This window comes from Lagopus muta, chromosome 1 (assembly GCF_023343835.1).
Source record: "Lagopus muta isolate bLagMut1 chromosome 1, bLagMut1 primary, whole genome shotgun sequence".
Classification (NCBI taxonomy): Eukaryota; Metazoa; Chordata; class Aves; order Galliformes; family Phasianidae; genus Lagopus; species Lagopus muta.
In genome coordinates this window covers 51406881-51478969 of record NC_064433.1, presented here as the reverse complement: position 1 = coordinate 51478969, position 72089 = coordinate 51406881, and the positions used below count along the sequence as shown (strand labels likewise).

Below are 72089 nucleotides of genomic sequence, written 5' to 3'. Positions count from 1 at the left end.
AGAAATGGCCCTTCTGCGACTGATGGATCATCCTGCATGTTCCAGGGTGCCTCAAAGGCTTCTATCCTCATTGTATGAACTCATGAGTGGTTCTCTTAAAAGCTCCAATAAATTATGATCTCAAATGAAGATGTGCTATTGCCTGTGTACAATGTTACTAATTTCCTTTGTACAAGAAGAAAAAGCATTCAACAGAGCTATGAAGGACACCTACAGTAACCCTTCTTTATGATTCATGTCTGTCCATATCACAGTCTTTTCTTCTGGACTCGTTATTAGAAGGCTCTTTTGCTCTTCCCTTTCCAAAAAAATTCACACTCTGAATTGCCTGATTTGCCAGGAGAAATTCAACTAATTCACTCTAATTAGGAACATGGTAAACTTCTACTCATGTACAAAAGATGAAAGCTAACAGCTAGAAAGTGATTATTTCTATCAGTAGGTTTCTGTATAGTATTTCAGACAAAACATTCTTGCTCTTAATAGCTTGAATGTCTCAAAAGAAATCCATGGTAACTTGATCAACAGTGTCTGAATCTTTTCACAGGCTGGATGGTTTTCAAGACATAATGATATTTGAATCATCTTTCTTAATGAAGAAGATAGCATCAATACAATGTGCCAGTTCTGTTGCTTAGCCCCTCATAGTTGGCACTGGCTTCACAATAGGGCTGTTCACTTGGTGACTGCAGGGTGCTAAGGCCCCGATCCAAGAAAATAATGTGGTAATGAAAGTAATGAAAGTGCCTAAATGCAAGCCTGAAGGTAATTCTTCAGCCTATCTGTTCAGTGATGCACTCCTTCCCCAAGAATCTTGCAGAAAGTAATAGGATGGGAAAGCCCAGAGGGAGGTGAAATCTGTGTTATTTGCAAACATTTTTGACAAACAGATCCCCAATGAAAACGCTGATGTTACGCAGTGCTGGGAGTAGAGGTCTCCTGAACAGATCCAGGACATGCAAACTGTTCATATCAGTCTCCTCCATTGCCTGGAGGATCAGGAAGCACAAAAGTGTTGTACTGAACTGCACCACATTGGGCTGTTGACACTGGCACCTGTAAGAATGTTAAGTTCATTGGAGCAAGGCTCTTGTTACTTATTCTGCTCTTCTTCTCATGAGGTATTTATGATAGTAAGAATACTTTGGTTAAAATGACCCCTGCATCCACTGAGAAGTGTGAAGTGGCAAATAAAGGCAGACACGAGACCTAGGAATTATCCAAGCCCAAGTCCACCCTTTGCTAGAGATTGGACAGTTGACCAGGCACCTATATAATACGTCCCATATGTAGGCAAGATAGCCTGTGTAGCTCACTTGTAAGCAGACAGAGGAATTATGTTTCTCCATCTCTAAGGACTAATAACAAACAGAATGGGAAATTTTGCCCTGTCTCTGAGTCTTCTGCTATGAGAAATGAGAAACTTTGGCCTAAAGCAATGTGGCCTGGCTGCAGAAATCACAAACCTAAACAGACATAGCATGAAGAAAAAAAATGTGATAATTGTTGGAAGCTTATGACTCTGCAGAGACCCAGTAAAGAATAAATATGGCTAAGCAACAACCTTCTGCTCAGGAGGGAGGATGAAAATGGCTTGGATGCAGTGAGCTGGGCACACCTCAGTTGGTGGGGACAGTCCTGAAGCAGGAAATTGTTGCATTGCATCATAAAGTAATGGTGTGTATGCTTCTCATCAGTATCCCATGGTCAGACTGGAATATTGAAAACCTCTTTTTTTTTTTTCCACTTCAGCTGCATTCCAATCCTTTGTAGAGGCAAGATCACTCATGAATCTTAAACAGCTTTTGCGCAGAATCAGTTCAACTAATGAAAAAACAGATAAGATTGTTATAATCTCTTGAATCTAAGGAGTAATATAGGGCACTGATTCCATCAGGATAAGGAAGAAAGAAAGATATGAGAAAGATGGCCAGGTGTGTTATGAATGTTTGCATTATATTTCTTTAAAAAATGTGGGGGAGGAAGAGGTGACACTATTCGAACAATGCCATTATTTCACACCATCCTTCTCCTCATTACTTATGGACAGCCTGATGCTGAGATTTAGAACAGGAAACAGTTTTAAGAATCCATATATTCTTGGCTACAGTTCATGCCCTCAGACTGTGCCAGAACTACAACTGAATGTTAAATATCTAATATACCTATGCATTTTTAATGCACGCATTACTACCATATGAAATGACACTGAATTCTAATAGCAATTTTTTAACAAATAGAAGGTGACATCCAGAAACCATATGTAGTCAAAACCAACATACACTGGAAAAACACGATTTCTTCCCAAAGCTGGTGTTCTGTAGTACATGGTATGGAATTAGATGTGACCATACTTGTGGCTAAGATGTGCTGTAATGGGAGTTCTTCTTTCGGCAGGTTAAGTGCATGTTTTTTACCCCAGGTAAGATGAGCGATGGTGCTTCTACCAATGCTCTACAGACTTACTGTTGAGATGGAAGCCACACCAGCAAGCACTGGCCTGAGGCGGAGGAGGGACTCAACACAGACTCGGCACCCCATCTCAGCATCCAGGAAACCCCAGGATTTCCTGGATTCGAAGCTTGAGTCTCTGCATGTTACTACTCTGGGCCATTGCAAGGCACTAGTTTGGTCAGGAATCTCTAATCAAGCACTGCTTCGGGTGGATGTTCCCTTACAAAAAACTAGTCAAGGAAATTAAACTGAGGAGCTTCCATTATGGCTTCTCTTGCCTAGTTAAACTTTGATGGCTTAAAAGCTAGGACACTTCCTTTGAGTTTGTAGAGATCCAAGCACCAGGGATCTTCAATTTTAGTGGCACCTGCTAAGCACCACTGCAATACATGGTAATTAATAGAAGTTAATTGTGTATACTAAATAAACCAGATGACTGACAGACCTTGCATACCTACACTTAAAAAGATTATTCTTTTATTCTTCTTTCTGCTTATAAATACATAAAAAAGTGTAATATTTGCTTCCTCCAGAAAAACTTTAGTGACTGTGCTTCATACAGTAACATAAAAAAGGCTTGAGATGTGGAGAGAATGGGAGCACTGTTTCTAAATTTTCAGGATTTTAAAATGCTATCTTCCATTAAAAAAAAAAAAGAAGAAAGAAAGAAAAATGAAAAAATATGGTAGGCTTTTATTACTGCTCAAGTCTCTTGAAAAAGCAAACAAAAAAACTCACTGCAAGCAGAAGAACTGGAGATCAGCCACTACACAACAACAACAACAAGGCAAAAAGACATATTCTATATCCTTGGAACAAATTTCTGATTAACATTCCCCAGTTAGCACTCTTCTTCCTGCCAAGTATCCTTTCTTTTATATTGTCTTCCTCAACACACTGCTTTCTTTTTGCCCAATATTAATCTAACTCATGTTTGCTGCAGTAGTTAGGATCCAGTTCTGAGGAGAGATTCTTCTTCACTAATAAAATTTCTTTCTGGGGATGAAATCCTGACCAGTCAAGGTAGTTGCAACTCTGCCACTCTCTATTGCCCTAAAGTGGGATCCTTATTCTATAGCCCCGTAGCAAACTAAAATATTTATGTTTCCAGTGCAAATAACATTTATGGGTTTTATTCATTTGTCCTTTCTCTGAGACATGTAAAAAGTGTGGGCATTCTGTTACATCCCAAGGGCAAAGCATTAGATTTATTTTCATTGGGGAAATTAAATTCTTATTTCATGTCTTCACTCCAAGATTCCCATACCCTACTACCTTCATTTCTTATTTCAGGTTTTGAAAAGCAGGAAAGGTGATTTATTCTCTTAATGCTCTCATTTCTTTTTGCTCTGGGAACATAGTACATGTTTTGTCCTCGATTCCTCTGGTAAACCTGGTACTGTAGAAACACTGCATCAGGAAGGAGAACCTCAGTTGCCTAAAGAGTAAGAACCTAATTTTTAACATCAGCTAAAGGTAGCTGACATGAATCCCACTCTTAGTCCCTACTACTTTCTGGGCTGTTCAGAGCTACCTGTTACAAGCTGTTCACACTGTGCCAGCAACTTTGTTTTAGTCAATGTAACGCCTCTCTCAGTGAGACATGACTCAGCTAGTGGTAGAACTGATTTCCCTATTCCTTAAATCAATGAATTCTGCCATTGATTTTCTTTAGGACCAAAACATTTCCGTACCTTTAGCACAATGACATAATATGTCCTTGCAGGTTCAAAACCAAGGTCCTTTCAGTCCAACAGATATATTACAGAGTGCTAGAAGTAGAGCTGGAACAGTGTCTATGCTGACCCCATATACATTTCCAGCATCTAGAAACTACGCTGTTTCATGAGCTTGAACTGTATCTCCATCACTCCAAATATTTAGCCATTCTTTGGCCTAGTGTCTTCAGCTTTATTTAACTGTTGTTCTTTTAAGTTCATTACATTTGAGTCTTTCATGACTTCCAGTGGCAACGAGTTCCAAAATTCTGTTGTCTCTTGAATACTGAACTTCTACTTGAATACTGGGCTTCTACTGAACCTGCTGTCTAATAAATTGCTCCCTCCCTGCTCTCAGCCTTGTCACTCTGTTTGCTAAGTTTCCATTTCTATATTATCCACATCCAACACAAGGTTTTTTTTGATGCTGTTGTTTTTTGTTGTTTTTTTTTTTTTTTTACAGCAGACCTGAACAGCACGCAGTATTCAAAATGCGAACACTGCATGTTAACAAAAAGAACCCTTTTTTTTTTTTTTTAAATCATATTTTCTACTTATTTCCTAATAATTTCCAATATTCCATCTGTCTTTTTGACCATTTCTATCTTTGAGCTGATGTTTAGGAAGAATTATATGTAATGATTCCAAAATCTGTCTTCTGAATGGTAATAGCTCATTTAGAGTCCATCACTGTGCACATATAGTTAAGGTTGTTCTCCTCCATATGCATTAGCCTGCATTTATTGACAGTGAATTTCATCTGCCATTTTATTACCCAATCACTCAGTATTTCGAGCTCCTTCTGCAAGCCTTCACAAACAGTTTTAGTTTTGACTGCTGTAAATAATGTTGTGTCAGCAGCTGGCTATGCCAACTCACTATTCTCCTCTTTTCCAAAGTAAGTATTTAGGCTGAGCAGTGCTGGGGGAGCCACACCAACAACCCCTATTTGCTGTAAAATTGCTTCTTACTTCTAATTAAAAAGCACTGGGACATGCTGACAGTGCCTTTGCTGCCCCACATCTCTGGCGTACCCAGGCCATATAGATTTCTCACTCTGCTTATAAACACCCAAGCTCATCCACACCTTCTTCCTGTCTTAAAGCCCCCTTTGTCCATCCCAAAAGCCATGCTTCCAGATCCTACGGAGGATCTAGAGATCCTAGAGGGAGCAAGGGATGCTTGTAGAGGCAGAAATTCTTTGCATCTTGTCCAGCCTCTACAGAAAAGTTCCTCTCGCCCATGCCGGCGCCGTAACCCCTCGTGTGCCCCAGGTCCCGGTACTCCGTGCCGACAGGGCACGGCGCGGCTCAGCCCAGCGGCAGATGCGCGTCCAGGCCGTGCGCACGGCTCCCTCTAGCGGCTACCGGTGGGCATAGCCATCCGGAGGGAGACGCAGGTGGATTGACATGGTCATGCCTCTGGCTTGCTTGCTATGGCGGGATCAAGAAACGAACCACTGTCAAAAAGGAGAGAGGGAGGTAGGAAGGTTGCCAGGATGAGAAATGGCTGCTCTCAGATTGCAAGTGGAGGGCAGGAAGGACTTCCAGAGCTTAAGGTTTGAAGCTTTTGAAGGGGAGTTTGTCAGTGATACAGTTCCCCATTTCAACTCCTGCTAGCAGTGCCAGCAACTTGTGTTGCACTCACTGATCTTTTCCCTAGCCAAACTATGACACCATAGCAGTACTCTTAGAATTAATGTGGGGTCCAGAAGCAGCAGGAATTTAACACATTTATGGAAAAGAAAACAAATGAACAAAACCAAACAGCAACAACAATAACAACAAAATACACACACACACACAAAAAGAAGAAACAAACAACAACAACAATTAAAAAAAAAAAAAAAAAAAAAAACTTGTTTGCTCTTCCCGAAGGGATATAGGAGAAGAAAATGAAACTCAAGCTCTTGAAAAGGAATGATGAACAGGGAGTCCAGAACCCTGTCCCAACAGTTCCATTTGTATGGGAATTGCTCTGCTATAACTCAGACCTCAGTGCTTTTGTCAGCTTGTTGCTAACTGCTGGCAGGAGATTGTCCCCCTCTACTCAGCTCTTGTGAGGCCCCATCTGGAGTACTGTGTCCAGGCCTTGGGCCCCCAGCACGAGAATGATGCAGAGCTCTTGGAATGGGTCCAGAGAAGGGCCACTAAGATGATCAGAAGGCTGGAGCAGCTCTCCTATGAAGAAAGGTTGAGGGAACTGGGCTTGTTTAGCTTGGAGAAGAGAAGGCTGCAGGGAGACCTCATTGTGGCCTTCCAGTGCTTGAAGGAAGCGTACAAACAGGAAGGTGTACAACTGTTCACGAGGATGGGTAGTGACAGGACAAGGATTATTACCCTGAGGACAAGGGTTTTAAACAGACGCTGGGGAGGTTTAGGTTAGATGTTAGGAGGAAGTGTTTCACTCAGAGGGTGGTGACGCACTGGAACAGGTTGCCCAAGGAGGCTGTGGATGCCCCATCCCTGGAGGCATTCAAGGCCAGGCTGGATGTGGCTCTGGGCAGCCTGGTCTGCTGGTTGGCGACCCTGCACATAGCAGGGGGGTTGAAACTCGGTGATCATTGAGGTCCTTTTTAACCCAGGCCATTCTATGATTCTATGATATGATTATATGATTTATTCTTTACTTGCTCTGAGAGTGGGCACAGAAAACTGTGGGTTCACTTCCCTCACTCTGGACAGCACTGTGTATCCATACAAAAGCCAATGCTGAAGAGGTAACTCACTCACTAGGCACACTCCTTAGAGCAGGACTAAATAGCCTGTTTAGGATATTGTGCTAACCCAGGTATTTTCATGGCTCTTAGAAGCAGAATTTCAGCACAGCAAAGTTCAGCAAAATCCCACATGAATGAACCAGGTTTGAAGCTACCTTATACATCTCTGCACTGCATGGTGCTGACATGCTCTGATGAAACTAGAAGGAAGTTTAGATACAAATGATCAAACTACAGCCATGCTTTAGCTCATCTCAGGGCAACCCAACAGAGGAAGCATGAAGACAGAAAAATTTCTCTATTATTTTTATTTTTGTATGGATATCTCTCATCTTTCAGAAGTGTCTCCTTGTTCTATATTCGTACAACACCTAGCAGAAGGTAGCTCTTAAATGCTAGAGGAGAGGTGCTCTGTAATCTCAGTCTACTGTTTTGAGGAGTCCAGAATTATGCTACATTTAGGAGACTTAAACAAACATAGACTGCAAGTCCAGTGAATAATGTCTACAGTATGCACAATAGTAGAAAATTGCATGACATGCTTTGGAGCACATTTCCCAACCCACAGCTTCCAATCTCTATTTGCAATTGCACATCATTGGTCTGAAGATTACATGTTTGAACCCTGTGTGGAGAAGACCTATTCCAAGGTTGAATGCAGCCATGATGTGAAGGAGAGGCTGGGCAGACACTGAGCCATTCCCCTTCCCTCTGACTAAGTACATGCACCATTTAGTGTGAGTGAAACTTCAGGTGCTAAATGAGGCAATAAATCATCTTCGTATGAAAGATTTGTAAAAGCTGCTACTGTAAGCCAAAAAGCAAAAATTTACCTGATTAATATTTCAGGCCAGTCAGCACAAGAATCAGGTACATTGCACAAATTGCAAATGGTTCAGCTCCCTTTGAGTGTGTACTCTCAAATGTTCCCACTATGTTAGTGTGAGCCAAACACCACTGATTTTCTCAGCCATAAAATAAGCCTACAAAAGCAGAGCCAGAAAGTGCATTAGCCCAATTTCTTCCACATGTGAATGTCTCCAGTGCACTTGAAGTCCAATACTTGAGCTGTAAGCACTGGACAAGTAAGTAAGTCAGCATCCCAGGCAGGAGTCTTGGCTGCATGGACATTGAAAATAGAGAGATCATTTACATGCCATGTTTATCATGAAAAAGGTGACTAAATACATGCTTATTGTCATCCTCTGTCCCTCCCTCTTTTTTTTTCTCTCTCTCTCAGTAAGTAAAAATACTCTGAAGCTGAATTCATCACAGCTTCCTCATCACAGACACAAGCCCATATAGACTCTCTCACTGTCTCTTTCTTTCTGACTTTTAAAAACACTTAATATGTATTTAATCTTTTAAAAGGTCACAGGAAAGATCTGTCAACAATTTAATACAGAGACCAAAGAGGGAGGAGACGCTGGGCATTAGCACTGAAAAGCAACTGTAAACCATGCAGGCACAAGTCAGGTTAAGCAACCAGCTTGGGCATGATGTTTAAGGCATTATTTGCCCATCTTTCTTTCCACTCTGTATGCAAGTAGAAGAGGTGCACAAACTGCGTTCATCTTTCATTCATCTTTATTATAAAAGTAAGTAGATCTCGCAGGTCCACAAACTGAAGACTCATGCATTTCTTTGAACTGTTCTGGATGTGAATAGTTCAGTGACACATAGTGAAAATTTCTTAATGGAAGGATTTTTGTGGAAGTCTGAGAGCATCTTTTCTGAGAGTGAAGCAGGAAATGAAGAGATTATCCTGCAGCTCTCCTTCATACTCTGTATGCCTATTATTCAGGCTGGCTATTAGCTGTGCAGAGTCACCTGTGGATGCTCCACATGAACAGCTGTGCTATTTGCACACCCAGACAGGTTCATCTGCGTGCCACTGCACAATCCCATGTGGCACATTGGCTCTGCTGGTTAGGCTAGTCTGCACTGACATGGTCTCTTCTGTTGCACCCTTTCTGTATGCTCTCTGCCCAAATTCAAACGCATTCAGTGCCAGCTGTCTTATCATTTTTTGTGAATTGTGTAATGCCATCTGTATCGCTATTACTTTGTATTACCAGGAGAAAATGATTCTTGGCAACATAAGACCCTGTGCTTTTGTGTGTCCATGCAATCTTCTTACTGCTGCATAGCCTTGATGTATTAAGGTGGAGCTAGGTGAATATTTTGCCATCTAACTTGTTGTGTCTGTGGTGTATTTTTGTTTTTATGTGATATTTCTATTAAAAGCTAGATGCATTTGCTGTGCCACTATTGTTAGGTGAGAGCTTACATGTGTTACTGATCAGCACTGACTGAAAAGTGACAGATTTGGAGATGTAAAGTAATACGAGTTCTCCATGTTCATCATGGCTCCTCAAGGGAGTAAAAGAAATTTATTAATAAAAATGGGAATTGATGAGTAATTACGAACTGAATCTCATCCTTACCCCACCACTGATGCACTAACATGTAAATCAAATTTAGAAAAGCACTTGTAAAAAGAAAAGCTGACAGTGATTGTCTTGTATATGCATCCAGTCATGTCAACAACATAAGGGCGACAATCAGTATTTGGTGTCTGCAGGCAAGTTCCTATGGATAAAGCACATCCAAAGCTGTACCTGCCTTTGCAGAGTCAAGAGGAACAAATCTATGTGATGCCCAGGATAGATTAATGCACAGGCATGTGCCTAGGGCTTCAGCTCTGCTTTGATGACAACATCTCTCTTTTCATTACTGAGAAATGCTTTTAGCCCTCCTGGCCATGAGGGAAAGCTGAAAATGGCAACCTGTGTGTCATGGATATAGCAACATCTGCTTGAGTCTGCTGTCAGTGTCCAGCAGAGGGAAGGGATGTACTCAAAGCTAAAGGGAAATTACAGGGACCTTTGTTTTTCCTAAATAAGTACACAAGATGGAAAAAGGTTTTGTGTTTGGTTTGTTTTGTTGTTGTTTGTTTTTTAATGCTGTTTTCATAAATGTTGTTACCCATCCTCAGCCTGATTTCCCTTTGGTTAGTCAAGGGGGTTTTGCATTGCCTTACTCTGTCCATGCAAAGTGCAGCTGCTCTGCACTCCATTGAACAGGATGGGAAAATTTACCTTTTCTCTTAAGGGTGGGCCAGAAAATAGCATTACATTTACAGCTCTTTTTCAATGCCTTGCCTGCACTGACTGACATCCCATCACCAAAGGAGAATGAATAAGCCATGAACAAATCAAATTACAGGCAGCTGTGATCTACCTAGTTCTCAAACAGGAGTGTTGGGCTCAAAACCCCTCTGCTGCCTTCTGGGCTGAAAGAACATTCTTTCATCCCTCTCAGAGATTGCTGGAAGCAGGGAAATAAAACCCAACTGCTTCTTCCTCTTTTTCCTCTTCCCCTTGTCTGCTGCAGACTGTTGTGTGTGCCACAGATACTGTGGTTTTAGTACATCCTGGATGTTGTAAAGGACACAAACAATGGGGCAAATTCATACAGAGAAGGGGGTTGGGGTACCACAGGTGAGGGACAGTTCATGCAGCTAAATAACTCATAATTGATAATGCTAGCTGTGAGACAGATCCTCCTGCCTTCTGCAAAAGTCTGACCATCTCCAAAAGCTTGTATTATGTCCTAATGCACCTGTTACTTAATGTATGAGTAGAAGCAATCTTAAGTCTGGCATTACCTTAGCTTTCCAGTACTTGACTCTGCAGCCTCAGCTAATAATGTTCTTGAGAGGGACTTTCCAGTGTGTGATTTTATGGATAAAAAGCAGATAGTGCACTTGAAGAGAGGGACAGGCCAGCACACAATTACAGAATGGTTGCTTTCTGACTACAGACTGTAAGAAAAAAGAGGGGGAGGGGGGGAAGAAAGGAGAAGAAGAAAAAAAAAAAGACAAACACACATACACCACGTATATACCACAAACCGTTTTCGTAGCATATGGCAATGTCACATCAGAAATTACAGAAGTACATTTAAAAATTCTGTGGTTACAAAAAGAAATGGGTTGTCTCCTAGTGGAAGATCAGAAATGCATGAAAACAGCTATGTTAGGTGTTACCTAGGAATACTAGGCTAGAGCATTTCTGCCCCAAAGATTTAGGCAGGTTTGGCAGTTGGAGCTATACTTCAGGTTAGATGTGTGTAGTTTTGGGGCCAGATCTACCAAAGGACCTGCAAACAGTATCCATTTCCCTGAAGTTTGAGTTCTTGTGCAAACAAATGAGTGGAAATAGCATGATTCAGAGGGCAATTTGAGAAGGAAAAACACCCAAGCCACACTTTTTGCTCTGTAATGGGAAAATTTATTTTGGTATGCAACTCAGTCCTCCATCAGAGCCACACAAGCCCTTGTAGCTCTGGAGATGTCCTGGTTTAATCCAAATCTTAACCATGGCTTGCTGCTCCCTTCCAAAGATCCTGTAATTCTCTCAGCCACAAGAGTTCCTCTCTTCCCCTACATCTGCCACTTCAGCACTTGGCCTTTCTCTGGAGGGATGCAGCAAGGAAGCTCTTAATGGGCCCCCATGGGACAACAGAGGGAAGTCCAGGAGCTAAGGAGGAATATCAGGCACATAATTCATGACCTGCCTGAGGCAGAAGGGGGCAAACAATAGCAACAACAACAACAAAAACTCTCTTCTTTCCAGAGTGGATTAATAGGAGCTCCCACTGGAGCCCATTAAACAAAGCAAAATGCTGAAAGCCTAGGAATATTGTGCACTTCATCATTTTCTCAGGATCCCCAGGGAAAGGAGGGAGAAAGTTGCAATGTTGCCTAGGTGAAGTGGAGGAGCCTGAGAGAGGGCTGGCTCAAAGAGGGGACAGCACTGCCAGGCAAGAGTGAGTCATATCTCCTCACTATGTGAATGAACATCTCTGTTGATGTGTGTACGGGTGATGTTTTTCTTTCTCAGGTCTGTATTCAGGTGTCTTGTGCTCTCGCAAGATTTTGCAGGGCTCAGTGGATGATCTGCTTGCTCTGCCATCCTGCCATCTGGTCAGTCTGACACAACTATCCCTGGCAGAGATTGAAATTTTGATGTATTGTCTAAATTTAGAAGTGACGTTTTCTCCAGGTTTTGTAAGCAGAACTAATGAATCGCTACAGTGCAATCTCTTTTGCTCCCTCTTCATGGAGTTTGACCTGAATTTTACAAATGACAAAGATGATGTGTTGACAAGACAGGCTGCAAGGATAATATCTCCCTGTATACTCCACCAATCTATCTTGTTCCTGCCCAATATCTTCTCCAAGTCTTTTTTGTCTACTACTCTTATTCCTCTGCCAACACAGTTTATTCTTCTTTTGGGACCCCATTTGTACGACTCAGAGGACAAATCTTCATGTCTTCTTACCATTTCTATTCAGGACCTACAGAGAAATTGGACAATATAAATCATCCTAACTCCTTTCCTATCCTGAAATTACACTTAAGATATCATCAGGCAAGAGGCCCAGAACACAATGGATTACAATCACTTTGCTTCCTATACCTTGTTAGAAAAAGTAAGGGTTGAGGTATTCTACATAAATAATCATGAATTATTGTCACTTTTCCCATTATTAATATCTTCTAAACTCTATATCTAGACCCCGGGAAGTGAGACATTTAGAGAAGTGAGGACAACTCTCAGCTTTCTAGAATGAATGTGGTTTTTTTTCTGTTTTGTTTTGTTTTGTTTTCTGTGAAAGTTGATAAAAACTTGCAAAGTTGCAGAAGCCCTTATATGTAAAATTTCAAGGTTGTTCTTGGCTTGTAAATCATGGGATTTACTATGTCAAGTAAGTGCAGGAGAATCTTTGCATAGAAATCAGGTGGATAAAAGTCTCACTTCTTACCCAGTAACATCTGTTCACTACAGGGATGACTTGACTTAGAATGGAGGACAAGCATGTAAGATGATTTTTCATTTCCCAGCCTGGCTTGTAGCAGCCCAGAGATGCTGTCCCACAGGGCACAATGCCCTCTCCTTGGCTTTGAGATGAAGAAACAGTTCAAGTAGTGACCATGTAATATCAGCTCTGTCTCTTAACACTGAATTAATTGCTGGTAACAAAAGCATTATTTCACAACACCGTTTGCAAAGCCTGTTGTGTGAAAGGTATTGACTAATTAAAGTTCTTAAAGGGTGTCAGAGCTGTCTGGGAACTTTATGACACGGCACAATGTTATTTTTTTTTTCTGTAGAAATCAAAGTGATTTTGGAGAAAGGTAGGATTGTCAAGTTTGTTTATCTGTGACCATCTCAGATAGATTAAAGTCCTATTATGCATGCAGAATTTCTTTATTCCCACATAAATTATCTGTATATATGCAATTACTCCTTTCCAGGATACCTCCCAGGCTGGACTGCTGGATTATAGAAATAACTAACGAGATAGAGGAAAGGGCTTTGAAAAATGGTGTAACGTGACTGGGTGGTTAACTATGCCACCTGTTAATCAGGACAAACAGCAGCTTTGTGTAAGGCACACATAATTTTAACTTTTCCTGAATGCATTTAGCAAACAGTTGATATTTCAGTTGCATCTAAGTGACCAAGAAACTGGGTCAGCAGCAAACACATGCATTTACAATGCGCATACGGAGCACTGCACCATCAGGCCAAATTCATCATTAATTTCTTGTAAATATTTTGAAAACCCTTCATATTGTTGAAACACATAGTTCTTGTAGTTTTTTTAAAAGTTTGTTTGAGACCACATCTTCATTAAAAATGCAATAATTATAGTGAGATTATAACTGAAAGATAAAAAGCATTTCATTGCGATCAAAATGAACCAATTTTATTGCACTACTACTAAAGAACTGAAAATAAGGTTTACTTTCTGATGATTTTTTTAAGTCCTTGACAGTTTAATTTTTCATCCTAATTTGGTTTAGGAGCACCTACTTAAGATATTGAAATACTCCCAGGACAGGAAAGCTACTTTGCATGTAACTGTATGCAGGATATGAATGACTGGACCAATCTTCTCAGGGATGATGACAATAGATGACAGCTCCACCCCAACAGCAAGGCTTAAATGTTTCCCATATAGCAATGACACTGATGGGCAGCTAAACCTCACTGACATCTGCCTACTGCTAGGTTAACTTTGAGCGTAATTTTTCATATTAGCACACTGAGGAAAACATTTGCGAAAACAAATAATACAATGCATATGTGGTTAAGTATATGGGACAAAAAAGTTAGTCTTACGCTTTGAAGCAAATGTAATCAATCTATTGTATGGTGAATTTGAAGGTGATGGGGAGGATGGCAACTGACTTTCTGATAATTTATCTAAACTAGTTGTCAAGGTTTTCCCTCTTGACAACAATGAGAGGTAATGGTCTTAATTTGCTCCATGGGAGGTTCAGGTTGGATACTAAGAAGAACTTCTTCCCTGAAAGAGCGGTGCAGCAGTGGCACAGGCTGCCCATGGAGGTGGTGGAGTCACCATCCCTGGAGGTGTTCCAGAGCCGTGTGGATGTGGCACTGAGGACATGGTCAGTGGGCATGGTGGGGATGGGCTGGTAGCTAGACCAGGTGATCTTAAAGGTCTTTTCTAACCTTAATGATTCTGTGGCTCTATGATTCTGTAACAATGAAGATAAATGTCTCCAGAATGAACTTAGGTACAACTTCTTCAGGCATTTTGCCCATTTGGAACTGCCACTCTCATTCCTGTTAGAAAACCACACAACTCACCATGGCACTGTTCAGAAGATTAACTTCTGCTGGGCATCTACGTACTAGAAAATGTGTGAAGGCCTTCTTCTTTAATTGTAGATACAGCTTTAAAACAACCTGTACAGTGCTAGTGATTCGTGGAAAGTCTCAGTATCTTCTCCACATGTGGATGATGAAGAACTGTTCTAGGACACAGGAAGTCCATTTTCATGCATCACTAACGACATTTATTCACTGTGCAACAACAGTTGATTTGAAATAATGAGTTAGAGGTCATGAACTTTCTGTTTTACTCTGTTATTGATTCCTGCAGCATTTTCATCTTTTTTTCTTTTTTCTTTCTGAAGAATTGCTTTTATTTTCAACAAGCACTTTCTGCAGCCTCCCTAAGTAGGTAGGGAGACAACTGTTCTTTGCAAGAATGGGCTAAATTAAGCAAATTCTCTTTTTATTTTTAACTATCCACCATCCAAACAACAGATCAAAGCCAGTTTTATGGCCATGCCGGACAGTTCTCCATGGCAATTGCTGTTCAGAGGCCTGGATTGCTATGAAAAGGCCAACCTTTGATCTCTTCAGCCCTTCCCACATATAACAGCTCCTGTTCGTTCAAAGCAAAGAGCCAGGCTCCCAGTCATGGATTAGGTAAATATTTTGGGCAGAAAAAAACCTCTATAAGGGATCTGAGGGAACTGACAGGGGAGAGGCTGTGCTATGAAGTATGAGACTGGGTTAAACGGAGGATGAAACTGCTTAACAAACACCTTCAAAATATGTAATCAGTGACCTGGGCTCAAGCTGTTTGTGTGCTCTTTTGTCTTTCAGTCCTTCTGCTGCTGCTGTTATTATTTTTGGCCTGGGAGAAATGGCTTTCTGAGTCCATTTCACCTTGATGGATTATGATGCCATTTTAAATGTCAATTGATAATAATTGTGCCATAAAAATAAATAATAATAATAAAAAAAAAAAGAACCATTATAAATGTTATCAGTTTAAACCCACAGTGTCCCTTTTATTAATATTTCTAATTTATGGGCTTGTTGAGAAATCTGCAGAGACAACAAAGCTAATAAATCTGAGGTTAAAAGGACTGCAGAAGGCAGTCTGTGTGGGTTTTCTGCTAGATCATTGCCAGCTGTTGAACTTTGAGAAGATCGGAGCAGCTGTCACTGGGGAGGTTGTTAAGTCCAGTAAGGCATAAAGCATGGAAGACAGCCTCCAAGGACATGAAGCTCCAAAGGGGACATGGGAAATATGCAGCTGTGCCATAGCTAGAAGTTTCTGGTGAACCTTAGCACTCGGGCCTCTTACTACAAGCCTATCCTTGCTCTGTATTAGCTGGCTGAGCACAAGCCCTCGATGGGGAGATCTTGTGAGCTGTGGCCTCTATGCTGAACATAAGCACCAGACTGCTCTGGTTCTGTATCATATGTGGAAGTGGGAGCTGAAGGAGACACTTTCATGCACCAGGTGAAACCCTGCCCCATTATCACCTCTATGCAGGGAAGAGACCACTAGGGCACAAACTTGGAGGGAGCTTGTAAGCAGGAAGAGGAGCGACGTTTTACATGATAGGGCAAGGAGGAATGCCTTTAAACTAAAAGAGGTGAGATTTGGGGTAGACGTTAGACAGCAATTCTTTACTCAGAGGTGCTGGCACAGCTGTCCAGAGGAGCTGTGGTGCCTCATCCCTGGAAGGGTCAAGGCCAGGTTGGATGGGGCCCTGGGCAGCTTGAATTGGGGGATGGCAGCCCTGCCTATAGCAGCAGCTCAGGACTCAGTAGTCTTTAAGATCATCTCTAACCTAAGCCAGTCTATGATTCTACAATTGTATGAAAAGGCACACTTCCTAAGCAACAGCGTAAAAGCAATTTGTTTTCCTCTCTGAGATAGGTGATATAGCACGAAGAGCCCCCGACGTTTGATCTCAAAATGATTTTGAGTCAGCACATTTAGGAGTCTTCACTTTCAGAAAGCACATTGTATTTTAAAAGTTTCTCTCACTTTGTGGATTTCTAGATTTGCTTGACCTGGACAAGAAGAGTTGAGAAAATCAGCATGGCATGGTTTTCTTGTAGACAAGCTGCCTGTTGGTGTGAGGAGTTGCCTTCAGAGCCCAGCAGCTCCAAGGAAAGATGTGTGTCCTACCTGCATAGACTAAATTAGACAGGTAGCAGAGTAATTGTAACAAATGAGAGTCATCTACATTTCCAGGTCAAGCAGAAACATAAAAATATCCCCAAACTTCCCTACAAAAGCTATCATATTAGAATTTGGCAGAAAAATAACTTTTTCATTCTTCGGTAATTTAAAAGTAAATCATTCCTTGTTTTGAAAATAAATAATTTGTTACATTTCAGCAACTCCATCATTTAAAAAAGGGGTCAACAGAAATATTTTAATTTGTAAAATGTTCATTTGCATTTCAAGCTTCTATTTTTTCCCCTTTTCTTTATTCTAATACAATACAAAGAAAAGAAAATCCAACATAGCAGTCATTACAAAGAAAGAGTTCAAATTTTTTTGTTAATAAAACAGTACATATAATACTTTTTTTCATTTTGTTATTTAAAGAAATATGAAAATGCTACGGTCTTCCAGTATTACTTAAACATTTTGACATCAAATCTACTTATTTTTTCTGAAGGAATTTTGTATGCAAAACATAGGATTTATGCATCATTACACTGATGCTTTGTAATCTCCTTTCAAGAGCTGTCATTTATTCACTCTTTCCTACTTTAGAGCTTGTGTTTTTCTATATAGAAGAACAAAAATATATTTCTCAGTTGGCACTGCCGTCAGGTTTAATAAAAAGAACAATACAATAAGACAGAACAAAAATAAAGCCTTCACGAGGAAGCTTTCAAGTTATAAATTTGCATGTGTGCATCCCATTTAAACCCAAACATAGCCAGAAAATCATCTTGCCCCTGCGAGCAGCAGGGAGGTTCAGAGTCACAAGCTAAGACAGAATTGTTACACAAACATGCAGGGTTTGATTTTGAAACATGGGACTACAGCATTGTCTCAGCAGGGGCCTATCCAGAGAGACTCAGCAGTGGAGACAGGCTGTATATATTTCGTGAATATGAGAGATTCCAGTTTCACTTGTTACGTGTTGTCAGTGTGATCACTGCATAAAGGTATGAAAACTCACAGTGTGCCTGTCTCCCCTCTTAGTTCTTTGCAATATTTTTTAACACAGAGACACCTGTATTTCTTTAGAAGCTGGTGACAGAAGGCTGTGTCTCTTCTTTTCAAAATGGTGTGTGGAGCACACCAGTGGAGCACAGAGGAGGCATAGGAAGTAGATTTTTTGCCCTAAGCCTGGGACCTCCAAAGATACGAGTCCTCTCATTAGGAGTGCTGGAACCCATTAGACTTTCTCCTGGAATCATCCTTCTGCAGCAAGAAATGAGCCTCTTGAACACCAATAGGCTCTAATAACAAACCAAAGAGAGCTTTTCACAGTTAAGGAAAGCATGTCCTTTCTTGGGGTTCATTTGTCAGATGAAGTAGACAAATCTACAGGTTTCACTCCTGCACCTATATACAGCCTTTGGAAAGGTGGGTAGAAGAGGGAGCTTAAAAAAACAGAGGCTCCCAGTCCCTGGAGATGTTTGCTGTGTGCCTGAAATCTTTCAGGTAATAGATAGAGCAGTAATTAGCAGAGAGTCCGGACACTGTCATATATATGCTGAACTAATACATCATAGCCTGGGTCAAGGACATTTCATTTGACTCATGATATCTGAGAAATGAGTAAGATTTTAAGCCACCACAAGAAGACCAGTCCCTGTTTTAGTGCCCCCAGCAAGCTGAGTAGGGAAAATAAGGCATTGTAGGAGGATGAACTGAGTTCCTCTTTGTGCTCTTTCATGGCATTCAATCTCCAACTGATTTTCAAATCAGGAATCATGAACAGAAAGGCAAGCCCTTTTGTTAAATAGGCTCTTTCCATCCAAGGTGTACATTCACAGCATCTTTTTTTTTCCTCTCTCCCTCAATAGTATGCTCATTTCCTCTCAGCCCACAAATTACCCTCTCTCTCATTCTGACTAAGCAGAAAATAGGAAGAAATCATTCCTGTGATCCTAGCCAGAACTATAGGCACTGACAGAACCCAAAAGAAAGAGAAGATGCTAATGCTGCCTTTGGCCAGAGCAGCACCTCTCTGTGCATTTAGAATTTATAGGCAAGGTGTCTTTCCTGCAATACCACAAGACCTCTTGCATCTGTGCAGTAGCTGCTTCCTCATCAGGCACTGAGAAGGGTGAGATCCTCCTTCACACAGATGTCCCCAGTGAGGCACTGGGCAGAAGGATGCCCTGGGAACAAAGAACAGCTCTTCTCTACTTCTTTCCTTTCATCAAAGCAAAAGACACGCTCTTGTCTAACCTATTGCCTGGGGAGAAGCTTGATTAATAAAATCAGATAATTAAATAGTCTTTGTTATAACTGTCTGCATCACTTTTTTTTTGCCTTTCATTGTTCTTTTTCCACTTACTTACCCACCCACCCCCACCCCTTTTCCAGTATTTGGAATCTGGAAAAAGCCGAAAGCCTTTCATCTTATCAGATGTGGTTTATTGCGCCCTGGTTACACAGTAATTTTGGTCTCCGCTCAATGAAGAGGTCATATGATGGGATATCAGCTCAAGAATTGTCAGTTCATTGGACAAATAAGGCAGGGCCTGCCGATACAGTAATAAGACCTGATAACGAAGGCACAGAAGAGAACCAGCAGGAGAGGGAGACACAACCGTAACAATCTAAAAGGTGAGGGGCAATCCCAGAAGAACACACAAAATACCACGGGGGATAGGGAGAGGGAAGGAATGGGAGTGTGTCTAACCACACATTCTTCCCAAAATAAAAATTAACAAGAAGACAGAAGGGCCTCAGGAGTGGAATCATTGGCATTTATCAACAATCTCCCGGCATGATGGACGCCTGACTGGGAGGCATAGCCAGCCAGTGGGATGATTATCCATCCCATTGCTCGGGAAAGAAAATAATGTTTTATCTCTAGGACTAAAGGTGGGGGGTAGAGGGCACTAATTCCTGTTCCTAAGAGTGTTGCAAGGGGCCTCTCTTTTTCTCTTGTGACTGATAAGGTGGAACGTTGTTGAAAAGCACCTGTTTGGAAAGTTCAAAGGGTTTCCAGAGTGAGAGAAAAGAATTTGAACCAAAGCTGGTGGCTATGGGGGAGAGCTGAAGAATAACCTGGGAACTGCTGGTAAGGGAGGTTTCCATGTGTGACACCTCCTTGTATGTGAGAGAAGGTTACCAAATGTCTCCTTTGCTAGTAAACAGCATGAAGGACAAGTATTTGTCCTGCCAACTATTTTCTTCTGATCGTAATAGCAGAAAATCAAACAAATTGTCAAAGATCGCAGTCTGAAACTGGAAAAGGAAGATAACTGCCCCAGGAACAGGATTTACCAACATGAAGAAATACTTCAAGGGCTTTTTTCACCTGGGTCTGTGAGAAGTATACCTCCTCCAGGGATGGCAGTGCAATTGCTCAGAGCTCTGTAAATCTGCTCCGACGTGGGGCTGTTTGGAAGTGGGTGGGGTTGGTGAGACTTTTCACCTCCAGCTTCTGATGCCGGCTTCCCCAGGCATGCTAGCACAGCTCTAGATCCCAAGCTGGCCAGAAGAGAGGAGCAGGCACGCGTGCTCACTTCGGGGTTGCCTCTGTTTCTCCTTCCTACGCTCCTGCAGGTTGGCTAGGCACGAGAAGGGAGAGGTGCACACCTTCCCAGCTGCATGTTTCTTGGGGTTCATCAAGAGCAGGGCAAGCAGGCGAAGACTCTCTACTCTGGGGCTGCTCTGGTAGGAAGATGATGGACCCCTGTGAATGTGCCAGCCAGAGGAAGCCCAGCCTGTCCTTTTCCATTGAGGAGATCTTAAAGAAACCTTCTGCCAGCACCACCAGCAATGAAACCAGGAGCAGGAATAGCTACGCTGGGAGATCTCCAGCTCTAAAAGCAGAATCACCATGGGCCTTTGGTAAGTTCACATAATGAAAAATAATCTTTTGTTTTGTTTTGTTTAACCCCTAAAACTACCTGATTTGGATTAGATAGAATTTTTACTCTTAAATTCTTCAGGAATTTGGGATTTCCATAGTCAGGCACAAATCATTCATTACATTACAGGAATTATCTTTAAAAATTAATTTCCTTCTAACCTCACAGCAGATTGGGCTCTGCTGTCAGTCTTTGAAGGGATTTTGTACGACCCAGTATCAGTGGAGAAATGGGTATGCAGCTTGAACAGTCATTGCAGGTAGCTCTTTTCAGTAACAGTGAGGTGTCCTTATTGAAAACAAATAGAACATCCTGTACATTTCCCTTTAAAAAGCAATGGTTCTAATATTAATTTAAAAAAAAAAAATTGCTTTTTTTTTTGTCACAAGGAAAGGCAGATTGAAACTCAGGAAGCTGCCCTAAAACTGCTGCAACTTAATGAAGATGATTGAGCTTCATTTATATGAAAAGCTGACTGTGGTCTGAAGTGATAGTCAAACCTCATATTGGTATCATTTTCTGATAAATCTGATCACTCATCCTCAGGCAGGAGAAATGGGTAAGGGTATTGGTAGCTAAGGAGTTTTAGAACTCAATCACTGGAACAAGAAAAGAAAAATCATCTGCGTTTAATCATTTTTGCTTATTGTCAAGATGCTAGGCCTTTTCATGTATTAAATAAAACCAACCAGTAGATAACTAGCATGACTTCGACCATAGCAAAGCAGCAGTGCATTTGCCTTTTTTACTTCAGTTTCCTCAGTTAAGTTAATTCGGCCATGAGTGAACTTTTACCTCTTCTGAAACTGTCTTCTTTTTTTCCTTAACAAAGATCAATGACCAGCACTTTCTGGATTTAGTATTTATTATTCTTTTTTAGTCTACACTTTCCATGAGACAGGGGTGTTTTTTTATGTGCAGGCATCTTCACTTAACTGAAAAAATTATCAGGAGTTTCGACGGAGGATTTTCATTCACTTTTTGCTTAACTGCTTTCAACAAAGCTTAATGATACAGCTTTATTTTTGTAACACAAAGAAATTCCTCATGGATCACTACCCCATTTCCCTGAACACTGGGTGAACTAGTAGTAAGAGAATCTTTTTCTAAAGACCTGATGGTTCAAGTAACCATTGTTTATTCACATAGTTTCAGCTTTTTTTATGTCCAAGTGGAATTCTGATCTGGATCGGAAAGAAAACAAGATCTAAATCAGGAAGGGAGCTACAGAAAAGTGAGCACCAGATCCAGTCTGTATTTTAAATATGGTCCTGAAACACAGAGATTTCTAATTTGCAGGAGTGGACAAGGGCATAGCTATGTTGGTGCAAGCATAACAGGACCAACATGACAAAGGAGAGCAGGAGCCAGGTTGCCTAGTTGGGGAAAATGCTGCTGTGGGCATTGTGGGAGTGGGATTTTGTGAGTTGAAAGCCCTTTCCAAGAGGCCCATGGCCATCACTTTGTGCTGTTGAATTCAAAGTGAAGCAAACAACATCACGGAAAACGGGCATGCTGTTCATAGCGTGGATGATAAAACTGCATTTAAACAACAAGAGACTCCTCTCTGGAAACAAAAAAAGAATATTGTAGACAGGATCTATTATACTAAGTCTGTTTCATGATCAGTGAGCTGAAGATGACCAGCCGTGTTTTGCAGTGCATCTCAGCTAAGTGAGCCACTCCAAGCTCAAGAACTGACAAAACTGTATGCAGAACATGGCAGGTTCTGGGAATTGCATTACTGTACAGGCAGTAGAGTCTGATCCCAAACTGCTCCACCTGAGAGTACAGTCACTTTTCCGCTTTGAAAGTGATGCAGACATAACAGCATGGCTTTGCCTTTGACTTCACATCATCATCCAGCCAGGGACTAGCTTATCAAGAGAATACAGTGACCCTTCTATTTTCTGCTAGAAAGTGAGGCTGAATTAATTTACTCAAGGCAATGTAAAATGTTAACTAATGAAAGAGGCATGTATGCATGAATACTCACCTGCCTGTCTCTAAAACTGAGAAAACATAGGAAAGCTGTACAGAAATTCCAAAATTTTGTTCTACACTGTTTTTACAATTGATCAAAGAACTTAAAAAATAGAATGAAAATGAAGATTTTCACTGTTGATTTCTTACTAACACCAAAGAGATACCTAAGCTTATTACTCTTTACTTTCCCAGAAGAATTGCCAATTTTTGCAGTTAGGATTTATTTCAAAACTGTAACACTGTATGCTGTACATCTTGGGGTAATTGCTGTGCTTCATCAAAGCCATCCGACTTCATGCCATTTAACACTGGCACTAAACAAATTATGTAAATATTTAGCCATATATAATTTGGCCAAGATCAGGGAAATGACATGAGGTAGGGAACTTGTTGGAAATTCCATGATAGGATACAAATCCTGCTGCTCTCTCAGAACAGCTCAGCAGCAAAGAAGGAAGTACTAAGGTCAGGGCTGAGTCATATCTTACTGTAGATTTCCCACCTCCCATATGTTATGTATCTGAGCCAAGCTATGATTTATAAGAGTCAGAAATGGCTCAGACACATACCCATATCTCCCATGAAGTAGATACCCAGGCTAGAAACAATTGTCCAGCCAGTCTGCTGATGTAGGCAGTCTGGAGACCAAGGTCACATTGGTCCTAAATTCTAAATCTAGGCTTCAAGCATTGAGAAGATGGTGGAACCAGAAGATTCAGAATGTCAGAAGTGAGGGACATAGCCATAGCTTACCCTGGAGTCCTTTTCCAAGGCAACTCAGGGCACAGGACTAGACGTAAGAAGTTAGTTCTAACTTAAGTTGTTATATGATAAAAAGAATGCAATGTACAGTGACAGCAACTCAGCTGATCACATCTAAGATTTCTGGGATTGATTCCTAAAGTTCATAGATTTATGTAAAGGTATCTTCAGTGTGATTTGGAAAAAGGGGTGTAGTCTTCCAACAAGCCTGTTTGCAGTATTAGGCATTTGTGTGATTACTACACAGACACTACTGTGTCTGTGTGACACAGTACTATTGTGTGATACTACACAGACTACAAGATATCCCGGAACTGCCGTTGTTGACCTGAAGTCTACTGAAGGTTTTGAATTTTTGAGAGACTCATGAAAAATTAAAAAAGGAATGGTGAACAAGAAGACGTTTTAGTATTCAGCCTGTTTCTCCCCTCTAATTTTTTTCACACTGCCTGGGAAGAGTAACCATGGCCTTTGCAAGGGACACAAATAAACAGCAAGCGCCGGTCTCCTTCCTAATGTCAAATCTTTCATTTTAATCACGGTGGACTAGCAGGTGTGTTTTAGAAAAAGGGCCGGTCTGCTAAACGAGTCACTCATCTGTTAAATGAATTGGCCCCTCTTCTGAAATCCCTGGGAACTTGATTTTAATGTGCTTGAAAGTACATCTGAAATAATTGTTCATTACTCCCCCTTACTGTCTTTCTGTCAGTGACGTTCCACCAACAGGAGGTCTTTTGTCAAGGCAAGGAGAGCTTGGGATAAGTACACTACACCTGGGAAATTAATAGTAAAAGCAGTAATAGATACGGTAATTATGTTATTTTGTCAGCATTATGCCCTGTTGTGTTAAGGATATGCAAATTAATATGAATTCAACTGCCGCTTCACACAGAAGTGTCAATATGGTGAATATTTACTTCACCCATAGCAACACTCCACCCAGGTTTGTTGCGAAAGAGTAAACAGAAGATGAAGGCATATAACTGAATAGATACCATCTGGCCAATATCAACAATTCACCCCACCTTTCACAAGAAAAGCTCATCTACCTAAAAAAAGATATAGAAGCAAGAGAAAAGCAGCACACAAAAAAAGCTGCTCGCAGTTCTCAGTGACGATTGGTCCCTATTCACCATCTTAGTAGGACCCTAAAATGCTTGAGATCTTCAACAGATCAGTTTCTGTCTAGCGATTACACAAAGAGGCTTAGATAGGACTTATAGCATTGGAAATAACCTCCTGCTTCCAAAAACAAATCTTATGTGCTTGCCTGAAATTTTCCATCCTTTCCTACACAGTTGAAAGTCAAACCAAAAAGGTCGTTTTGGGCCATGAGTCAAAGCCAATGAATACGCACTGAAAAATACTGGCTGACCTTAAGAGCTACCACTTGCTAGAGCCCTTGCTTGTTCAGTTGAGGAAGTACCACAGAAAGTTGCAATAGGAAGAGTAGGACTAGATTCTGGGACTCTTAACTCTCAGATCTGTGCCTTAAACTCGTTGTCATCCACTTTCAGTCTTCTGCTCCAGAAAGTTCCCTTCATTTTTCCAGCCTCTCCATGAGGTTTATACCACTATAATTTGCTTTTCTGATCTCAAAAAAAAACAGATATTCCCACTCCTTTCTACCATTTCATGCAGATACATCTGCTTAGGACAGTCTCCCATTCCCTCCTTGGTTTCTCCTTATCAATCTATAATTGTTCTGTATGTCTTCATATGTAAGTTATGTCCATCACTAGGGTATGTGACTATCACTGGGGAATACTCTGAGCAGGAAAAGTTGTGTACGGAAGATAAAGACTTGGAAAAAAAAAGAATTGTTATTTGGAAAATGCCAGTGTCATTCTTAGGAAGGCTTAATGGCTGTCTCTGAAAGCACCTTGCTCAGGGACCTTGGATTCTTCATTACTGTAGGATGAAAGTGCTGTCAGTTTTGTAACATTTTCATCTTCACAGCATCCCATCTGGCAACAGAGTGCAACTAGTCCTTAATTTAGTGATGGAGGATTGAAATAGAAATCTAAGAATATACACTAACACTGACATCATCAAAGTTTTTTGAGCAAATTACCTAATCCCAGACCTATACCAGTGTCCATTTCCAGATCTATTCTTCTCCCTTATCCCATGAATGTCGCTCAAAACTCCATCAGATTTCTACCCAGAAAACTCAAAGTGATTTGATCCTAAATGACTTAAAGGAGTCTCATTTTGCACGATATGCCTCAAAAACAGACATGGACCTCATACCACATTTTTAAGGTCAGCATGGCTGGATGTACGCAGTTGTGCTTCCCCGGAATTTCCCTGGAGATCTGAGATAGTTCAAAAAGATAACATCTAAATAATCATTCATCACTGAAAATAAGTCCTGGCTGATTTCCAGAGCTCCTGTGACTGTATTTTCTTCATGTCAGTGCCATCCCTCTGTACAATTCCTCTTGTGTAGGTTTTTACTGAGGGCAAAATTGGTCACTTCATCTCCAGATGTCATAATTATCATTGCTTCAAGGCTGGTTAGAAAAAGAACTTGCTATTTGTTCAGAAAATAAAGCTTTGACAACTCTACAAGTTAGATGATTTGCCAGAGCTATATCCTGAACCAGAAATGAAATAGGTATAAAAAGCTGAGTTTCTGCCAGAACAGCCTATTTGGGCCCGCACCTACTGCTGTTTGAACATGAGAGGGGAAATTGGAATAACTCAGTGTGCTACAACTCCCAGAGCCTAGATGTGAGTGACTGCTCAATCCACTATTACGCTAATATTTTGATGTTCTTTGGTGTTAATAACTGACAGATCTGTACAGAACGTTACGTTTGGTCCAGAGTTAACCATGGAATCTAAATTTCACAAAGTTCACTGAGTTTATGCATAGCCTCTTACTCTGCCCTTACAAACAAAGAAGTCCAGACAAGGGGGAAAATAAGATCAAAATCTAGGTTTGCCCATTAAAATAGCAGAAACTCAATTATCTTGTCTCCAGAGAGTCAAGCCTGAGCCTTGAGATCAGCCTTAACTTCTACTGAATGTTTGTAATGCACTGTGCACCAGTGTCATGTCACAAAGGTAGATGGGAAATGTTGACTCAGCCTGGGCAAAGGCTACCATTAGAATGAGGTGATACCTAAATCTGAGCAGCAAGCCGGTTAGAGGTACAGAAAAGGACAAAAGGTCCTAAACCATGAAAGACACTGGCCTGTAGCCTGCTATATGGCCCATCTTCCTATACAATAGATATACCTACAGGTATTAAAGAAACAATCCGAGATTTAAAAGCATTTGGCATCCAGAAAATTCTACGGCAACCTTGCTGACAGATTTCTAGAGCAGCTCCACATTTACTGCATTCCTGGATTCTTCAGATAAGGCAGCTGGTGACTTGGTTCCTGGCATAGAGAATGATCTTTCTTGAACATTTGGCTGTGTCTCCTTATTGTTACACTCATATTTTGAAGATCTTTCGCAGGGATCATCCAAAGTGTTAAGGTGAAAGAAATCAGGGAAAAGATTAGATTCTAGGGGATGAATTTACCAGAATCACGCCCCTGGCAACCCGATCCTAACAATGAAGTAAAACATAGAGTAAGTTCATTTTAGCTATGATCTAGTTGGAATTGTAAGGTATTTAGACCAGACCCATGTTTCCTTCTTTCACTCATACAGGGAAGTGCACCTAATTATGTTTGCTTTCTCAAAGCTTTTTTGTACTGTGTCCTTCACAGATTTCAGCAGCAGGAGTCAATTAGAGAATGACTTCCCTTCAGATAAAATGCTTCTCCCTGCCATGTGTGCTACCCCCATGGCCAGAGCAAAGAAAGTGCAGGCAGCTCACTGCAGGAGAGCTACTGAGAGCCCAGCTTCCTTCCTGGGTGAGGACACAGGACATGAACACCTGGAAGGCAAAAGAAAACATGAGGAAGAGGAAGACCAACTGTGTGATTTCCCAGTGGACCATCCTCTTCATGGTGAGTGTCTCCAGACCAAAACTTTTTCCTAAAGTACTCAGAATGATAGCTGTTATCTCACATGTCAATACATAACAACAGACATCACAAATATTTCTACTCTAAGCTCCTGCCTGAGTCACAGGTGTGATTCATCAGTACAATTTAGGGGTTGACCTGATAGAAAAAACATCTAAGGAGGAGGACCTGGGTTTGTTGGTGGGTAACAGATAGGCCACAAGCCAGCGTTGTATCTTTGTGTCCTAGAAGGCCAGTGGTATATTAAGGTGCATTACAAAGAGCATGGCCAGTGTTCAAGGGAGGTGATCCTCCCCCTCTACTCTGCCCTGCTGAGGCCACATCTGGAGTGCTGTGTCCAGTTCTGGGCTCCTTAGTTCAAAAAAGACAGGGAACATCTAGAGAGAGCCCAGTGGAGAGTCATCAAGATGATGGGGGTCTGGAGCACCTCCCTTATGAGGAAAGCTCTGGGACTGTTTGGTCTTGGAAGAGAAGACTGAGGAGGGATATAATCACTGTTTATAAATATCTAATATGTGGGAGTCAAGTTGATGGGGCCAGACTCATATCAGTGGTATGCAGTGAACAAGTGCCAATGAGTGCACTGGAACACAACAAGTTCCATACAGGCAAGAACATACTTACTTTGAGGGTGACAGAGCACTGGAACAGGCTGCCCAGCCATTTTGTGGAATCTTCTTCTCTGGGGATATTCAAGACCTGACTGGACATTTTCCTATGTGACCTACTGTAGGAAACCTGCTTTAGCAGGGAGTTGGACTTGATCTCTAGAGGTCCCTTTCAACCCCTATGATTCTCTGTGATTCTGTGTGTGACTCTTCAGTCTAACTAATAAAAACTCAGAGGCTTACCCTCTGAGCTAAGCTGTAGCTCAGGTTTGTCAATCCTATCAGTTTTAATGATAGGAACTTCTTTGGGGGTTTATTGCTCTCCTACTTTGAGTGGCAATCTACAGAGCTAGCAGGAAATGGATATTGCACAACATGACGAGCAAGGCTGCCGAACATGCCGAATCAGCCTGATGCACTGCACACACCCTGGACCCATAGCGCAGATGGTGAACAGGTCAGCAGCACACACACAAGCAAACAAGCCATGTGCAATAGCTCGGGCATGTAGGATGTGACAAGTGCTACTTTAAGTTTGTTGAGTTTCTGGAAAGGTTAATGTGGACAATAATACTACACTTCAGAAAACAGCCTCTTAGTAGCGGTAGCAAGATCTTTCCCACTTGGTTTGTCTTGTGAGAAACTGCTGTCACCTCCTCTTTCTCTACGAGACAGTCTGTCTTAATGCAGAGAGAAGCGCTGTAAGATAGGTGAATATTTTAGCTGACTTTCTTCTTGTAAGTTGCAGACAGTCAATGACACGAAGGCAAAATCCCGTGTTGCATCCTCAAGGAGGGGTCAGGGAAGTGCGTCTCGGGCATACAGAGCTGCCTATGAGTGTTGAAAAGGAGAGTACTTTGAGCAGGAGGGAGTCCCCAGCCATAGGGAAGGCACTTTCCCAGGGTGGCAGAGAAGGTGGGCAGTGTCCCAGATCAGCATTTAGCTTCACTGACTGGCACAGTGGTCGGTACCCACCTGATAAGCAAAGTGGGAATAAAGCATGTAATTACCTGTATAAAACCGAGCTGGGTTGAGCTGACCCTTTCAATGACAACTTGTATTTTAAAGGCATTTTAAACAAAATCCCTCTGTTCCGTGGAGGCAGTGGGGTTTTGAAACCAAGCAGAGCTTTAATGATGTGCCATTTTCTAGGCTACTGGTTCCCGCAGTTGCTGAGTCTTTGATAGAAACTGGCTGAAGGAGAGGGAGGAACCAAAAGAACCGGATTGGCATTTTCCCCACAGTGCACAAACAATGATGTTTCGAATCCTGTTCACACACTGTGTCATTCTTAACAGAGAGTTGGAGGCCTGGATTTAAAATCCTTTCCAGCATCATAAGTTCCACTCTCCATCCTCCACTCTCTGCTGATGGAAAAGAGCTGGCAGCTCCTTTTCTCCAGCCTCTGCTACAGCTGGAGTCTCCTTTTCTAGATGTGGTCAGCAGCAGTGCCTCCAGGAGAGGTAGGCTTGCATCATCCGCAGCAGCAGTCCTTACAGCTACAGCTAATAGCACACAAACTTCTCTTACCATGTCTATTGACTATGTGTTCCAGGTGTGCTTTTGGCACAGTAGCTATAGGCTGGTTACATAGAATCTCAAAGCACTCATAGAATCATAGAATCATTAAAGGTGGAAAAGATCTTTAATATTACCTAGTCCAACCATCAATCCATCCCCACCATGCCTACCATCCACGTCCTTCAGTGCCACATCCACACAGCTCTGGAATACCTCCAGGGATTATGACTCCACCTTCTCCCTGGGCAGCCTGTGCCACTGCAGCACCACTCTTTTGGAGAAGAGATTTTCTGTAATACCCAACCAGAGCCTCACCTGGAGCAGCCTGAGGCCATTTCCTTTTGTTCTATCACTGTTACCTGGGAGAAGAGACCAACTCCCACCTCACCCCAACCTCTTTTCAGGCCTTTTTAGTGAACGATGAGGTCTCCCCTGAGCCTCATCTATACTGAACAACCCCAGTTCTCTCGGCCATTTCCCGTCAGACTTGTGCTCCAGACCCCTCACAGCTCCATTGTTATTCTCTGGACACACTCCAGTGCCTCCATGTCTTTCTTGAAGTGAGGGGCCTAAAACTGAACACTGCACTTGAAGTGTGGCCTCGTGAGTGCCAAGTACAGAGCCCATTAAGACATCTTGGTGGTGTCGAAGAACAACATCAACCTCACCAGCAGGAGAGGCTGCTGACATGGAGGACAAGTCTCTCACCCCTCTATCTATATAAAATATCTACACAGTTTGTGAGAAAATACACATGGCTCTGACTGAGCAGACACATTTGTGCAGTTGTCAGGGAGCAGAATCAAGCGTGCAATAAAATCACTTCAGAGGAGGGAGAGATGGGTTTTGTTTGGTGCTTCTGCAGGTAGGAGGAAAAGATGAGGAGGAGACTATGACAATATACAATTCATGAGCAGATGCTTAGAGATAGCAGGAGCACTCCAACAGTGACCCGTGAGTTTGGATTTGGAGTATATTTCCAAGCCAGTCTGTAACATTACAATGTTCCTAAAAACTTACTTTTCCCACAAGATGGCTTCTGCAACTAAATGGGTTAGAAACGCAGTGTCATTTAAACCCAATAGATTTATGCTCTTATCACAAAGTACTTCTCGCACTTTGAACTCAGAGGCTGTTGTAAGCAAAAAAAAAAGAAGAAGAAGAGCCCTCATATGTTAGAGATATGCATGCAGTGCCATTTAATTTTGCTGAGCCCCTATTTGAATTTGGAAGATTTCATTCAGCACTTGAATGCTTTCACCTGTGGCAAACTACATGAAAAACTCAGCACAACCTTTTCAGAAAACCCAGATCTCAGAAGCAGCACTGGCACAACCCAATTTAGGAAAAGACCAGACTGAGAGAGGCTTTACTTTGGAGCTGTGGTTATAGATGGCTGTAATTTTGCCATCTGCAGCCACCATCACTGCTGGTGAACTTAGGAACAAGCAGAGCAAATTCTTGCAGCCATCAGTCAGCATCATAGCACCAAAACCATTTCAACACCCAAGTTAAATACTGAGCACCCATTTTCTTTTTAGTTCCTCCTCTCTGCCCTGTGTGAGACACTTATGACTTAACATTTCACCTATGATAGCTCCTGCTGCAGGGTCCCATCTTGGTTCAGGTTCTTGTGGGCAATTCTTCTGCAGTGCATTTCACTCAGGCTGAGTCTGGCTATATATATTTGTGTTTGTGTGTCTCCTGTAACTTTTCACAACCAAATGCGGTGGGTGAGTGTTCCCAGAAATGCAATTATTTCATAAGTTGTTAAGCATGGGTAATGATTCCAATGCTGTGCTCCAGCCAGGGAGCACAGTCAGTGCCTCAGAGACAGATAATAGCATCACCTTAATACGCTGGCAAGTGCCCAGCCTTCTGGGACTTCTTCTCTGGGCAATAGTTCAAGCAAAGGTAGATTAGGCTTCCACAAATGGAGCTGGTTCCTAATTTCAGCAGGAACTGGGGAGTTCAGGGCATGGAACAACTAGACTGTGTCATTTCGTGCAGCTTACATCACAGTTTTTCATTGTAGAGGATCCTGCCACAGTGAGTAAAAGTCATTCAAGTATTTCTATAGCAGAAACCCTCTGCCCATTGATGATTGAGAACTCAAAGATCTTTTTATTACTTTTACAGATTAATTTTAATGATAATATATTTGATCCCAAAGCATATTGACAAGTTCTGGAGGCAATTATCATAAAGACAATGGAAAATATGGGGATTATCCCAGACCTTACTGGGAAAAAATTCCAGCATGAGCCACGTCCCTTCTGCATTTATGCCAGTGGCAGGCATCTTTAGCTTGGTGTTTATGTTTTCTCTGAAACCAAATGAAACTGAATTCATTTGTTCTGTTCATTTGCAGATTATATGGTCAAATCCATGTACTTCTGTGAAATGGCATGGTTTATCACTCACAGAACAGTCCTTTCCCCAAAATGCTGACTTATCTTAATGCATTTATAAAACTCCCCAAAGACACTGAAGCACTGTATAATCACAATTCCAGATAAATATCTGCTGCCCAGAATATGCCAACAGGACTGAGAAAAAGGGCAGAAGCATCCCATTGTCCTGAACAACTAAAGAAAGCAATTCGAAATGGAAAGGAAAAGCAGAAGAAAAAAATAAATGCCTCTATATATAATTTTGCTGCCACTGGCAGTCTTACCAGGCTTCTGTTTGTCAGTGTGAATAGTCCCTGCTGTCCTGTGTCTCTAAGGGATGGAATTCTTATATGCATTGAGAAACACTGAAGACTATCATAATCTCTACTTGCATTGTTTTTTGGGGGTTTTGTTTTGCTTTGTTTTTTTCAGTTAAGGCAAACATTTGCATTCAATGCTTTCTTCCAGCAGCTCCTTCTTTTCTGGGAATTTCAGATCCAAAGGGCACATTACACAGGAGATAGAGGTTAATTTGTTCCTGCAAGTCAAATCTATGTAACGTGACCACTTGTAAAGTTAATGGCACATCTTGATAAATTTACTACAAAGGTCTTACAAGTACTTATTGGCTTCTCCCAAATTGTCTGAGAGCTTTTCTTTACACCCGTAGGATCTGATGCTTTTAATTACTGTTCTTTAATATTGATGGCAAGCCTTTTACCTATTGTATGAGCAAATGCTTGATGCTGAAATTAGAAACAGCAAACAGTGTACTAAAATAATGATGGAAATATTCTTTCTTGGAGGGAGCACAGACGCTGAGGTAGGGTTGTAAACAAGTGTGCCTGATTGATGTCTCGAGGTTTGCACAGATACAAGTAATCACAAAGAGCAGAAATAAAGCAGAAAACAGGCTGTTGGTGCAAGCTGCCATAAGCTTGTTTTTCTCCATGGGACAGCTGGGCTCTGACAAAGGTCCATGACCAGAGAATATGGGGAGAACAGTGGGAAACCTGTATGCAACAGTGAGAACCGTTGCTTTATTACTGTGCCAAACTTAACCATCATCTCTTCGCTGGTGGATGGGATGGGTTAAAGTTGGAAGGGACTCAGGCTGATGGTGAGTAGCATCCTCAAAAACAAACTATCCATGTGCATGATTTGATGTGTGTCATTTGAGAGCAGTATTGGTGGATTGGTGGTAGGTGGACAGTTGGACTAGATGATCTTAGAGGTCTTTTCCAGACTTAACGAGTCTGTTGTTCTATCTCCTTGCCAACTCCTCTGAAAATCAGACTGAGAAAATCCTGCAGCCACTGCTGGCCTAGCATTCTTAGCATTCCTGTTTGCACTGCCCACAGCCTGCACCTCTCTGCATTTCAGCCTTGCTGTCAGGTGATTAAGCACTGCATCGTGCAGTAGAGTGAGCACAGCTCTTTGTCAGGGAATTGCAGACCGAATAGGGGGAAGTCAAGCTTTTAAATGCTCCAGTCCTGCTGCTATTCCTCGAATTCTGCCACGCCTCAGTGGCCAGAAGCGGGGTGCTAAATGCTACATGTCACTGACAGGAAGCTCTATCCAGAGCGCAGTGTGTGCATACAATTAGGATCAGTCTCACTGGCTGTGCCAGTCCATCTTTAAAGTGGCTACAAAACCACTTTAATAAAGATTAGCCAAAGTGCCACGTTCCCACCTATGTAATACAGCACAAGCTTTTTTTAAAGCCTTGAAACACCTCTTCAGCTAGGAGAAGGACTGCCATGAGCACGTCTCAATACTCAGACAAGCATGTTTCGTCCTGATGCCATCAGCATGCTGTAGTTACTGTTTTTTAGAGTTACAATTGCTTTGCTGTTGGCTTGACCACCATGAATGGAATGTCACCACAGGAGGACGGTGCTCAAAAAAGTTACTGGAAGGAACAAGCTGGGAGGCTCAAATATCTGTAATTGATTAAACTAAAAAGAAGAGAGAGCATTCTTCTTTCAAAGAGGTTGAAGGGGAAAAACAGAACTCAACAAGATATAATGAAGCTCTTTGTCAAGGCTCCTGAGTTTCTTTCTGAGAAACAAGGGATACAGACATTTTTGTTACACAGAGAAAAACATATTTCTGAGGATATGAAGCTGAAGTCACTGCTTGCATATGTAACTGCTTTCTCTCGTCTTGTAAAGCAGCAACAAAATCTTTGAAGCTGGTTATCACATACTGTGATGGAAGGTCTGTTCGGAAATGACAGAGGATTGCAGCGAGATAAACTGATCCCACCAGTTTTCACCTACCTAGATTACATACTTCAAAACACAGATGTGTTGGCACTGACTGGTAGTCCTTCTTTGGGATTTTTGTTCCTTATCTCTCCAGCAAATGCCCCGAGTAATGAGATCAAGTAGGCTTGATACAGTCTTAGCCTGCTAACAGGCTAAGTGCAAAAGGGAGTTGCAACTGCACCATTGCAGAGGTTTTCCCAGGTAGCATTTGTTTAGCTGGTTCAGGTATGCAGGTGAGGCACAGCAACATAAACTGTAGCCTATTTGTCTGCTATAAACCACAGTCCAGAATTGATTTGTCAAAGTATAGTGCTGGTACAGATGCACAGCTTTTACTTAGCAAACTTAGGTACAAGCGCTAATCTTCATTATTTATTGCTCATACCCTTAATACCTTGCAGCTGTGTTACAGTTGGTGGTGAAAATAAGCCATTATATACTAAGCTAAGCTACAGTGATGTAAACAGGCAATTGAAAATTAAACTCCTTCAGCTATGAGCAGTATAAAGCCTTAAATTTCCTTGGTTTTTAGGAAAGGAGTGATAGGGGTGGATATTTGATGACCAAATTTCACAATGACCCGTGGAAACCAAGTTGTTCAACCCCAACTTTAAGCAGGACCAGCTTAGGTCAGATTGCACAGGCCTTTGTCAAGTCAGGTTTGGAATATCTCTAAGGATAGAAACTTCAGACCCCCTCCAGGACTATATCCCCAGATCACACTACCTCATGGTGAAAATATTTTTTCAGTTACCTAATCAAAATTTTCCTTGCTGCAGTTTCTACCAATTGATCTTACCCTTTAACAGCATGCCTTTAAGAAAAATCAGCATTTCAACAAAGCTCAGTGTTTCAACTTTCTCTAAGTCTGACCTAGTAATAAAGCCAGATCTGCAGAGGACAAACGTGCATGTTACTGAATTTAAAGAAGCTACAGTGTTTTATCAGAGTGGAGCATCTGGCCCTTCCAATGTCAACAGTAAGGCAATGTATAGACAGCTGTATTTGTAAGCATCTGCAAATGCTGACATATCTAGCTGCCTGGTTTTTTCAGGCTTGGTTTCAGCAGTCAGCTAACCTGTAAATGACTTTCACAGAGCATAAAAGCACACTTGAATATCCCAGATTTTACATAGAAAATAGCTCAGGAAACTCAGACAAAGTCTTATTTCCCCAGAGACTCTAAAGCCATGTTTGCAAAGCCAATGTTAGACTTCCAACACTTTCTAGTCTTATATCTTCCACCCACATTCTTTATTAGATAGTAATTCTGAATGCTGTTGTTTGCTATGGGATCTCTAAGCCAAGGTCCCAAGGCAAAGAGAAGTATCAAAGCTACAGTCATAGAAAGTTTCATCTTGCAAGGGAAAATGTTAACATACAAGCACAGATTTTTTTATATTTTTCATGGATTTTTTTTGTTCTTTTTTTTGTTCTTTTTTTTTTTTTTTTTTTTGCTTTTTGTTTTTTAATCAGAAATAGAACGACTGATTACTTATAAAAAAATATGCACTGTCTATTGGCAAAAGCCCTGATTAGTTCACAGGAGTCTCTATTGTTAGCAATTTAATTTCATTTCCACTTGAAATCAAAGCCTGTCCTTCAGTCTCTACTGTCCTAATACTTGACCTCCTGTTATTTTATTTTGTTTAATCTGATGAGAGCAAACTTTGAAAAATCAGGTTTCAGTAGAAGTGGCACTTCTGAGCACTGTGTAGATCTTTCCTTTACATAACAGTCTTGTCTGAAAAACAGTTCAACATGCCTTTTCAAGAAGGAAAAATGTGGAAAAGATGAGAGACAAAAAAGATAGCTTTTGCCTATCACCAAGCTACTGGGTCATTTTCATGCAGAAAAAAAAAATGCTGATTGGAGACACTCCAAACTCATGAATCTATTCTCTTTTAAACTGTACTGACTAGACCTGAACACATCTTAGCTGTCAGTAGGATGGACAACCTGGCAGATCCATTCCCTGTCCCCTCTGTAGCACAATTTAAAATATTGAATGGTTCAAGGCAATCTGTCAGGCTTTCAGGTAATGTAAGATGTTCAATTCGCAGTTTCTTCTCACATACACATCACCTATGCACATCCTTTGTCTTCTTATTCTCATATTCTCTGTAGGGTAGACTTTGCAGCTCCTTCTAGATCCATGATCTTTACTTCTGAGTCTTCCATATCCCATCCCTGTAGAAATAGTATTGTTTCAAGTAAGTAATAGCTTGTTACAGATGATTTTTTGCATCAGCCTAGGTTGATTAATCCAATAAACTCTGCACCAGCTGGACTGCCAGCACCCAGAAATTCTTAAGCTGATAGCCCAGGACAGATATCCACATCATCATCTTAGTCTACAATGTTACAAACATATTGTCTATGGAGAATCCTACAGCTGGCAAGGTCTGATAATGTAAAACATTCTTTTCTATCTCAAGTAATACTCTCTGGTCTGGGGACTAAAATCTTGCCTTCATTTTTTATTTCACCTGTTTACAGATAAGGACTACTGATTGCTGTTTATATGGTGCCCACTGCGATGGGATCAGATCCAGATGGCCTTTGACAATCACTTAATTCTTATCATGGGCCACTTCAGCCATTCTGATTCCATAGAGACTGGTCAACATATGAGACAGAAGGGTTTAAATAATTATTTGCTGTATTCTAATGGAATACTTAAAAAAAAAGAAAAGAAAATTTAAAAAAGAAATTTTTTCTCATTTGAGATCTTAGATTTTGAAATGTAGAAAGTTTCTCTGTATAGTTATCAAATTATATTGTAGTTCAGTGAAAGAAGACTTTAAAAAAAAAAAAAAAAAAGAACTAAAAACACATGGGTCTTTTTCTTTGCTAGTTCTGTCTGAGAAGTAGTTGCATTTGTTTGATTCTCCTGAAGGCTTTCTGTTTGCTACAAGTTACATAGACTGACATGGTATACAAAGCCTGGCAGGACATGAACTCTGCTAGTATTCCATAAGTTTATGTGCAGTTGGGACCATACGAAAAAGGAGGTGGTTACATTTCAGCTTGGATCACTTGCTCCCCCATGTTGGAGGTAGACTGCAGCTTCGCCCAGGTATGGAGAACAATCCCTCACTCTAGCAAAAGGCAGGAGCTCAGATCAGTTTTCAGTGAGACATGGAGGACATTGCAGGAAGGCCTCAAATTTCTGAGACCATTACAAAGTCAGGGCAAAAATCTCTTGATTTCTAGACCCACTATGTGAATTGCCCTGTGCTATAGAAATATAAGTACTGTATATTGTAAAGAGAAAAATGTAGCAGAGAGATTCATTACTGTATGACAGAACATAACGTACTTGACAAAATATCACCTTGGTACTCAATCTTACCTGTCTGCTGTATCTCCCAGCAATATATGGAAGATGATCCCCACAGAGAGGTGTGAGGTGAAAATCTTTCACACAAGAGACACTGTGGATTAATTTAGTATTATCTTATCCCCAAGGACATAATGTCTTGAAATTCATATTCTCAGTACTGATAGTTTATATTGCCCTTTTTAATTCATACGGCACTAAATCCTCCTTTTCTCACAGCCACCTTTTGGGAAGGTTCAAGTTAATGCAACTTTGTAATCAGAGCTTCTAGAAGAGGATGCCCACTGCAATCTTCAGCATATACACAAAAAAATACTTCTCCTTTCAAATCTTTTCCCTGGTGGTGTCAGCAAGATTCAATTTGAATGACGTTTTTCCCTTGGGGCTGAGGCTAGGTCTGCTGTCTAATGAGCAGTACTTTGATAGGCCAGTGAAAAATCTAATGATATGGATTTAACTCTGTTGGACACGAGCACTATTAGGTTGTTTCTGAGATATGGGAGTGTTGACAGTGTTTATGATAAATGACTCTCCTCAGTTATTCTTGTATGAATGCTCTCCTTATCCAAGTATCTGAAACATTTTAAAAAGAGGAAATACTCACAATGGATCGTATTTACTTATGAGTTCCCAAATATTGCATCCTAGGCATCTTCCTACCAAATCAATGGGCAAAATTTTGTATTCTTTATATTCTGTGTCAACAGAGCCACAACAAAATTTCCATGACAGAATGGAAAATGTCATATTCTGGTTGGGGTAGAGTTTGATTTATATTGTCTGAGGTGTTTAGTTACCTTTTTCACTGATTTAGCCCCAGCGAGGAATAGTTTACTCTAATGCTGAAGAGGAAAAGACTGTGTTTCTTATTGAGGGAGCTAGCTAACTGTCTGTGGGTAACTGTTTCCAGTAACAAATGCAAGCATCTAGTTACATTGTATGCATTGGTAGTTGTCATCAGACCATGGATAGCCAAAAGCTATTATTCAATAAGGGGGTTCCCTTCAGCAACATCCTGTCATTGCCAATTACTTCAGGTTGTTGAGTAGCAAGTTCATTATAGGCACTATCAGATTTCAATTTTTATCCTTCTATCAAGCTGCAGTTTTACAAGGTCAGAAGAAGAAAATAACTGTGACTCTCAACACTTGGGGCATGGCTTTTTGCACTGCTCATTCAGTGTCAGCTGGAACATTCTCCATTGGCGCATCAGAGAGGATTCCAGACGTAGGATGAGGCTGAACTTCATGTTCTGCATGTCAGTTGTTTTACAGCTTACTTTCATTCTCCATGCAAGACATCAATCCTTCAGCATCATTTAAGACCAATCCAGTCTTTATTCTAACTTTCACCAAGTGGCATACATAGTTCATGATCTAAATAAAATACCCTCGTGTGGGAGGGCATTTTTAAAATACTGTAGAAATGCTGAGGGGAAAGCCTATTTGTGAGGTCACACTGGAGCAGTTTAAGAACTCATTTAAATATGTAATTTCTCAGCAGATTTGATCTAGTATGTGACAGGTTTCTGAAGCTGGCTATTCTAATGTTCTTGTTCTTCAACCATGAATCACTCCAACACTGGCTGTAGTGTAAAGTGGCTTGAACTGGTGTGGCATCAGCAAAGAATGTTATGGGGCAAGAAATTGCTGGGGATGTCCGGTGACAAGGTGACATGGGAAAGAAGTTACTAGTGCTCTGGGGTGAAGGGAAGATGGAGATGTTGGTTGTAAGGTAACTGTCATTAGGTCCAACAGTTCTTTTCTGCTTACAAAGGTTACAGTAATCTAAAAACCGATTGACTCAATCTCACAGAGTCAGTCCCTATCCACAGTAACTCAGAGACAACTTTTAAGGCAAGAATGAACATCTTCATGCAAGCAGAGCGAAAGAGCATAAGGAAGCAAGGAATAGCTGCAGACTTTGCAGTAGAACTTTGCAAAGACTTAGACAAATATCCTAAAGAAATAGTCTGAGAACAACAAGGGCCTTGGTGCAGGGAGAGGAAGCAGGCCAGGCCTGACACAGTTTATCTACGGTCAAAGATTTCCATATTCATTCATTATTCCCTCACTGCCTAACAAGATTTATGGCCTCCCAAGTGGGCAGAAATTCATTTTAAGTCCAAGGAAAATAGAGACTTCTATTTTATTTAACAAATAGCTGCAGATGACCTTGAATATTCTCTCTTCTGAGGGTGCTACACCTCAGAGCTTGGGGAAATCATAGTAACACCAGAATAAGATGGGCATGGAAAACTTAAAAGCTGAAAGAAAAATGGTAAGAACAACACCAAGAGAAAATGGAGGATCTACTTATTCATTGTCTTTACGGTAAGGATTTGCTCACAAATAGTTAATAAAGGATTACAAATTAGCAACAAATGCTGCATGCATGTGACAGATGAGCAACAAAGATCAAAGGTTCATTGCAGAGATAATGTGGTTAAAATGCATAAGGTTTTATGTTTAAAATATATGCATTTCTGCAGCTGTTGACAGGCAGTGAATCAGAGGAATTAGCACTGCATGTGGACACTGTTGATTTTCTTCTTGAAAGCTAGAGTCCACATTCAGTGTTGAGTTAGGAGACAAACATCTAATGTATGCACATCTCTAGAAGGTGTTGGAGATGCCATCCCAGCTGCACAGCAATTTGCAGAAATTTCTGTATCTCTGAATCTTGTTGTGGTTCTGTGGCCATTTCCTATGAAATTCAATATACCTTTCCTTCTTTGCACAGTTGAGAGGAAAGGGAAACGGAGAATCCGGACAACATTCACAGCTGAGCAGCTTCAGGAACTTGAGAAGATTTTCCAAGTGACTCACTACCCAGATGTCCATATTCGCAATCAGTTGGCAGCAAAGATTAACCTACCAGAAGCCAGAGTTCAGGTACATTCTGTCTCCAAAGGGCTAAACTCATTGCACCAATTCTATACTCAGGATATGTTCTAAATACTTCATGCCTGAGTGACAGCACTAATGAAAAATGTGATCTCTCTGTTGCTTTACATGAGAGGCCAGTATCATTATTCTCCTTTTACAAATAGGGTAAAAAGCATTTGTCACCCAGCTGGGATTAACCAAATGGGATTAATCAAAGGGTTAATAGGTGCTCTGAGTATATTAAATGCATAGCAAATAGGAGTTACAGATGGTTATAAGCAACCTGTTGGACTCTGTAGCAACAGAACTACTATTTATGAAAAAAATATATTGATTATTTATCAACTCTTTATAAGCAATGTAATTCATTGTAATTCACATTGTCCCTCTTCTACAGGTTTTCAAAAATAACTGCCCAAATGGAAGTGCTTTCTAAATGTTTTGTAATTTGATATCACAGACTATAATTGCCCTGGATATAATTTCAGTGCAGGGAAACCGATCTAGCTTCCCCCAGATGTAATGTCATCCTGATGACAGAGCTCAACACTGACCACATATGACTACTGTATGTGAAATATGCTGCACTGAAATATGCATATCACTGGATTTTGGAAATCGGTGTTCTGTTTAGAATGATTGTGGTGATTTTTACAGTTTCTTTACTTGTCATAATTCTGAAGTCATCAGTGTATTTCTATGTACATATCCCACTCTAACAATCAAAGTTCACCATAGTACAATTTATTGACTGTGACATGCCTGGGACTATGGACTAACTGTGATGATACTGCTTCAGAGTTAGGTGACAGGGAACATTGGAACAGCACAGCTGCAGTGTGCCCACTAGAAATGCCTGTGCACACATGGCATGTTTCCAACGGCATGAAGCATGAGCTGGGCTACTAGTCAGTGTTCCTGAAAATCAAATCACATGAAAGAACAGAACCGTCTTCCATGTAAAAGAAAAGTAATTTATAGTCAGTGGAGAAAAAGAAAGAAGGAAATAAACTGAATTATCATGGCAAACATCAACCCGAGATGTAGAAGAAAGAAGAAAAAGCCCATCTGAATTACAGCAAATTCCCTGTGCAGACAGGGGATCTGACATGGAAGTTCTGCATTTATCCCTTTCTTGACTGATAAAAATTTGCCATGGGACTAAAAACTAGCGGTGACTTAAGTACAAGATTATTTTAATTTTGATAGTATTTGTTATGTATAAACAAAAAAGTGCATAATATTCACGTATGTTTTTTGTGCTTTGACATGATAGCTTTGACAAGGCTAAAATAAGCTATAAATCAAATCACCTTGGAGAATTTAACAAAAAAAAAAAAAGTGAGAAATCACTGCAGTAACCATATGAAACATTTCATAACCATGTGAGAAGCCAATCGAGAAACAAATCTGTGATTCTTGCAGAACAATTTAAGTGGACAAATGGAAAAACAACCTTGTATTTGTGCCTATTTGCAACACAAACAAAAGGTGGCCAAAAGGGCCAACGGCATCCTGGCCTGCATTAGAAATAGTGCAGCCAGCAGGAGCAGGGAGGTGATCATCCCCCCGCTCAGCTCTGGTGAGGCTGCATCTCAACTATTGTGTTCAGTTTGGGGCCCCTCACTACAAGAAAGACATTGAGGCCCTGGAACGTGTCCAGAGAAGGGCAACGAAACTGGTGAGGGGTCTGGAGCACAAGTCTTATGAGGAGCAGCTGAGGGAGCTGGGATTATTTAGTCTGGAGAAGAGGAGGCTCAGGGGAGACCTCATTGCACTCTACAACTTCCTGAAGGGAGGTTGTGATGACGACGGGTTTGACCTCTTCTCCCAGGCAAAAAACAGGACCCGAGGAAATGGCCGCAAGTTGTACCAGAGGAGGTTTAGATTAGACCTAAGGAAAAAACTTTTTCTCTCAAAGGGTGGTCAGGCACTGGAATGGCTGCCCAGGGAGGTGGTGGAGTCACCGTCCCTGGCAGTGTTCAAGAGGAGTCTGGATGAGGAGCTACAAGGTATGGGTTAGTGGCTTGTGGTAGCAGTGGTAATGGGAGAATGGTTGGACTAGATGATCTTGTAGGTCCTTTCCAACCTTGTGATTCTGTGATTCTATGATTCTATGAAAGAGGCTAGATGGGTAAACATTAGAAACAGGTATTTATAAAAATGAATAAGCAGTGCAAAATGATACAGGCCAAATCTGTAGTCAAAAAAGTAAAGGATCATCAGAAACTCAATAAAAATACATTTAGAGCAAAAAAATTTTTTTTTAAAGAGGAAGTGAACAATTATATTGATCCTGTACTCAGTAGACTGTCAAGGATAATGCAGAACTGGCAGATCTCTGTCCTTGGAAATATGTCAGATAAGGTGGTGGTGTCACATGATGGTTATGAACACTTTCCATCAGGGCAGTGTTGAACAGTGGCTGCAGTCTGACATTTTTAAATCCAGAATCTGTGTGACTTCCTTCTAGTAGCTCTTAAAAAGCTGCTTGAGAAATATCTTGGGTCATCAGTTTGATATGCAGTCAGTCCAGGAGCCCAGGAGATATTTCAGGGACCTGGAAAAGAGTTAATATTATGTCAGTGCTTAAAAGTGTAGACAGAATGACCAGATAATGATTGGCCTGTGAGACAAACATTGACTTTGGAAGAACAGTGTTAAAGCTGATATGAGCCTCTGTTAATGATGAATTAAAATAAGAGTGATATGTCTAACGCTTTCCATCATTGGCTTATGGAAAACGATGTCATCAAACTTATCTCTTTTTTATTAAATTATATATTTGATTGATAGAGTTAATAACATTGAGGGCATGTGACTGCAAGGACCTTGCCTTGGTCTTACGATGCTCTTGGATTAAGATCAAGATGCCATGTGCTAGTACACAAGAAGCTGAATGTGCAGCAGGCGTCCAATTGCGAATGAGGACATTTCAAAGGAGGTCTCTCATAGAAACCATTTACTGACACAAAGGTCAGTTTGTACTGCCTAATCTGTAAAATCTTTAATAATCGAGTTATGAAATAGTAAGAAGATAGGGGACTGGTAAATAAGGAAAAAGTTGATTCTTTAGTACAACGTGTTCTGTCTCATTAGTCATGGATCTGCAAGAGAATAATATGGGGACGAGCACAGAGTAACAGATGGAAGTCATTCCTGCAACATGGAGCACACCACCCTCTCTCCGCACTCTGTTTTAGCCCTTGTTTCCTCAAATATCCCGCTGATCAACCTCCCTCATCCTGCTCCTAGTTAATGCTACTGCTGAGAGGACAAATGAGTCCTCTGTGAAGTCTCAGGCAAGATTAAGGAAGCAGCAGACCCTGGCTTTAGCACCAGTGTGATTTTCACAAGCACACATGAGAATGCTGTGCTTTGTCTCTGTGCCAGTTCAGAAGCACTGGAAAATTGAGGGTTAATAGTAAGCAGAGAAAGAATAATATCAGTAGGTTGATGTCTGTGGTGGATGAAACTTGGAGGAATAGGTTTAAATCCCAATGAAGGAAAGTCAAGGTGCACACTGAGAAATAATTTTAGGGGTAGGGGTGTTAGAGAGCCAGTTGGGCAAAATGGTGTTGGTTTGCGTTCTAAACACAGCTGTACCAATATTAAATAATAATAAAAAATCCCTCAAGTGAGTGCTTTATCCAATGTGCAGACTTTGGAAAGAACACTTAAAAGGTTGAATTTTTGGCTTCAGTACACCCCGTACCCTCAATCATTTATCAGTGATAAAGAGGAATTCATTTCATGGTACTGTTTCACCATATAACTCCTGCCTGGTCAAAAGGGAACGGAGCAGTTCATACAGACTAAGCAGTTCTCAAACACATGCAAACCCAGATAAACAAGGCTGTCCTTTCAGTAACCTCAGATAGTGCTAACTATCAGCAATATAGCACAGGTCTTCTGGCATTTGCATTACTTCCTGGGCAAGAGATGCTGGAATAATTGAGCTGTTCATTATCGGATTTAAAATGCATATATATTTACAACCAACAGCATCTGGTTTTGATCCCTAACACCTTGTGTTCACTTGAAGCACTTGACAAGTAAGAAATGCTTACATTCAAACAACAAGTTGCTAAGCCAGCTGGTCCAACAATGGAAAGGGAATTTGACTTACACAGCATTGCAACAAGATCTTCTACTACTGTGGCTACACAACTAATACTTCTGTGCCTCAGCTAGAAGCCAGACAGTTCAAAGCAGCTGACAGATGAAAGAAACTGCCTTGAGAAAACTGGTTGCTCATCATCATGGGCAAAAGATATGGCAGATAACATATTGAGAGTGCTGAGTGATTCAAAAGGTGGCATCTTCTTGAATCTTTTGCTTGGGATCCTTACATGAATTCCAAAATACTACAAGCCAAATACAGGCTAGTATTATTATACAAGTAAATTACATACAAGTATTATTATACAAGTAAATACCCTGCTACTATATCTCTACTGATAACACAGTCTTTATTGCTTTATATATTTATATATTATAATATTTATTTTTAGAAGATGTGATTCTGTGAGAGAAAAGTGGCTGTTCCAATTATGCAGAGATTCCATATGCTATGCAAAGTGCAAGAGGTGCTGTGTCAAACCCAATGTTTTTCTTTAGGTTCAGCCTCTGTTGATGCTGAGCTAGAGGTCAAGGTTCTCTGAACCTCACTGAATGAATAAGAAAATTAGTTGAATGTGAGCAATTTCTTCTATAACAGCTACTCATTTTTATGTCCTTTCTTGCCTGTATCCAGATCTGGTTCCAGAACCAGCGAGCCAAGTGGAGGAAACATGAAAAATTTGGCAACTTTGGTGGCCTTCAGCATCTGACAGAAGTTGATTTCATTCCAGCTCCCAAGTCAGATATTACAGTGAGTACTGGTGGCTATATATAAAGCCAGAGAGGGGAGACAGGTATCCTTCATCAGGTCATTTTGTCACATGGGACTATCTGAGAGAGAGAGAATCAGAAAGTACAAAAAATGGTGATATGATCCAGATAAATCCCAACAAGCGTGGTCAATGAATATATTTTTTTTAGCAATAAGTATTATCCCTAAACCTGTTCCATAAATACGCTGTGAGGTCTGTCTCGTAGGGTGGTCCTACCCTATTTTACTACTAAATTTTTTACATTGATTTACATTCCTTGTAAATCATACTTTCAGTCAAGACATCTTTACCACAGCAGGCAATGTCCTGAACAGGAAGGAACAGGACATTTCTAACCACAAAGCTGTGTTTCTTTAGCTGGTATCCCTTGACAATGTCCAGCCTTGTTAGGTTGATCTGTGCTTTTTGCCCTCAACCGTTGCCATTTTTAGGACCAGACTAGGCTGGCACACAGACCCCAGTAGTGTTTCCATAGCTATAACAAAGGATGTTTTGCCTTGATCCCTGAGTGACAGCACTTCACTGGGGTTTTAGGGAGCCTATTCTTCTATTATTTTTTTTTCTTAATTACTGAGCACCAGGGAAACAAGGTTGACTGAAAGTTGTATCTAAGTAAAAGTCAGTATTGATTTATCTAAGACTTCATTTTTACTCTTGAAAGGCTCCTAGCTTGATGCCGAGGAAGCTTGCAGCTACCATCCCTTCCATAGGATACTACTCACCACTACAAGGGCAGCTGACAACTACTTGGCTCCCCAGCACACTCTCCTACATCCCCCACCACTTGGAGCTGCTGCCCTTACCAAAACCATACTTGTTCTTCAACGTCCTCCCTGCCTACAGTGCACCACGCTCCCACAAGATAGAACAGAGCAGTATCTCTACATAGACAAGGATGTGGAGGAGCAGGGGACTTGGGGAGCATGCCTTTATCATCCATGACAGTTTGCAGGAGGCAGGTGCTCTCCTCAAGCAAATGTGCTGAGATGATAAATGGCATGAAGTACCAACACAAGAAGCTGCAGTCTAGTGAACATTGACAAGAGCCACCATGGACTGGGGAAGGAGATCCGTGTTGATCAGAGGAGCAGCATGTTCTGCAGAAACCAAGCCGTTCAACCCAGAGCATCTCCCTGGAGGGACAGCGCATCGAACTGAATGGTCCTGCAAAAGAACTTGACTTTTACTCAGCCCTGAGATAACCACATGACTCAATTGCACCGATGCCTTGGAGAAGGAAATATACCTGCTATGAGGAGTATGTAGCCCCAAAGTCGGGCCAAACAGGATTTTCCTCCATAGTTGCTTTCCTTGGACATGCTGGTCTTTACTTGGGGAGGAGCAAAGAACATGTTTAGGTCAAAATATCAGACTTTCAAGATACTTCTGTTTTCCAAATCATTTGGGAGGGAAGGGAGTTGGTTTGGTTTAATGGATGTGTTTTTGACTTGAATAAAGGGACAGGAACATGATTTGAGCTTAAATACAACAGTCTGAGAGGGGCAGCAGGGCTGAGCTCTGGATTTGGTACTGTGAGTCTCTGGGGGCAAGAGAATTCTTCAGTTGGTTAATTAAAATGCTTATGAAGAAGCCTCTCAATTTTTGACCTGAATTAAGAAAGCTCTAAAACTCCATTAGAAACAATAACAAAGAGACGGCCTAACTGAGTTTAATCTACTAGACATAATAGGATGTTATGACCCCACAGTTTGGCTTAATTGTAGATCAATAATGAGATCAGCCTGCCCATTTACAAAATGTCCATATGCCCTATTATTTGCATAATAGTAATCTTTTTCCAACATATGGCTTTTTTCCTGCTTGTTGAGGGTCCAGTGCTCCTTCTGCTGATGTCTCCACTGACTCATGGGAAACACTATTGGAAGCATTGTTTAAAGGGTTGCATCATTTTCTGTTTTGCAGCCACAACACGCGTTGTACACCAATAGGGGAAACTGCTGAGCAAAGGCATTAAAATGTGGTCTCTCTCCCAAACATATGACTTGTTTTAGGCCAGTTTGGATGGGGCTCTGGGCAGCCTGATTTAACACTTGATCTAGTGCCTGGTAACCCTGCCCATGGCAGTGGGGTTTAAACTTGATGATCTCTGAGGTCCCTTCCAACCCAAGCCATTTTAAGATTCTATGATTCTATAACAGATTAGGGTTACAGACTCCCTGCATCCTGGAAGGCTGTTGCTCAACGTCGTGGATCAGGTCATGTTAACCTAAGGACAGCTCAGAAGTGAGTGACAGGAGAGTCCCATCTAATCCTGGCCCAAGACAAAAATGAAGCATTACTTATCATTACTTATCATAGATATTTAGAGGTTTTACTTCAAATGACAAGGCTATGCAACCTACTTCACAAATACTCTTTGCAATCCCTCACAAAACCCCTTATAACCTTCACTGTTCCTCTCCTATGCTTATGGCCCTGATTTCCATTTTCACACTGTCTTGTCTCAATGAGCCAAGCCACCAATATCAGATAAATTAGCCCTCTTCAGCACAAGGAAGACAATCCTGTCAATGATATTTGCACACCGTAGACATCTCTGAGCCTTCAGACTGCCCTGGCTTAGTTCACCTAGCTATCTTGTGTCCTTAATCTTTCCATGCAAATCCTTCAGGGTCATAGGTATTGAGGGCAAGATTCTCAACTGGATCAAAAACAATTAGATGGATGACCAAGGTCCGAGAACCGACGTAAATTAGCACCAATCAAGAAGGTGGAGACTGGAACAAAGTCCAAAGAAGTTGGTGAATATGCATCAGGGAGAAGGGAATGGGGAGAGCAGAGAGTTGGCGGGATCAGGATCAGCTTTGTTTGCATATCAGCTAATAGGGAGAGATGGCCCTGGAGGGGAAGAAGGCACAGCTGTGCAGGAGGAAATTTGAAAACCACATAGAAACTGGACTATGAGGCTGCCCAACTCCTATTTAGACTATTTAATGTGGAGAACTGGCTATATATGAGACTGAAATTGACATAACTGGGCAGAGCAAGGAGAAACATGCAGTGACTGCTCTTTTGATAAAAAGCTAATTTTGTTGCGCCTTTTTCTTTTCTTTTCTCTTTTCTTTTCTTTTCTTTTCTTTTCTTTTCTTTTCTTTTCTTTTCTTTTCTTTTCTTTTCTTTTCTTTTCTTTTCTTTTCTTTTCTTTTCTTTTCTTTTCTTTTCTTTTCTTTTCTTTTCTTTTCTTTTCTTTTCTTTTCTTTTCTTTTTTTTCCTCATAGCTGAAGTTTCCCAATTGGCAGACTTTTACCAACCCCATAGTAAGAGAGCCCAGGGGGTTCTAGAAAGCTGTTCTGATATCAGTGCTGCTGTTGTTTTGTGGGGGTGGCTGGAAAAAAAGAGCTAAGGTTTGCAAGGAGTTGTTTACTTTTGAGAGTTTGTTCTTTTTTCCTTCCTGTGATTACCACAGTCAGAAAGAGAACATGCAGAGGGAGTGCAGCCTGCTCTGCAATTCCAAACAGGTATGCACTGGACCTTGGGTCAGAAAAAACTGTGATTTAAAGCAGCTAAACATCTGGTTCTTCATGCTTGTTGAGCAAGATCTGTATCCTTTTCCTACTCTGTGCTCTGACCTGACTTTGCTAAGCAGCTGCAGTGTGCCCTTCCTCCATCACCCCACATCTCCCCTTAGCTTGGATTTCTGGTCTCACCTATTTTTCTCTTCCCTTTTTGACTCTCAATAGTTTTGTGTGTTTTTATATTTGAAAAAATTATATCGGTTTAACTCAGGAACGAAATGACCACACTTATGTGCAACTCAGGGAGGTCAACCAAAAAGTCTGGATGCAAATAAGAGCTTAATTCAAATCATTGTGGTTAGTGGAATAATTCAGGTGGACCTTCTTCCAGCCAGGAGATCTTGTTTCTTTCCAAAAATGTTTCTTGTGGTCCATCCTCTTTGCTTGTGTCTTCAGGCAAACCTGTTCTGTCCCTGGGCCAGTTTTTAGCTCACTTCCAGGCCATTTCACACGTTCTTACTTTTGTTGAAATCCATCTTTCACAGCGTCTATCCAAAATACCCACACAGACTTAATGTTGTTTTCAAGGGACTAGCAATAAAAGCTCACCCCTGGCCTCCTGAAGCCTGGCAGAATGGAAGGGGCAGGAAGGGAAGCAGCCTTTCATTCCATCTCTTCAGAGCTGGGAGATTCTCAAAAGATTCCAGAGCTGTTTCATTCATTTGATCAAAAATAAACCTGGTGTCAAAGTTGCTAAGGGGTTTTAGAGTAAATGTTTTAGAAGAAAACCTAAATAGATTTATTTTTTTTTAATCAGCTAGAAAAAAATAAATATCTGCATCTCAAAGCGGCAAAGAATTAACTACCCAAATAGCTGTTTTCACAGTCATTTCAGGGAGAGTGTGTGCCTTCATGGGACAGCTTGTAGCATCATGTGACATCACGTGATACATGATGGCCACCTAAATGATCTGCAGCCTGTTAAAGGATTAAAGAGTATCAGCCATCAACCACGTGCCATGAATTCATGGCAGCTGCCCCTTTACTTGCACTTCAAATTGCTCTAATAATCACATTCTTTGCCGTTGCATTCCTCATCTTTGTCATGCAGCTGAAGTCAGGTCTACAGGGCAGAATTCTTCATCATCTTCAATTAAATGTAGGTGCTGCTATTTACAAACCCCTCGGGCCTTGTCAGCTTTTAACGGTTTCAAACACTTCCAATAGCAGAGCCATTTCATCTGCTCCTCAACAATAGAAAGAGCTAATTTAACACTTCTCTTTCTTTCTCTGCAGGAAACGCGCTCTTGACTCCAGGATGGTACCTTTTGCTTTGTTTGTAGCTGCTGAAGCTAAGAAATCGTTTAGGGCCTGCAGCAACATCAACCTTGCTTGTCACTCTCTGAAGCCTTGCTATTCCCTCCTCTTTTTTTTTTCCCTGCCTATATGCATTTAGAGAACAAACGCTACTGCTGCTTTTGCTTTATTTCTTTGGCTAATCTCTTTTTACTGCCCTGAACACAGGGCCATCCTTCGCAATGCTGCCAGTATTCCTGGGGAGGGAGTGGGTGCACAGTCTTTGTAAGCGCACCAGGCAATGGAAAATACCTCCTTACTGCCATGAAACACTTGATGGTGTAGGAAGCTACTCAGAGAGGCCTTCTCCCCAGTTTTCACACACAAAAAAAAGGAGGAATAAAAGAGGGGAGATTTACGCTGAATATATGGAAAAAGTTTTTTACAGTCCAGATGGTGGGGGACGTGCACAGGCTGCCCACATAAATGGTGGATACAACATCTTCCAAGGTCAAGGTGCTCTGAGCACCCTGATGCAGCTGTGAATGTCCCTGTTCATTGCAGGGGAGTTGGACCACATGGCCCTTCTAACTCAAATGATTCTATGTCTGTATGGGTACATAAGTGTGTAGTGTTCAGGGTCTACCATATGATTGCCAGGGCTATCCCCTCCTCTTTTTAAAGAAATGTAGGTTCCCATCAAGGAGTCCTAAGTCTCAGTCTGCATTGCAGGTGTTTGTGCTATCTTTTATTGATGGCATTTAACAAGCGCTCCTCTGTGCAATTCCCGCACTCTCAGACACTTTGAATTCTACCAAATTTTAACCTTCAAGTTAACAGTTTTCTGTGTTACCTGTCTGCCTCAGGCCGATGTCTTAACTTCAAGCGATTCAGTCTTCCTTGATGAAGAGTCTGGGGAAAACACACTGTTTTGCTCACTGTGACAAAATTCTGGTACCCTTTCAAAAGGGAACAATGCTTAGAGCAGCTTGAAATCTGGCACGGAGGCAGTCTTTTCTGTCAACAGTTCTTTTTGCTGTCATTGCCACCGACAACTGTCATCTGGGCAAAGTATCAGTCTTTGAAGAGAATCAGTTCACACAGGTTTATTTCCAGTCCTTCCGGTTGTAACAGTTACATTCCCTGAAGAATCATAAAATCTTTAAGGTTGGAAAAAACCACTAACATCATCTGGTCCAACCGTCAATCCCTCATAACTATGCCCACTAAGCATGTCCCTCAATGCCGTAAAGGCACAGAGTCGATGCTCTATGCAGCGCTTATTCTGACAGCTCAGCTTGCTGTGGGCAATGCATGGCCCAGACTCTCATGACAGCCAGAAGAGATTGTTGGCACTGGTTTCCGAGTGCCCCACCACCTTAACCACAGGAGCAAGATGGTGGAGAAACCTTCTCTACCTAATAATAGGGAAAAACTCCTCAGGAGAGGGGGGCTGGCAAGAAGTTGTGGATGAAGGACGACTGGGAAATGGAGAGGGGAAATAGAAATGGTATAAATAGAAGAGCTATGCTGGTTGATTGAGGATGCTTTAATGGGAGGCCAGGCAGGTGCCACCAGCAAGGACACCTATAGTTTCATGGAGCCAAGATAGGGGAGTTGCGTAGCAATGAACCAGGGACAAGAGTTGATCTGAATTGTGATGAGGTTCAGGTTTGTGCCACTGAATTCCCAGGAGATGCTTAGCTGGCGGTTGAGTTTTGGGGATCACTTGTGGAAGGCTCTTCCTCATGCTTTGCTTGTCTGGATCACGCTACAGCTCTATTTGACGCTACTTAATGGCAGTGTGCAAAGCTCAGGAGTGCTCTCAGCCTTTTCCAGCTGTGCCTTTCTTGATTCCCTCCTGCATCAGAGAGACTACATTTCCTCACCTGAAAACTGAGTTGTGGGGCACAGATGCCCCTGAGAAGAGCATGGCATAGAGATCAGGGGTCTCAAAATCCTTCCAGTGCCAGAGCAGGCAGCATATAAGCCCTGAAAGCTCACAATTAATAATGAAGAGATCCTGCATAAGACCTGTCATTCAGTGAGTCCTTCCATCCCATGCATTCAATGAAATCAGATCCCACAGGGAAAAAACATCCAGCAATCACTTAATTAAGGACTGTCACAATACAAGCACAAAAGAGGGCAGAGCAGAGTATTCACTTCACCCTCTTGGGGTTCCCTACGCCTTTTACTGTTTGATTTAGCTACTTTTTTCTTTACTCAGCTTCAGCCTGTGGTGTTGCACAGAGCGCCACTGGAGAGTGGCTAGCGATGCGGATAAGAATTCTTTGCGCTATGAACAAAGCTGAAAATTCTCATCAACTCTGATGGAAAGATTCTGACTAGAGCAGGAGGCATTTTGTTACCCAATTATGTAGTAACTTACTGAAAGGCAGTAATAAGATGTTATATAAATATGTATATCTGGTGAGTGTATGCGTGTTTGTAAATGCGTGTGTGTATGTACATGTATGTTTCTTGAATGAAACTGCTTGAAGTTTACTGGGTTAAAGAATAAATTCTACTGTTAAACTGCTTGTTTTACTGAAAATAGGAGCAAAAGAGCACAAAACCAGACACACTGGACCAACCCCAAACATATCTGCTGTTCAGCACTTTGTAACTGTGTGCGGGGGATGGCTCTGGGAAAGCTTGTAAGTGTGACCATGAAAGTCTGACTCAGTCCCTGTTGAGATCAACAAGAAAACAGGAAAATGCCCATTGTCTTTGGCAGAACCAGAGGCTGGTATATAGGTGCATGATGGAAAAAAACTTCTCATACCTACTTACTGAACAGAACCACAGCCGTTGGCCCATTGATGTTGCCCTGGGGGTTAAGCAAGTGCAAACTGGCATTAGCACAGTGTTCCAAGACTTAATATCATTCCAGGCAATTTACTGCTCTCCAGTACTAAAGCTGCTGTCTGTACAAAAACAACAGTACACAGTGGCACATCTTTTATTTTCTGTATGCTTAGCTGAGCTACCTTAGCAATGTTGCTTTCATAACATTAAATCTCTATGTTACAGCAAACAACAGCACTGAAAGAGCTATGAAAATTAGTTCCTTCTCTTCTGGGAAACAACATCTTCTGAGCCCTTGTATGACCTGTTGCAGCACTCAACACTAGCCCAGGAAATGTTTTATCATACTGTAACGCAATAACCGATTCTTGCTCAGTGTAAGTATTTACAAGAAGAAAAAAAAAATGTTGTACCTTGGTTTTCCAAGAAGGAAGGATGTCAAACCAGGAGACAAGCCCCAGTCTCACTTCTCTCAGTGCACTGTCCTGGCCACTGGGTCCTGGTTGGGCTCTTTCACATTTGCTCTCCTCCTGACTCCACAACTTTTGCACTCCTGTCAGCACCATGACACAGACTGAAAAGCAATTACTCTATAGAGGTCCCTTCCATCCCCAAAACTATTCCTCCCTCAAATCAGAGCTGTGCATCCCATCTTTCTCCAGACAAAAGTGAAGGACTCACATCCTGGTGAACAGCTGTAAACAGCAGGTCTAAGGTGCAGCCATGGCTTTCTGCCTAGGGTCTGTAGCAGTGGCAATTGCCTCACCTTTAACACTGGTATTGACAGATAGCTTCAGCAATAGTTCCTGCTTCAGCCTCTGAGGCAGGTCATGTGCCATGTTGATATGTTTGAGCAGGCTTCCCACTTTATGCAGAGGATTTGGGTCTGTAAATGCACCTAGCTCTTCCCACAGAATTTACAGGGAAATTAAATCCCTAATTCAGGCAGGCCCCATCTTCCAGATCCATGATGTTTTTCTTGTAGTGAGGGGCCCAGAACTGAACACAGCACTGAAGGTGCAGCCTCACCAGAGCTGAGTACAGAGGGATGGTCACCTTCCTGCTCCTGCTGGCTGCACTACTTCTGATACAAGCCAGGATGCCACTGGTCTTCTTGGCCACCTGGGCACACTGCTGGCTCACGTTCAGCTGGATGCCAACTAATACCTCCAGAACCCTTTCCTCCATATAGCTTTCCAGCTGCCATGCCTCATGTCTATAGTGATGCATGGGGTTGCTGTGACCAAAGTGCAGGACCCAGACTTGGTCATTGTTGAAGTTCACACAATTGGCCTCAGTCCATTGATCCAGCCTGCACAGATCCCTCTGCAGGGCCTTCCTATCCTCAGGCAGATCAACACTTCCTTCCAACTTGATAGTTGTCTTCTTAGAAGTCTGTCTTTACCATGCAGCCTGACAAATAAAGCAAAAAAAGAAGTATGGCTTTTCATTCCAGCTAACCAGACAGTTACCCCTGAACGACACAAAAAGAAAGAGAACCAAAAAAAGTAAGAAAAAAAGATAATAAGATGAAGAAGGCTTAATTAAAAGATAAACACAAATGAAATCAAAACAATCAATGGTAGTTCAACCCTAATTGAATTTTATTGTCAGCAGAGCTGCTGTTGTTTTTCCCTTCCTCCCAAGCTGAAAAGCTCTGGAGAAGAAATTTCCCTCATCGAATTTCACATTCTATTCAGTTAGCTTGTGAACTTTTTTTATCATTATTATTATTATTATTATTATTATTGAAAGAAGGATATAGAAAAAAAAAAGAAAAAAAAAAAAGAAACTTGAAAGGAACCTCTTTAATTCCAGCCAAGGCCCTTAAACCAACCCACTTTCTATCAGACTGTTCAGGGAACTGAGGGTGTTGGCGCTAATCATCTGTCCCTGTTTTCTGAGGATAAATTCCCCATGTGTCTCAGAGTTGGGGAGAACAGGCTCTGGAGTCCTCCAAGGAATTCGATTGTAATTCTAATGTGATGGCATCAGCTAATTAGCAGCTCTAAGAAATCTCACCTTCAGCCCCTCTCCAGATTTTTTCTCCAATTATGGCTAAGGGTGAAGCCCTCAGAAGGGAGGTGAGGAGGAGGGAAGTTGTCCATGGGTGTTGAAGGTTAAACAGCTGCAAAGAATAAAAATGACTGAGGTATTCAGTGGCACTCCTTGTTTAATTCTGACCAAAGAGCATTAGCATCCTGCAAATAGGGACAAGTTAATGAGGGAGATACTAAGCAAAGTACCAAAACCTCTTCTCTGGCTCCTTGCATGGAAGTAAGTTTTACCAGTGTCAATGCAAGAATATTACCAGTCTCTGGATATGATTGCACCTTTTTATATATGTGTGTGAATATAAACATACATTTTTCTTGAGGTTCTGCTTTAAAATTCTTAACTACAGAGGTTCTTTTGCTGCACTCTTTTCTCATACATATCATGCAGAGCAGCAAACACTTTTTACCACAAAAAAGAATAACCACTTGTGCACCAAAGGCAGAGAACAATTTAGTTGCTGCTATCCTCAAAAGAGTTTTCTGTTGTGCCCAGAAAGTTTCGATGTACTTTACATGCCTCTGTGGCACTGAAACACTCTCCCACTGAAACAAATGTAGTCCGTTTTTCATGGAAAACAAAGTTCTTCCCAACTGCCATAAAACAGGACTGCCTTATAAACGCCATAAAATTGCACAGAGTTTTACAAATGCCATAAACGTGGCCATGCAAAGAGTGAAAATTATTTCAAGTGTGGTTGCATCTCTCCCCAATAACTGTGAGATCCCTGTCAAAGTACAAAGCTTTGGAACAGCCATATCGCTTTAAAAAGCAATATAAAGCTCAGTTGATGACATCAACAAATGCTCAGTGCTGACACTTAAAAGAGCAGCTGTAAAAAATAGCACTCCCTGATAAAAAGCACAACATCAGCCATAGATTTTATGCAAAATATGTATCTACTATACAAACATACTGGGCTGCAAAATATAGCTAATAAAATAAGTGATTTGCCTGCCTGCTGCTTCCAGAATCACTCACAGTCCTCAGTTGGCATCATTCCCTAGGGGTGGGTATTTCTTAGCAGCAAAGAAGAAACTCTTGATGATTTTTTTCTTTTGTTGGCAGTGAAGAGCCACCCCTGAAAATCTGATTTTAACTCACTAGGATCATTACAAGCTCCCAGTGCAAAAAAAAATTTAAAAGCAGGTGCTAAGTACAACAAATAACTTACCTCTCCCAGAGATAGCACCTATTCCTTCAGCTCAGAAATATCACTGGCATGCCTATGTTTCTATACAGAGTGGATCACAGGGCACCAGTCATGCTAAATGTCGCCTTGCAGTAAAATGGCACATGGTGATTGTTCCATCATTGTAGACATCCAAGGTCAGGCTGGAGGGTCTCTGTGCACCCTGATCTAGATGTAGGTGTCTCTGTTCATTGCAGGTGAGTTGGACTTGATGGCATTTAAGGGTCCCTTCCAACTCAAACGATTCTATGATACTATGATGAGAGTCAAGATACATCTAGTTAGGGCCAATGCAGAGAAATAATCTGGTGAGTCACCAGTTTCAACACAGAGGCCACTATTGAACTATATTCCTAGAAGCTGTATCTAAGCAAAGACATCTCCTTTTTTCAGATGGCCCCAGGTAGTTTCCTAGACAGTGCAGTGCTGGCACACCTGTGTCATTCATACATGCTTTCATAGTCACTTCTTGCATGTACTTGAAGTGAATAAAATCTCTCTCTTGCACATGCTATCAATTGTGAGATCTATGTGACAATAAAAATCACTTTGAAAAAAGCCTCCCAATTTCTCTGCTGTTAATGGTGATCTTTGCTGCCTAAATACAGCTCAAGAAGAAATCTTTCTAGGGGTGTTCAGACCACAGTAACTTCTTAACAGAAAACAAAGGCCTTTTTCCTTGGCTGATCCCCAGAGGACCTTGTTTTTCAGGGATGTCAAACTACTTTGCATGTACAATACAGAGAACTGGCTGTACTCCCACCTATTAACTTTCTATTATCTTGTTTGCATTCGCTTTCACGGGAAGTCATCCTTCTTTTAAGGGAAGCCATACTCCTGTTAAGGGAAGCCTTTTATCAGAGGCACACTTCAGTTGAGGACTGCATTTCATGGGCAGCTTGGCAAGAGTTTCCTCCCACCAGCTCCTTCCTACAATCTGGTAGTTCACATTTCATCAATGAAGTCAACCAGCTACCCAAAGTTAGATGTGTTTTTAACTATTTAAATGTTGGATTCTACTCCTGGTGATCCAGCAGCCGTGTGGAGAAAGACTTGGGGGTTCTGGTAGACAAGAAGCTGGACATGAGCCAGCAGAGTGAGTTTGCAGCCCAGAAGGCCAACTGTGTTCTGCGCTGCACTGGAAGAGGGGTGGCAGCAGGGAGAGGGAGGTGGTTGTCCCCCTCTTGTCTGTACTCATGAGATCCCATCTGGACTACTGCATCCAGGCCTAGGGATCCTGGTACAATAAAGATGAGGAGCTACTTCGAGTGAGTCCTGAGGAGTGCCACAAGGAAGATCAGAGGGCTGGAGCACCTCTCCTATGAAGAAAGGTTGAGGGAGTTGGGTTTGTTTACCTTGGCGAGGGAAAGGCTCAGAGGCCTCATTCAGCCTTCCAGTACTTTAGGGGAGCTCATATGAGGAAGGGAGATTGACTTTTTACACAGTCTAATAGTGATAAGGCAAGGGGGAATGACTTTAAACTAGAATAGGGGAGATTTAGGTTAGATGTGTTGTGGTTTAACCTGGCAAACAGCTAAACACCACAGTCCTTCACTCACTCATATCCTCTCAGCGGGATGGGGAAAAGAACTGGAAAAAGAAAATTACAACTCATAGATAGAAATAATGACAATTTACAAAGACAGAAAAAGAAGGGAGGAATAAAAATAATTACATATGAATTTACATACATATATTTACAAACTAGTGATGCTCAAAACAATTGCTCACCACCAGTAACCCAGCCAGTCCACATATGAAATGGCAGCCACCTCCACCCATGACCAACTCCCCTCAGTTTTACAGTTTTTTTTCAAATGATGTCATATGCTATTGAATATTTCTTTAGCCATTTTAGGTCAGCTGTCTTGGTTTTGCCCCTTCCCAGCTCCTTGTGCCCCCTCAGCCTCCCTCACTGGCAGGACAGCATGAGAAGCTGAGAACTGAAACATCCTTAGCTCTGTACAGCACTGCTAACCAACAACAGAAACACTGGTTTGTTATCAACATTGTTTTTCCTCTAAAACCAAAATATAAGCATCATACCTGACGCTACGAAAAAAATCAACTCTAGCCCAGCTGAAACCAGGACGAGATGTTAACCAGAAATTCTTTAATCAGAGGGCGGTGAGGCACTGGCACAGCTGCCCAGAGAAGCTGTGGTGCCCCATTCCTGGAGGTGCTCAAGGCCAGGTTGGATGGGAACCTGGACAGCCTGAGCTGGTGAGTGGCAGCCCTGCCTATGGCAGGGAATTGGACTGAGTGGGCTTTAAGTTCTCTTCCAACCCAAGCCATTATATAGTTCTACGATCCCTGAAAATGGCAGTATTCCCAAAGCACCCGGGCTCCGCAGAGCGACACCAACGCTCATCCCTCTGCGCCTTCTTACACACAGCACTGCCTCAGCTCAGCTTTTCTCCACAGAGAGCTGCCTCGCCAAAGAAAATAATCAAAGTACCCAAAGTCCACTGGAGTGCTTTCAGGGCTTTCTACAAAGCTTCCTGCAAACCTCCAATTTCCCTGCTGTAAATATAACTCTGACATTTTAGGTGGAGTCCCCTGGGAGTACTGTGGAGTCAACGCAGAACTAAAGGACAGCAAAGCGAGTTTATGGCTTGGCAAATCTCAGCAAAAGAAAAGCAACGTTCTTCCTGGCTGGTCCTTCCCTTTTCTCAGCCAGACTCCATTTTGTCCACTTGGGGGTTTCTTTGTTGGCTGTTTTTTATTATTTTCCTCTCCTTGTTTTAAAATGCCGATGCATTGACAGATGTTTCCCATATATTTCCACTCTATGGTGCTTTAAATCTTGCTGCTGTAGCAGCTACAAGTCCTTTCAAGGGATTATTGCCTTCATTCTTACACCTGGGTCATCTGGATATCTGAAGGGAGAAAGCAACATTCTCTGCTGGCTCTGTGATTAAAATGATTTATCTTGCCACATCTCACAGTATCACACTGAGCACAATGCCACCACTCTTCCTGAACACAGGCTCCTGCACGAGACTGCGCTAATGGTTTTTTTTTCCCCGAGCAGGAATGATTTCAAAACCCCAGTGTTTTGTTCTTTGGCTACAAAAATACCTGGTGCTCAAAGCCAAATTCAGATGGAAGCAATACATTAGGTGGGAACCTCATTAAAACTCAAAGCAACCTTGTGTATTAGTCAGATAATGTAAAGCCAGCATCCAGAATGACAAAGGCAGGAGTGTGTTCATTAACTGAAGGCATCACAGCTGCCTTTCTGCTGCTAAGCTCTGCAATAGCATGCAGTTCTCACACCCAGAAACATCTCTCAGAATCAATGCTACTTTGGTAATATTGTTTAATCTAAGCATTACCTCATTTATCCTACTATAGACTGAAATTTTATCTTTCTTTTTACATCACTTTTTTTTTCTCCTTTGCAACAAAATTCACATTTAAAAGAAATGCTCTAAGCAGTAGTTGCACTGCCCAACACAGTGGCAATGCTCACAAAATACCATGGAGAAATAAAATAAATCCAGGGTTTACTGAATGGTGGAGTTCAGTATTTTACCATGTGTTGCCCTGTATCTTCAATTTCCAGTTTATATAGAGTCCATTCAGCCTTGTATTTGACTCTGAGTGGAAGAAGAATGCATTACACGTGTCAACTCATAATACAGCCTGGCCCTATCCTGATCCTCTCTCTTAAAAGATGCTGTTGCTAAATATCTCAGCTGGTGAGGCAAAGCAGATTGATGGCCGTTGGGGGAGGTTGGTGCAGCCCCACACTCTGAGCACTGCTGTTCCATTATGTAAATCCTAAAAGCCCTTGCTTTTTGACTCCCTGAGACAGGTGTGTGGCAGCACCACTTACAATCTTTTTTCCCTTTTTCTCTTTTATTTTTTTCCCAGTTCCCAGAAGTGAAAACAGTAGATACAAAGGCCAGAGCTGGATGACTTGCTGCCCCACTGCTCCTGCCTCTGACAGCGCCAGCCCACCCTGCCAATTAGGTGATCAAATGAGGGAAACAGAACTCTTCAACAGCAAACTGCTCATTGCACAGGCTTTCCTACATGGGACCAGATCTCTCTCAGCCCAGACTGGAAAAAGGTGTCCAACCGACCAGGCAGACCAGCTGCCTTTGCATTTTCTTTATCAGCCACCTGCTGTATGACCCCAGTCCTGTACTGTGCACTTGTGATGGGAGCAAAGAGATCTCCTTGCTATCTGTACAAGACAATCGAGTCATTTAGCAGCAATTAGGCTCCCTACCAACTTAAGTCATTTACAATTATACAATGGCTCCTAACAGCTCCAGAGTCCCAAGACACTATTTGAGAGAGGTCATAAACCAGGCAGGGGTGTTGGCAGAGCTGAAAAGGAGCATGAAGCTAAATATGGAAAAATGAGGTGGCCCATAAGGTTTAACCCTGAAGTGCCTCAGTGAGAACCACTCTTCTACCATTCAAACACTCGTTCAGCCCCTTTCCAGAGTGAAGATAATAGTCAGCTGACTCACTTTCTATTTCTGTGTCTGTGTAAAAGCATAAAGATGAAAGAAACTTTTTTTTTTTATTTCCTAGGAAGCAGAACTGTACAGTGCATTCTAAGGATTTTATTTTTTTATGTGTGATGCTCCTTGTATGCATTTATCTGGTTGTTTTTTATCAAGACACCGGGATTCCTGGAGGTGCTGTGGCTGGCACTTAACCTCACATACTAGGTAAAACTTCAGGCCCCTCAACAGACCTTGCAAAGGCATGGACTCCATTTTAGGCTCTCTAAACCTTCCACGGAGAGTGCAGAGGGAGATCATTTTCTTAGGCTAAACTGGCCCATGCAAACTGTTTCCTTGGAAATCCAACACGAAGAGCCTTGCAAATGAGAGGTTTTGATATCTGTGTTCACATCCATAACACTTCTTGTTTTCTGCTTGCCAGCGTGCTATTTTCTGTTGCTAGCACTTGCTACACTGGGAATCAAAGCCCCACAAGCCATTACAAGAACATTGCTAGCCTGACCAGTTTGGCCAGTCTCCATCTGCAGGTCCCAACATCCACAGCAATAAGAGCTATTGCTGAGCTGGTGAGGCCTGATCTTGTGTGCTATCAACCATTCACCTGTCCACAATGTCCTGAAGGATAGCAAGGATGCAGATAAAATGCTGCAACCAATTGCTATATTGCTTGAGATAGTGCTAAATTTGTTCTCTAAATGTTTGCCTCCAGTGCATGAGCCATCCTATACGTGATGCTTCCGCTCAGCTGCTGGTAAAGCTGGAGGAAATTTTTTGGCTCAGTTGCCTCATGCAGCAGTGCTTAGAGAGCAGAATCATCCTCTCAAGGGAATGAGGCTACCTGAAGGTCTCAGGGAGACAAAGCAGAGATCAGCAGATGAATTCTCTTCTCCCAGTGGCAATATTTCTTCAGATACGCCATTAACTGGGGCCTGTCTGGGAGCACAGCCTTCATTTTCTGTAAGTAGTTGAGATTGCCAAGGTTAATGAAGTTAAAAAGTGTCAAGGACCAAGCAATGCTGAAGTTCTTGAGTTGAACATATCATTGCTATCTCCATTCTGCTAGCAGAATGCTAGAAATGCTCCCTGAAGAAATTGAGTCCATTTTATTGAGAGAAAGTACGCTCTGTTTATTAGCACCTCTCACACCTTCTAATCATTTCTTCTTTAAAAAATAATTACGAAATGAAGCACAGGGCAAAGTTATCTTCTTATCCAGTGAGCAACCTTACAACTTATCACCTGTTGTCATCATTAGGGCAAGGTTCAAGCAGGATGATAAGTAATGCAGCTCAGAGGCAGAACTGACAACAGCTGTGGGTTCGTATATGGTATATGTCTCAGTGCTTTGGGCCAGCACCACTTAGCAGAAAGGACCTGGACTTTTGGGCAAGTCCCGTGACATATGCTTTGTGTTGTTTCTGAGACCTAGATTCTGTTTGCTTTCATTCTTCTAATCCTTAAACCCATAAGCAAAAGAGGCACAGGAACACAGGCTCAAACGCTCAAGGACAGAGCAGGTTATTTTCTGCTTTGGCACAGTGAAGACATATAGCAAAGTCATTGCCCAACTTAGAATGGCCTGTAGCTGTAGTTTCTAGAAATTACTACTTGCTAGAAGTGACATAAACTGCAACATAAGCAATATACACGTAAGCTTGGAGGTCATTAAGTGCCAGTAAAAACAGAGCCCAGTCCTACTTGCACCACACTTTTAGTGGTGTCCATTAGCATTGTCCATGAGTGTCGTGTTTGACATAGAAAGTAGATTCTCTTCACACAGGGCTGCAGAGGCAGAACAAGCAGACATTTGGATTCATTTCCTTTGCACTGACCTTTTCAACAGTCGTACCACTATCCTGCTAAATAATGTGAACTTTAGAAAGGGTACATTAAAAGTAATAGATCTGAACAAACCATGGTCTCGAAAATACAAGTTGAGAGCTGAGAATAGTACTGGGCTTTCATTACTGGTACCATGTCAGTAGGGGATTTTCTGTTTGTCATAGGAATCTGCCAGGAAACATATTTAAATGCTGAACTTCTGAACTTCTCCTTTCACCTGTATTTGAACCCTGCTAAATGATTTTACAACTATTATTGCTTTATAACCCATGACTGTAAATTCTTCCATTAGATTTTATTACTTAAGGATAAAAATGTGTGCCTGGGGTTTGTATTTATATTTAATAATATGTATATGCGCTCCCACAAAGTGGCTGAGAGATAAGATAGAAGGGATGAACGGCTATTTGTATCTGAGGACCGTGACGTCCCTCACTGGGAGTCCATTTCGGACTGCAGTGTGGAGATCCAACAAATCGAACCTGCAGTCACCTCGCCAAATGGCCCCCAGAAGCCAGAAAACCTTTAGGCTGGTAGAAGAAGGAAAAAACAGTTTGGCCAGGCTCAAGTAACAAGAAAATGGTGAAATTGTTTCAAATTAAAAGGAGTGAGATTTAGACTGGATGTAAGGAGGATGGTTTTTACAGTAAGGACGGTGAGGCACTGACACAGGTTGCCCAAAGAGTGGTGGTGCCTGGAGGCATCCAAGGTCAGGACGGAGGGACTTTGAGCACCCTGATCGAGTTGTAGGTGTCCCTGTTCATTGCAGGGGAGTTGGATCCAATGGCCTTCAAGGATCCCTTCCAGCTCAAAAAATTCTATGAAAATTGTAAATTTGCCCCTATAAAAATTTTGCAACACTTAAAACTGCCACTTAAAACACAAGACTCTTTTGATTTTGTTCTCTTTTTTGAGGCTGCAGGACTAATGATTTTAAGCTTTCCTCCATTATCTAAAGAGCTAGATTTCATTTTTAACAAACCCTGAATTATGGAATAATAGCAAGACTCTAAAAGCTTTTCTCTCTCTGACAGAAAAAAAAAACTCAACGAACTAACAATCATTGTAAAACAGCTGACAAAAATGATGGGAATGGATATCATTGGTCCTCAATATGCCCATTTCTACTATATGAACCCTGTCTCTCATGTGATGAACTTTAAAAGGATAAAGTTGAGTTTCATTCAGTTGGTTTCTTTCTTCCAACTTTTTTTTTTTTTTTTTTTATGTGTGTGTGGATTGTTGCCAAATAGAAACATCAAGAAAAGGTGAAGATTTCCACCAAGCTCTGGATGAGGAGTCCTCGGGGTGCTGACTTCCAAGTAGGCATTGTCTTTCTCTCCACCAGTCGATAGGAAGTCTGAGCTTTGTACAGATTGAGCCCCAGGCAGAAGTAAAGATGCACACCTAGAGAAGACTGCAGTGTTGCAACCACACAAAAACAAGGACAACGTGCACAGAAAGCACAGAGACAGACAGCCTGAGAAGCAGGCAGCCAGACACAAAACAAATTCAGTCTTTGCTCATCTGACAGTGATTTTGCCACTGCTGGGAGAGGACTAGCTTTGCTTCAGGACAGTTTGACATCTTTCAAAGGCTTCTGCTTTTCCTCCTTAAAGGGAAGCCAGGAGGAGCTCTATCCAAAAATACCCATTTCCACCAATGGCACTGACTCTCCCGCCAAAGGTTTTGTGAAGAACTCAGTTGGAGGGTGGGATGAGGTCTAAAGCACAGAGAACATCAACTTCAGCCTGAGAAGCAGTTGAGAAAGGGGAGAGAACGGGCTTTCTTTTCTTCCCAGAGTAGTTCTCTCATTTCTGCCACCACTTCAAGATAAAATCAGGTTTAATAAAAGTAGAAGGGTTTCCATAAGTAGCTTCAAAGAGATGAGCTACTCAGAGGTTCAGGCAGACTAGGGAAACTCCACTCTCTGCCAGACAAAAAGTACTTCAAGCATGGGGGTCTGGATGGGCACTGAAAGTTTGCAGAGTGCTTTGGAGTATTTCAATTTCATAAGTACACCTTCTGTTTCAGATTGTATAGAACTTACGCTTCACAGTTTGCTCCCTGTTTTTCCACCTCATCTATCTCCATTACTCAATTGTTCCAAGTAAAACTCAAAAGGATTTGCTCTGCAAAATGAAGAATTGGTTTGCAAGATCCCGGAAGAGAAGAAATGTGCACTGATAGCATTTTTAAAATGGTATTATCATTCTGCTTTATCAAAGTTTAAGGCAATTAACTCCCTAAGAGCCTCAGGTGGCTGATTTCCTGATTACTCAGCCAGAGGGAATGTCATCACAACTGCAGCAATTAATTAATTAACTCACGCCAATTGATTGGAAGAGTTACTCCATTATAAAGCCCTTGCTTCAGTCTCTTGTCATTTTTCTGACACTGCTGGGAGTTTTTTTTAAGGATTTCCTAAGGTTCTTTTTTTTCAGCCCGAAGGCAGACTCCTTTTAACACTCACAGCCAAAGCAATACATCAATTTTTGCTTGGACTACAGTGAAAAATACTTGGGCGCTCATATCTAGTGAGCACCAGCTATGTTCAGATAGCATAGCTAAATACTTTGGAAAAAGTCAACTACAGGGCTACGTGCCCCACCAGGATTGATTGTGCTGGTCTTGTGATTTCTACCCATCGGATAGCAGCTCAGGGAGTGAAGAAATAGCATAGTTGTCAGCCTTGGTTCTGCTCCCAGAGGCACTGCTTCTTGCAGCAACTGGTTTCATCTAAGGTAGCAGGGTGGAAAGATAAAGCTCTCTCCATGCGCTGTTGATGATGTTAGGAGAGTGTGAGGAGGCAAGCAGGTCAGGCACGTAAGTCTGGGCATTGAAAGCATAGTTTTTCCCTGAGGGTCAGCAGAAGGATTGGGGCCTTTGTCTCCAAGCCCCTTGCTCCTCTCCACTGAGCTCCGATAGCACTTACTTTCTCTGGAAGTTATCTGAATTGTGCAGACACTTCTCTCCTGCCAAGAAGTAGCTGTGTCAGGACTGTGTGCCATTGTTTCTCTCTTTGTTCCCTTCTCATGCTGATGATGGATTTCAACTTTTTGGGCTCTTCTCCAGCTGCTGTCAGAGTTCTTTGTTTATTAAACAATTTCTTTGCCTTTTCCCCTGGAAAGGGCAGCATGGGGAGAACTCATAGCAGGGGTCTCCAGCCCCGATTCATGTGAGGTAGCGGGGATCTCACTACATCTCATTGGGCTTCCTTGTGGTGCTCAGGTTTATCACGCTCCTTCAGCTGCTGACTGTGAGAAACAAAAGGTGTGCAGCATCACCTCTGCACGTAAAGCTCTGTGTGTGGTGCTCCTGGCATTCTGTGCTCTGCATGCTCTGCTGACCATTTGGTGCCAAACCAAGAAGTGTAGGCTGCCAAGCTGGGCAAGGACTAGCAGTGACAAAAATACAGCAGACCTCCACTGGGTTTTCAGCTTGTCTTTTTGTTTGTTTGTTTATTTGCTTCTGAAAGCATACAACCAAAAATGTTTCTCTCTAAGTTTTCTGTGGATAGTTGTACTTTGCACAAGGGTGGTGTGACTGGAGGGTATGTGGAGATCCTCAGCACCCACTTCTCCTCTCCTGGCATGGGTCCCAGCAGCTGTGCAGGCAGCCTCTGCAATCATGCTCACTATCTTCACTTCTCTCTTTCAGCCTCATGCTTCACTGCAACCTCACACCCTCCTGGTAATGAAAAAGACACAGACAGGATTTGTAATGCTCTCATCCTTGTCAAGGCCATATCCTCAACTGGTAATGGATAACCCAGAAGGATGCACAGTCCTGGGTGATGGGAAGATCCTGTCCCTGCTCCAACTTTGAGGCTAGGAACAAGGCACAGCAGGATAAGACAATGGTGTTGAGAGCACCTGTGAGGTAGTGCTACCTGCTCCCCTTCACAGACCTTGCATCCCATGGCAGGCAACTGTAATGGGGCTGGCTATCCCTCTCTGAGACTGCTCTCTGCTTTTCTTTCTCTAGATGTGAAACATCAGTGGGACACAGCATATTGCTGTGAGGCTGTCTGATGGGGTCTGGCTTTCTTTCAAGTAAATACAGAGCATTGTTTTACAGGTCTCACTGTATTTCACAGCCCTGAGCTGATCACATTCAGATACCGTTTGTCCAGCACTCCATGATGTCCTGTCTGGTTAGTGCTTCTCCCAATAAGCCCATCTCCAACGTTTTCCTTTTGGTGGCTTTGGCAGGAAAGGCAGGGGCTCATCCTCCAGGGTGTGAATTTTCTTTAAACGACCTGGAAAACCAAATTCAGAAAGGTGCCTCTTAGAAACTGTGATGCTACTGCTTCAAGAAAATGACAAAAACTATCCTCTCTAAGGCAAGGAGGGGTGACAAGCAACAGGGATTTATTAATCCTTTTACATGTAATGTCATTGAGTACTGAGCATCTCACTCATGACTGACTTGGTCCTGAGATTTGTGGAAGTCACAGCATTGAGCACTACCCACTATTGCCATGTCAGTCCCCTTTCTGCAAACCACTTCAGACTTCTCTCATTCCCATCCTTCTCATTGGCCTGCATTTCAGCGAGTTTCCAGAATAGCCACTCTGTGCCCCTTTCTGAGAAAAATACCTAGTCTAGGTGAATGATGGTAACCTGCAGTATGAGAGCATGAATAGTACTTAATGGAGATAGCAGCATGAGTGACTTGAATAATATCAGCTTGGGAATCTCCATCTCTGGCAGTGACCTGTTGTGTATCCTTGGATGTGCATGTCTCAACTTCCTTTGACACAGGCTGTTACTTTTAACTTCAAGTTCCTGCTCTCTTAACCTCAAGCTCTTTAGGGTGAGGACCATTTCCAGCTTCAGCGTTGCAAAGCTCTTAACGCAACTTGCTCTTGTTCAAAGACTACAAGCATTCTAATCTAAGTAATAATTATTATCTGTTCATGGAACTGTATAAACATTAATCATTTTTTCTCTGTCCCTTGCAAAAGAATGGTTGCCAGAGGAGGGTTACACCACCCACTTTCAGATAGGGTTATATTTCAGGAGAATATCACTATACTTAATTGATCATTTCTTTAGCACTGAAAAAAGAAATGTTCCATCTCTTTTAATCTAACCCACTTTGTTTGCTACATTGTCAAAAGTTATATTTAATTTTTATCTTTCTATATCATAATAACACCTAGGGACTTCCATTAAAGAGCAGGACTATGCTGTTTCATGAGCAAGGAAGAAAAAGCAGTCTTTGCCCCAGAGAGAGATATAAATGGTTATAAAAACAGTGATAATTCATTCTCCTAACACTTTTGTAAAGTAAGCAAATACGATTATCATCCTCATTTTACAGATGGGGAAGTATGTCATGGAAAGGTTAAGTGATTTATCTGTTACTACACAGTACATAATGACAAGAAAAGACTAAAACTGTGCCTGATCTCAGAACTAGGCACAGTTCTCTCTTCTGTGACATGAGTCATTAGCAGGAAAAAACAGAAATGGGAACCAAAGTTTCTGACACAACCGGTTAAAAAATTCCCATCTATTTGTTGAGAGATAAAACTGTAAAACAAGAACTTCCCAGAATTATTTTTATCATTCGCCAGTAATTCAAATCCTTAAACTGAGAAATCCTGAATTTGCAAATTCTGTTTTCAAACAAATAAACTGATGTCCACCACATTGTGCTGCTTCTCTCTCATTCCTTCATCTTCATTTCAAAACATCGTATCTAAAAATATTAACATAAAGTGGCAAATGTTGACATACCTTACATGTTTCCCTTCCTATTTTTTCCTGATGAGACCCAAGCAATCACCCTTGTTCAGAACTATCTTTCTGGGATATATCCCCATATAGGTCTGACCAGAGTTGGTTTCCAAGGTGAGCCAGCTTTGTGCATGGCTCCCGAGGCCCCCATGCCTGACAGGCTACATATAGAAGAGACCCCTTCCTACCACTACTGCAGGTAGCCTGGAAGATGGACAAGCTGGTGTTTTATCATCACCTGCCAGATTTCCCCACAGTGGGACATCTTGAGGGTCATGTCTGCGATTTAGGACCTGTGTGTGATAAATTTCAGACCAGCATGTCCACATTCCTACAGGAAGCCTTGTCCTCCACAGCAAGGTGCTGAGCTTCACTACAATCCGAACTCTCTGTGCCTCCTTTCTCTTCATAGTTGGCTGTCATCATAGTTCAACTGGCATTACAGTAGCAGATGCTCTCCTGCGGCTTCAGGTCACAAAGAAATGTTTGTCTGTTTTCTGAAATATGCTTAATATTTAACTGACGCAAAGTAAAATTCCTCTCCAGCTGGTAGATGTAAAACCTCAGGTGTAGCAACAGCAAAGCACCCCTTCCAGGCTGCTGGGAGGACCAGGACAGGCGCTAGCCCTGAAGTGTGTCCTTCCTGCATGTATGGCAGCTCCCATTCCCTCTGGAAAAGTTTCTCACTTAGGGAAATGGAGTCCAGAAATGTCTCCTCTGTCACGTTCCCCAAAGGGCATCATTGTTTATTTCCTCTTTACCTTTTCACCTCTGCTTGCCCTGTTTGTAATGTGGAGTTTATGATGTAATTATATCTCACACAGCTGAAATTGTCCCCTTATCACCAGACTGATTACACTTAACAAGGCATAAACTCCCTCTCTCATTCTCTGCCAGGAGTCCAATTTTAAGCTCTAATTGTTTTATAGGCCTTTTGCACTCAGGAGAGAGAAAAAAAAAGAAAAATTGGTTGCCATTTACATATGTTGTGTAAGGCACATTTCTCACCCTCCCATCTACATGAATGCCTCTTGGGGCCTGCCCAAATGACCAACAATCCTACAGCTTATATGCCTCAGCGCTTTCCTAATGATTGCTAGAAGCCTCAGGTTTTCTCCTTCTCAAGAATAAACTATTTCTTAGAGGTGAACAGCAAGAGCTCCTTCCCAGGGAGAGAGCTGTAGTTTCTGGTCAGAGTCAAGAGCAGACAGCAGGAGAGCACCTAGCTCTGTTCTGACCACCATATGCAAGGGCTCAGCAAGGACGCTTGGTCTTGTGCTAAGTCATGGGAAGCAGGGAGTTACATGGGCCAGCTGGGGCCCTCTGGGAGATCTGGATCTCTAGGATAGTAGTTGTGGGATTTCACAAACAGCACCTGAATTACTCATAGAATCAGGGAATCATTAAGTTTGGAAAAGAACATTAAGATCATGTCCAACAGTTGACCCGTCCTCACCATGCCCACTACCCATGTCCCTCAGTGCTACATCACATACACGGTTCCTGAACATCTCCAGGGACAGCGATCCTCCTATTTTTTGACAGTAATAGCCTGTTGCTTGTCTGCATCTACCTGATGCAGGCCATATTCAGATTTCAAGGGTAAGCTTTAGGTCTTTTAGTACATGTGCAGCACCTTGCACAGTAAGAGTCTGCTATCTGAGCATATGTACTGCTGTAGTACAAGCAAACGAGCGGTGACACAATGCTAAGAAAAAGAGCTCATGTAAGGGAGGGCTGGGTGGCCTATCAGAATAAGGAGCAGAGACCAGCAAAGTGGTGTCATGCTCAGAGTCGAGAGGTCCTGCTAACAGTTTTTTCTGTCTTCCTGGCCCTCCTCCAGATCCTTTGGCTGCTAGAGCTGGCTTATTCTGCAATTGCTTATTCTATTTTCTCCTTTTTTCCCCAAGCTCACTTGGCCCTAGGGATGTTCAGCCATATTTGCAGTCCAAGCAAATAGCTTTTCATAAAATCCAAGCCAGATGCCCAGCTGGTGAACAAATCACATAGCTCAATTGACTTCTGTGGCGCTATGACAATTTATAGCAGCTGAGACTCTGGTTCTGTAAACTGCAGTGAGCTTGGAGGGGAAACTGAAAGGGCTGTGTACACCATAGGTTGAGGATGTATATCAGTGTGTGAGATGTTGTGAAGGGCTTTGGAGAGAAATGCTGTGCAGCAAAGCTGAGGAGTACAGCTAAAGAAAGCGAGCTGCCAGGAGAAGAATACAGAGCAGCACTGTGGGTTAGGTGTGATGGGAAATAATTAAACCCACCAGGGCATGCAAGCTTGCTTTCCTAACACACTTGCCAACATGGTGATGATGGAGCATGAAAATGCACTAGGTGTCATTCTGTCAGTCCTATGCGGCTGGCATGTTGTATAGCATCTTGTGCATTCTTACAGTGGCAAACAAATCCAAGAGGGCATAGATGTGGACATGATAGAATGTGAAAGCTAACTACAGGCCATGGGCACTGATATGCGCCCAGTAAGGAAAGTATCAGAAGAGGAGTTGCAGGGAAGCTGCTATTGTTCCATTCTTTACGCTGGTTTCATTAATATCTTCACTGAAGATTTGGAACAGTTTGGAGGAATGAGTAGAGAGGATGTGAGGACCTGCTTTCACAGGCAGCCAAGGAAGAGAAATTACAAACTGAGAACAGGAGAAATTGAAACAATGGGAAGAAATAACCCAAATGAAACATCCAGCTTGGCAAAAAATGTAACTGATGAGATCCAGGGAGAGAGGGAGGGAGGAAGGTAACCCAAACCACGGGTGCTTAATGGGAAAGAGAGAGCTGTAACACTGGAAGATGACTATGGGTCATAATAGAGGGCAAATTGCATATGACTTTGGCAAGGCAATAAAACACTCTTCTTCATGCACAGAAGCACCTTACGCATTATACAGCAGCAAGCCCTGCTTTTCTTTCTCTACAGATGCCACACCTAAACTATTATTTTCAGTTCTGAGCACTTCAATAACCGAAAGCTATTGACATAGCAATATACATTGATTACTGGAATGGAGACATCTAATTACAAGGAAAGGTGGAAAGAGCAAAGTATGCATCAGTTCACTAAGCAATGACTAAAAATAAATGGGATAATTGCTGACACATAGTCAGATATAAAGGAGGGACAGTAATATTACAAGAAGAAAGAGAAGTATAACTAGGGACAAAAGAAAAAATTAATTTATGAAGTCTCAGGAAACTTCCAGGTAGTGATAATGTGTTCCTTTTTGTAGCAAGTTTCCCCTTTTTTGGAAGGTAGTGGATCTTTGTGTTGTGAGATATTGGAAGGTGCCGTAAATCAACAAAGACATTTTGTAGGCAGCATAAGTGTACCTGCTCGAAAAGAATAGTTTGTAAGACTTCCTAGCATCTTGGAAACACCAAGACCAACACCATAAAAGACTAGAATAGCCAGCCTTGCTGCAAGTCAGGAGTGAGGCATTACTAGTAAATTGTCCGTAGACCAGCTTTGATGATGGGATTAGGTGAGTTTGCGGGACCTGTGTAAAAACACAGCTTGCTTATTAGCTGCTTCTGTTTGACTGGCAGTGGCCAGCGCTACTCTGTGCCAAAGCAAACGCATTGCACATATCCGCATCAGGGAATGCCATCCAACCACACCTCTTGTTAAGCTACCACCACAATGCCACCCCGAGGCTGAAGGGAACGACCACTCTCCATATGGATTGCATATGGATGGGGCTGGAGGACTTATTTCTACCTTGTACCAAGTGTATGTGTGTTAGTGCAATGCAAAAAGCACATACAGTCCCTAGTTGTTTGGTGCCTCTCAAGATGTTGCATTCGCAGCCCAGAAGGCCAACAGTATCCTGAACTGCATCAAAAAAAAGGTGGTCAACAAGGAGAGTGAGGGGTCTGTCCTTCTCTGCTCTGCCCTCATGAGGCC

The 72089-nt window shown here is 41.9% G+C and overlaps 1 protein-coding gene across 1 annotated transcript; it reads left to right on the top strand.

The window, feature by feature from the left end:
- Positions 1-20224: 20224 nt before the first annotated feature.
- On the top strand, positions 20225-46629 carry ISX (intestine specific homeobox). Its single transcript, XM_048946054.1, has 5 exons — positions 20225-20581; positions 27078-27320; positions 40216-40367; positions 45118-45234; positions 45918-46629. Exons 1-5 carry the CDS (start codon positions 20413-20415, stop codon positions 46143-46145), a joined length of 909 nt encoding a protein of 302 aa, XP_048802011.1. The 5' UTR covers positions 20225-20412; the 3' UTR covers positions 46146-46629.
- The last annotated feature ends 25460 nt before the right edge of the window (positions 46630-72089 follow it).

Excerpts from the sequence above, each read along its gene's own strand:
- ISX (XM_048946054.1), top strand. The coding sequence starts at position 20,413 with ATGATGGACCCCTGTGAATGTGCCAGCCAGAGGAAGCCCAGCCTGTCC. Across the intron at positions 20,582-27,077 it reads AGAATCACCATGGGCCTTTG|ATTTCAGCAGCAGGAGTCAA; the intron begins GTAAGTTCACAT and ends TGTCCTTCACAG. Across the intron at positions 40,368-45,117 it reads TACCAGAAGCCAGAGTTCAG|ATCTGGTTCCAGAACCAGCG; the intron begins GTACATTCTGTC and ends GCCTGTATCCAG.